A 72,089-nucleotide genomic window follows, 5' to 3' on the forward strand; every position below is an offset into this window, starting at 1 on the left:
ATATTTGAAGTTTCGTATGAAGGTGTTTAACATGTTAAAATACGAAATTTGATTTATTTGTTACCAAATATAATTAAATGCTGATTTTTTTAAGGACATGAATAACGCTCTCTCTTAGAGTGACAAAATGTTTATCTAAAATAAAAATGAAAAATTGTATAAAATAGTCATTTGAAACTAACTGATTAACAAGATTCAAATATTTTTTTGACACAAAAATTAAATTTTTTTACAATTATTAAACAATTTATCACTTTTAAAATATTAATTTTAAGAATAATTTTGTTTTTAAAACTGTATTACTGAGTGGTAATTTCACACCACTCTCCTGTGTGGAAGTTGTGGGTTCAATTACCACTGCATTGGCTATTTAGTTAAATCACAAAAAAAAGTGACAAAAAGTTGTGGGAAGATCTAAGAAGTGGAATGCATTTAATTGGGATACGAGCAGTGAGCACCGACTATTATATTAATAAAAAGAATTATTATTACAAATAAATATTATTATTTGTTTTAAAACTTCGACACCGACTAAAAGAGTGAAGACATTCAACCCATTTAGACATTAGGCAAGCCCACATGTATCGGTTATGTGTACACAGACTCACACTATTGTCCTTAGTAGGCCTGCAACCGTACTTTAGAAATGCATTCTATAATCTTCTGTAAATAAAATAGTAATGGGAAACTTACTATAATATATTTTAAAGTAGTAATTGTGGGTATAAATAATAATTAATTGTCCGTAACAGTTACAAGTTTAATATAATATTTTTAGTTTAAAAAGTAAGTATTTTAAATTCTTTTAAAAATAAAATAAAATTTCAAATTGAAAACACCTATGTTACTTGTAAATAAATGGTAAACAGTAAACAAAATTGAATAAAATCTACACTAATAAATACAATTTTTGCAATATAATTTTTTTACAAAATATTCCGGTGATTAGTTTCAAAAAATGACTAACACATGCAACTTTCAAAAATAATAATTGTGCCAAATAAAACTCAAACATTTAGTTTGAATAAAATTATAATTCCATATTGTTACTCATATAAGTTGCTTGAATCCGAGCACTTACTCGGAGGCACCGAGAACAGAATGAATTTAGCACCGAACTCGAGTTAAATAGGCCCGAAAGCTTATGAAGGATAAAAAACGACCCGTTCACAAGGCAAAAACGATCCCTACCAAGTAAAACTTCGAAGAGAAGAGAAGTTGGTAGGTCAAATACTACCAAAACACATGTAAAATCAAAATAAAACGCTCACTTCGACGATTTTACCGAGCATACGAGCAGTGGCGGATCCAGAACTTGGAAAGATGGGGGGCCAAAATTCAGTTTAGGCTGAAAAAAAAAATTAATTTTTTTTTTTTTTAAGCTTGAATTTTTTTGTCCAGGGGGGGCCCAGGCCACTTGACCCCATCACCTGGGTCCGCCCCTGCATACGAGGAATACTTACTCACTACACACGAAATGGGAACAGTTACTTAATGACTGTCAAGAACGTGGGGTTGATCGCCGTACGTTCTCAACCCAAAACTACCTATAAATAGAGAAGAAGTACGTAAAGGAGATTCATTGGCATTTTTTGCAAACAAAACACAAGTCCAAAGTTTCACCTATAATTTAACACCCTCATTTATTTACTCTTGTTTACTAGATTCGTCTGTACTTAAGGATATTTCACCTAGACACTCAAATTTCTCGAAACTGCATTCTCGAAACTAGGTGTTTTTCGTGAGACAATTGTTGTACTAATTTTGTCTAACAATGCATATGATATCTTATTTGTAGATGTAGATCTGAGGTTCAAGGGTCATTGCTATGTTTGCTCGTTGGGATCAATAAATAAGAGAAATATCTAACTCATAAACGCGCATATACTATCCAATATAATTAAGAATATCAATAACAAGAGGTGACTTGTCAAAACATTAATAATAACATGGCCACGAAGAAAGAAACCACAAAACCATAAGATCGCATTTGACCAACCACAAATCACGAAAAGACCACTATAAAAGAGAAATCACAAGAAAGAAAACATGATGCTCGAATTCGCATAGAGTGGCTGGAATTGTCACATATAATAAGCAACTAGCGCATTTTTTTTTCTCTATTATAAATTACTCAATTTTTTTAAACAATTAGGATCATCAATTTTGGACAACTATTGTATTTAACCATTCATGTGTCTCAGCAAAATATACTTGTTTTGTGTTGGGGACAAAATCAATATTGCTTATCCACACAAAAATAAATTGATCGTGCGTCAATTCTAAACCAACCAACTGGGAACGGTTTAAATACATAATTTATCCCTGAACTCATGCACTATATATATAAAAAATTTGGAATCAAGAACCGTGGAATATCTAGCAGGAAAGGAATAGAAATAGGGTTATTAAGTTGTTATCAATTGATCATCAGATCCCATTAAAGTTCATTGGGCATCGATCGGGATATTAAAATAATCAAAATATCGAGAGGAGGTTGGTAGGAAGCTTTTGGACTTCATTTCCTACTACTCCACTCTTTGTAATTGGAATATAATGATTGTTGTATACTTAAAATAAATCATTTCAAAACTAATGTTTTTTTAAACTATAAATAAACTATTATTTGAGATTATTTTTCTTATAAATGAAACTGTAAACGGAGTTTAAAACATAAAATAACAAAAATATGTAAACATCAAGAAAAATGATTGTTTTCAACTTGAAAGACTTTCGAGATGAAAATTTTAAACACGATATTCTTGCAATGTGTTTCAAAAACACACTACCACATTCAATTTCTACAATTTTTTTAATGGGCTTTCGTTCTATTGTACAAAAAAACGAAGCTAGTAAAAGCCCAGTACTAATGAAACGTGACAATCTTGAGTTTTAAGAATATATATTTTTTTTTTATTTTATGAAAACTCAGATGAATTGAGGAGCCTAAGTTCTCTCTAAAATATCAATTTTTTTAATTTAATTTACAATTTTTTTATTCATCATTGTGAACAAGGAAATTCATGTCGACCTCGCTCCTAACTAAACGGTGCCAAAAAAAAGGAACACAAGTTCTCTTCTCCTTTGTTAGAGAATTCCCTAAAATAAGGAAATAGAATTTCTCTTCCCTTATTTTAGGGAATCCTCTACTAAAAGGGAAGAGAAATTCTCTTCCCTTAAAAGAGAATTCCCTTCTCCTAAAATATATTTTTTATTTAAATTTAATGGTATTTATTTGTAGTGTTTTTAATTGAAGGGACTAAAAAGAAAAGACATTTTTATGTGTGTGTAATTATTTCATGACTAAATGTGTTGTTCTATTTAATTGTAAGTAAATATTTTTTTAAAGGGAAACGTGGTGTTTTTATTAATAACCCTCGCTTATGGCGGAGGAAAACCGTGGTTACACAAGATATTACAAAGCAAAAAAAAAAAAAAAAAAAACAAAATGCAAAGCAAAATTAAAAGGAAATTACAAATAAAATACTAAGGGTTGGTAAGGTTTATGTTTGAGAATCGAGTATCAAAATCATCAATGATTTCAATTTCGCGAAATGTCTCTTGTGCTCGTCGGCTATGTAGAATCCAATCTTTGCCCACCGTTAAAGTCCCAACCATCTCGGGTGATAAACTACAACGCCTATCATCAATAATACGCCCCGAACTACTAAATGCGGATTCAGAGGAAACGGTTGAAACAGGAATCGTCAGAATATCACGAGCCATACTTGCTAAAATAGGAAGCATTCCTTCGTGTTGCCTCCACCAATCCAAGAGGTCAAGTTTGGTGTTCGAGTACTCAACGTGAAGATGCGTAGTGTATCTTGATATTTCTTCATATATCGGTCGAGACGGTTGTGGAGATCCTATCCCTCCTCTCCCTCTTGGAGACGATTGTGGAGATCCATCAACTCCACGAAAGTGTCGGTGAACAGACAAGAACATATACTCTTCTTCTTGCCTTGCATTTCGTGGTGGGCTAGGTTCGGGGAGCGGTGCAACTCGTTCTTGATAGACCCTGAAAAGATCATAAAAACCCTCCACGATCCTATTGTGATCATGTGTAATATAATCTTCCCCGATGAACATATCTTGTAAAAAATTTAAAAACATTTTAAAACCATCCATTTGAATACGAGGGTCTAAAATACAAGCATACCCATACAAGTAAGGAATTTTGTCTTTACCCCAGTATTTTAAAAATTTGTCTCTCATAGAGGAAATACAATCCTGAAAAATTACATAGTCCATATTGGTTTTAAAATGTTGAGCAATTGCACAAAGACTATGAATTGCTAAATGAGAAGTAGGTTTATAAACAGCAAATAAACAACAAGTTTGGTCATAAAAAAGTTGGAGAAAAGTAACAAAAACTTTAGCCATGTTAATATCTTCTTCGCTTAGTGCACCTTCACCTTCACTCAAACTTGAATTGTAAAAAGCTACAATAACCTCATAATAACCCTCGGATAAGAAATTTGTTAACATCAAGTATGTGGAGTTCCAACTAATTTTATTGTCTACATGAAAGGTTCTTTCATGTAGTCCATGAAGTAAAAATCTCCTCTTAAGTTCGTCTACTCTAGGGGTTGAACTATTGATTCAACTTATAGCATGTCTAATTCTCTTAATCCCATAATGAAAAGCTCGTGCCCCACTTTGAACTATAAGGTTAATGATGTGTGTGGCACATCTTTGGTGCATAAGGTTTTCCTCACAAAGTATTTTGGTTTGTAATCCTCTAATCATGGAATCATTGCTAGTGGCATTATCTAGGGTCACAGAAATAATTCTAGCACTAAGTTCTCACTCTTGAATAACACCTAATATAATCTCTAATATGTTATTCGCGGTGTGCTTTCCTTCTATTCTTCTAAAGGCTATAATCCTTTTGTTAAGGTTCCATTGTTCGTCTATGTTATGAACCACCACACTCATAAAATCCATCCTAGATTTACCCGTCCATATATCAGAGGTCAAGGCTACACTAAACGTTCCAGAAGATAAAATGGCTTTCATTTTTTTCCTTTTCTTCCAAAAAATATTTGAGTACGTCACGCCTCAATGTTGATCTAGAAATAATTTGAATACCAGGTACCAAATAACTAACATATTTAATAAAACCTTCATCCTCAACATGACTAAACGATTGGTTCGTGGAAATAATGTACTCAACTAAATGTGTCCTATGTTCTAAGGGATCGTGAATACTTACATTACTTGAAGAACCAATCGAGGAACACTTCTTGTAGTGGTGTTTTAGACAAGAAGTTCCTTGCACGCCATTTTGAGCTTTGATGACATTTCCACATGCTAGACATTTTCCTCGACGGGTAGAGCCTTCGCCCATTTGCTCGAAGAATTGCCATACGTGGGATCGAGCCTTTCTTTTCTTTCGGGGCCTTTGTTCTTGTTGTCTTGGTTGTGGTATTTGGATTGGAGGATGATGTGGTTGCACCTCTTCGGTCTCCTCCTCATCGTCTTCCTCCTCATTGGCCTCCTCCTCGGGGTTAATATGTTCACTTTCATATTGTCGATATACTATATAAGGATTTTGGGTTTCATCATCATCCTCTTGTGGTATTCGGGCTTGTTGGGAATTTTGGACTTGAAATTGGATTTGACTAGGTGGTTGAACATAAGGAGGATTTGGGTTGAACTCGGTTTCGTATTGGGTTATGTTGAATGATGGAGGTTGGTAAGAAGATGAAGGTAATGGAGTCGGGTCAAACTTGGTGTTTTCAAAATTAGGAATTTGGTTTAATCCTAACCAATTTTGAGGAAATTGGTTGGTCGGGGAATGTTGGGGTGGTGGAGGAATTGTGGGAGGTGTGTTTTGGGGTAAAGGAGGCGGATGATGGGATCGGGACGAGTTAGATGATTTACGGGACATTGAAGTGTATAATAAAATTATTACTATATGATAAAATTTATAACTATGGGAAATGAATTTTGAGAGAGATGTAGAAGAATGAGAGAATTTGAGAGTGTTTTGTGAAAAATGATTGGAGATATTTGGGTGTATTTATAGATAAAGAAATGAGGGGGTTAAAAATGAATTTTTTAAATTTTTTGGGGTTCCAACGGATATAAAACGGTAATATTTGGGCTGAAACGGTCAAAAAATCTGAGCCATTGGATCTCCAACGGTCATAAATCCAATGGCTCAGATTTTTTTTAAAAAGATAAAATAAAAATAAACCTACGGTTTGGAGGAGAAGAGAGAGAAGAGAATATTATTTGGGGTTCTCTTCTCTTCCCTTAAATGCAAAGAGAAGGGAAATTCTCTTTCCTCATTTAAAGAGAAGGGAAATTTATCTTCCCTATAAAGAAAGAGAAAAGAATAGAATTCTCTTAAATTTCTCTTCCCCATGACCACGTTTACACCAGACTGAAGTAAATTAAATTAACTATGCCTGACCAAAGTTAATTAAATTAATTATTTTAGTTAATCTAATTTACTTCGGCCTGTTTGACTATATTTTTTTTTAATAAAATGAAATTTTGACTAAAATCTTGAAAGAGACTAAATAATTGATTAGTTACAACAAATTCTTCTAAAGTTAATTGTCACTTCAACAGATGTCGTACGCTTTTGAAAAAGTATATATATATATATATATATATATATATATATATATATATATATATGACTACATATTAACTCTCTCTTTTTCTTTCAAACTTGGACTTCTGCGCTTGGAAGTATAATATATACGTGATAATAAAATAATTATTAACCATTATTTACATATAATTTTATCTATTTATTTTAATATTCAAGGGATAGTTAATTTTTTATTAGTAGCTAATGTTTTAAAATTTAATTAGTTTGCTTCTTTTTTTGAAAATACATTGAACACCCACACGTCCAATAAGAAGAAAAAAAAAGCGATATCATATTCAATCATTTGATACTTGAACACCCATATTTTTTAGACATACATTATTTATGTTTATAAATATGTTATAAGTTTTTCTTAAGTGTTACAGTTCATATAAAAAAATGCTTTAGTTTAAATAATTAACTACATGCTACCTTAATAAATAAATAAATAAAATAAGGATTGATTTTTCTGAAACAATGACTTAAGATACTGTGTATGTAGTTATAATGTTATACTATAACGAGGGGTATATTATTTGGGTGGGTCCCACTGTTGACAGAGAGAGAGAGAAATTATGTATACATTGCTACGTGGCCTCACACTCTTTTATAGTCGGTTGAGATTTTAGGAGGTTTTTTTAGGCCGTAGCAAAATAACTAAAATGAAACTATGAAATTTGTTTTTAGCTTATGTTTCACAATTTTTAGAGAAATAGTCAACATGATTATGTGTCAATAATTAAGGTCTTATTTATCCTTATTTATTAATAAATTCGTCATTTTCTCTCTCCTATTTTTTTCCTATACTTTTTTTTACATAAAAACTTCAAAAAACCATATCTATCTCATATGAACTCGAAATTGAGTGATTCCAAATCATACGGATTCGTGGCGCCGAGATCTTAAAAAATAGATCCATTGTGTTTGATGAAAAATAATGTTTAATACCATAGATGTAGAAAAATCTACCTTAAATATCGAAATAACGGAAATTTTTTGAAATTATAAAAAAAATGGAAATGTAAATATGATGCATTGAACATAATTTTTCATCAAACACATTGGGTCTATTTTTGAAGATCTAGACGCTACGAATTTGTAGGATTTGAAATTACTCAATTTCGAGTTCGTATGAGAAAGATACGAATTTTTGAAGTTTTGATGCAAAAAAATTATTTGAAAAAAATAAGAGAGAGAAAATGACGAATTTATTAATAAATAAGGGCAAATCAGACCTTAATTATTGTCACATAAACCATTTGACTATATCCCTAAAAATTGTCAAACATAGGCTAGATCCAAAATCACATGTTTAAAGTGGTCTAGTTAGTTACAAATCTCTTTTTTATTATTATTTATTTTAGTTTAAAATTGTGTAATTTTCTCAAATGATTATTTTTTCAATACGTGCCCTCCCTCCATCAAATTTCCGGCTCTCCCAATGGCTAGTGGCGAAGCAAGTAAGCAACGAGGGGGGATGTGTTACCTAAGGATACAATTGAAAATAAAAAAATTAAGTAAAAATTAGACAATATATATAGTCGTTCCGAACTTTCATTAAAAAAAAAAAGCAAAGATTTTGATTTATAAACAAATTGACAAGGTTTTTCGAGTTTTTCTAAAAGCAAAATAGCCAAATAATGACAATTTAACGGAATTTTTGTTTCGATATTTTCGTACACGTAAGTGTACGTTTCGCCCAAATTCTATAGATATGAAAGTATGGATGTCGAACCCACGAGGTCTAAGCTTAATTAATAATTGAATCAACTATAACGAATTGAACTAAAAAAATGGGGAAAAGGTTGTCACAAATTTTTGACAAGAAACTAAACAAAGCAATTAAACGGTGGTTTTACGACTATATGAATGTAAAGACTATGGTTTCACAAGTCTATTTGATGGTTTGAATTAACAGAAATAATGCACGATTTAAACATTCATATTTTGCTAGCCACGTTCACAATAATTATATCACTAAATATCTCTCGAGCATCTAGCAACCTAAACCAATACTGTAATTAAAACTGATCCGACGGTTCAAAACGATTAAAAAATTGTTAATTTCCTGTTTTTCCTAACAGGAACTTGCGGCGCACAGAAGGGGGGCTCGCGGCGCGTGGAAGAGAGTTCGCGGCGGGCAAGAAGAAGGTCGCGACACACTTTGAAGGATTTTAGAAGCTCGTGGAACGTGCATATCGTTCTGGGACTGTTGGCGATATTTTGCTTACAACTCGCGGCGTGCGGAGAGGGGCTCGCGCCGCGAGGTAGAACTTTCAATTCCTCACAGAACGCGCGTAATGTTCTGGGACCGCCTGAACATTTCGTGCACCGCGCGATGGGGAGTGCGCGCCGTGCGGAGATTATGATTTTTGTTCCTCTGCGTCCCATGCTATGTTTTTGACCCGTTTCGATTCTCGATTGCTACGTTTTGCCTGAAAATGAATCCAAAGAACTTATAGAGGCTCCTTTACTCATGTGAACATGTAAATCATCATAATAAGTCTAAAACCATCAAAAAACACTTGGGAACATGCTAAATTCAAGCTGGATAATAGAAGTTTAAAGCGTACAACATGCACCTATTAATTTCTATTTTTTTTTTTTTACAATTTATCTGTTTCAGTTGACTATTTAGCTTAAATATCCTAAATTTAATAGATAATTAATGAATATATGATGTCGGTCATTTTTAGAAATATCAAATTCTTGGTGACTTGCAATGAATTCCATGTCAAAGCTCAAATGAGGCTCATAAGAAATCCTGATCCGGGTTCACAAATGCAAAAGAATCCATCTATAACGGGCCCACAAAGAAAGGCGAGAAAAAAAAGAAAGAAGCGAAAATCTCCATGGCGCACCGCGTCTGGCATCTGGCGCGCCATGCATAAGCAAAAAACAAGCGTGCGCGCCTCTAATCGCCATACGTGCGCAAGGCCTCCCATGCACGCATTGTCTTCGTCCAATCCGACTTGTAGGGCTTTTTTAGCCTTCCAACGACTATAAATAGATCACTCACTTAGAGGCAAAATGTACACAATTCTTCCTAACACAATCATTTGATTCCAGAGTCGTGAAACGCTGCGGTGACATTCCGCACCGGATTTCACTCTGATCGAGCTCGATTCTTTCAAATATTCTCAAAGAATAACGGTGTCCCCGCTTCACGCATAGCAATCAGACTAATGTTGAATGTCAGAGCACGCCACCCTTCTAGCTTATCTTCTTCTTCTTCTTCTTCTTAGATCTCCGCGACGAACAAAGAACGTTCTTGAGCTAGGAGAGGGAACTCGTGACTTTCGAGTTTCTACAAATCCGGCTAGGGCGCGGCCACTTGGTCCGGCCTTGGGTCGAACCACCCGAAGTCTTCAATTTTTGTTCAATTTTTAGCGACAACACTACATATAAATTATTAAATGAAATAAATTGAAAAAAAAAAACTTTTATTGAGATTAAGGCTATAATTATTTTTTAAATAAGTTATGTAGGTATAATTTTTTAAAATAATTTAGGAGATTTGAGGTTATAATATGTAATTGTCTGTACGGGAGCTAAGAATCCTATCTGTTGGGCGAGCGGGAGTTGACCCAAGTAAGGGATGAACCATCTAGATGACGCGAGATAAGCTTGGGAGAACATGACCAACCAGACATTGCAGCCAATTAGCAACAAAAGATGGGAGGACACGTGCATATTGTAGTGGAATATTAGGATTGATTCTATTGGCATCTTTATGTGTACTTACATTTTTATCCTCTACTATTATTATAAATATAAAAATGCAGATGCGACGTATCATGTCTGATCCAAGGATTGAAATCCCGGGGGAACCGGACGGGAACCGGCCGGGATCCCCCTTTTTTGAACTCCCCGGCATCGGAACCACCAAAACCGGAAGTTTCCGGTGATTCCGGGGGAACCGGACCGGGAACCGGGAAGGAACCCGGATCCCGCCAACCCGCTAGCTTCCCGACGCGACTACGGCCATTCATTCCCGTATCCCGCCTTTCCCGGTTAGCTTCCCAGCATCTCCTCTCAGTCCGGCGTCCTCGTCTTCTCGGCTAGAACGCGCGCGCGAGGTGGGTTCCGGGTCTCGGTGGCTGTCGGCCGAGCTCCCTCTCCCTCAGTCGCTCGCTCTCTCTCTCTTGCTCTCCCTCGATCTCTTTCCCTCTTTCCCTCTCTCTCTCTCTCTCTCTCTCTCTCCCGCTCGGTTCTCTTCTTCTTCTTCTTCTTTCTTTTCTTTCTTTCTTTTTTTTTTTCCGTGTCCTTTAATTTTATTAGGCAACTAAGAGCAACTTTAACGGTGCAAATAAAGGACCTGCTAGCAATTTTAGAAAAATTAAAGCTAGTTGCTTACCATTATTGCACTTTTTTTTTCATTTGCTTAGTGGAGCAAAGTAGCTCTATGGAGCCAATAGCTCTAGCAAAACAAATGGGTCTCACTCTTATTTAAACAAATGTGAAATGTAGCAAGTGTGTCTCACACTCCAATTTCTTCATGTGAGTGTATGTCACTCTCTAGTTTTGGAAGTGAGTTTGAGCACAACCATGATTTGATATTTTTAACATTTAAAAAAAAAAAAAAGGTTACCCATCCGGATGGCTTAGCTAGGAGAGTAATTGGCTCAGCAATGGAGAAAAATATTGTTGTAGCTTAAATTGCTTATGTGGCAATTGAAGCTAATATGGTAGTAGCTTACCATTAAAGATGCTCTAGTGTAGATAAGTGATGAGTTGGCAAGCTCAACCTTATCCTAATAATTACAATCCAACCTCTTTTCCTTGTTTTCTTTCAAATGGGTTCCTTAAAAATTGTTACAACCACGTCATTTTCTTATAATTATTTAATTAAATCCATAACCGAATAGATTATAATTATATTATTCGAACCGAAAATTTTCTCGTTCGTTTTCGATTAATCAAAATATATTTAAGGTTTCTCGGAATTAATTCCCATTCTTGAGAATGTATTTCTTAAATTAATTTCCGGAATATTTTCTCGAAATTAATTTATTATTCGAGATAAACTCGATAATTCCTTTACTCTTTCCGAGATTTCTCATTACCTTAATATATTAAAATTACTCGATGAACTCATTGGACCATAATTCACTCGAGAGACGTAAAAATATAACGAGGAATTTACTTCACTAATTTCCTCCAGGATTCCTTTCACGTTGAAATTAGTTAGGTCGTTAAAATATATTTTCACTTTCACAATCCTTCTTACATTCGTGAAAATATTCTAAAACCTTATCGATCTTGATATTCTTAATATCTCATTCTCGATTATTTCCTCGTTCCTTCGAGAAATTCCTTGATATTATTTCCTTTGAAATCTTGAAATCTCACTTGAGTAGTCATTTATATTCCTTCTATTGAACTTACTTTTTGTTGTGTTTGGTATTGTGTTGAAACATTGTACACTATTTTTAATTTTATGAATTTTATCCTACGTACTCTGTATGTTTTCTGTATATTTCTTTTCTGAATTCCCCTCGGTAAATACGGTATTTGACGGTATTCCTCTACGGTAACGGTAAGTTCAACGGTACCGGTTTCCTTTTTGTTTCCTTGCTTCCCCCGGTATTCTTTTACGGTACCGGGAGTTACCAGTAAATTCGAAAGGTCGGAACGGTAACGATAACGGTATTTCGATCCTTGGTCTTATCCATCTCCAACCATTTGGAGAGAGAAGGATGCGAGAATTTGCGTCTTTTTCTTGACCCGCCACGTACGGGAGTCTTTTTTGTGCATGTCCTCGTTTCGTAGTTACAAATGTGACTGGTCATGTCTGTTTCTGGTCTTGTAAACATATCGCAACTTTCTAAAAAAAAGAGACGAGATTTTTTGCCATTTCAACGCGATTTTTGTGTCTGCTCATTTTATTCTAATGACAGTTCTCATGGCGTTCCTCAATTGTCTTTGGTTGTTTTGCACCAACAGTTCTAATGTGCACCAACAGTTTGAAAAAAAAAATTAAGCGTATGTCCATTACTTAACTTTGAAGTGTTATGATAGACTCTAACATTGGTGGTTTTTGTAGCACTTTGGTCTTTAATTTGGAATTCATATCCCTGAATAACTTTTGATTGTTTGCATTAGTAGCAAGTCTAATAAAGTTCATTCATATTTTCAACTAAAAAATTGCATTCTCCAAAGTTATATTACTTTATACGTATTTTTATCAAGAATATCATCTCTATTTTTTTTTCTTTCCAAATGCACTGTTAAAATAGGAGTTTTCTTCATGCTTAAGATTTAAAACTTAATAAGAATGTTCGATAAATCCTTGGTGATATATTATTGGGAAAATATCTAAAGTATCCCATGTGTTTAAACGAAATGAACGATTTATACTTTCAGTTTCCAGAAATATCAGACATATTCATTCAGTTTAATATAATTGACATATATCTCCCTTACAAATATGTTATATTATAAATATCGCCATTTCCGTTTATTTTTTTATAAAAAAAAATTGAACTCCCCAAAATGCCATTAATGAAATAGTTTTTTATTTTCTATCCTTTTTTATAAAGAGAGATTTTGAATTTTTTTAATAAAATAGTAAATAAATATTATATTAAGGTTATTTTGGGGAGTTCAAATTATTTTTTTGTAAAAAATAAACGAAAATGGTGATATTTGTAATATAACATTTTTTAGAGGAGGTATATGTCATTTATATTAAACTGAAGGAATATATCTGATATTTCCAAAAATCGAAAGGATAAATATCACATTTCGATTAAACATGGGGATACTCTTAATATTTTCCCTAATAACTTATTAAGCATTTTTTTTCCTTCATTTTACCAAACTTTGATACTACAAATTATATGTAGTTGATCCGTGCGAGAAATGTAGGACTAAAATCTTAAAACTATTGCGTTCATGTTAAATTATTAATTTAAAAATATATATTTTTAAATTCCATTAATCTTTAACAGAAAATTTAATTTAACCGAAATTATGTCGTAATAATTGGACGATAATATAATATTAAAATTATATATAGCTAATAGTAATTATGCATCAAAGAATAACTTCCGTTAATCTCTACATCCAAAAGTTTAACTATTACCCAAAAAAGTTAGTAAAGTTTTATCGAATTCAACCATTTTTTTTTTATCATTTTTAATTTTATCCGAGTAAGAGGAAATAGAATTAATAAAAGTATTTTTTTTTTTCTAAATTAAACTGAAATGGTAACTCTTATTTATGATAAATTAACGGAATCATTTACTTTTTCCTTTGTTTTTATGGATGTGGCTAGGATCAAATTTAAGATTGTACAACAAATACATGATATATTTTTTCTAAAGCATATGAGATCCAATTATTTATTTACGTATGTAAAAAAAAAAATAGAGGGTGCTGGGTACAACACTTTTTATTTATTTAATTTAATTACAAATTATTAGTGCATAATATATGGTTGAGAAGGGTCCCAATATATTTAAGCTAAAAGCACGCAAGTGAACATTCCATAACTGTAGTGATCAGGGTTTATTTAATTCGATTGAAATCCATTTAGTTTGGCGGTTAGGACGGCTCAAACGTGACAACGGTTAAGTCTCTATACTTGATAGTTCTTTCCCTTCTTCATATCCTTTTTCATTATTTATTATTAATTTTTTTTTTTTTTTTTTTGTCTTTAATTTTCAACTGTATATCTCAGCTATTTCTTTCACTCCCTCACCACCCGCTCATGAATCTCCTTCTTCAAGCTATATAAATGCACCCACTTGCCAATATATATACCTTATTCACATTGATCAAACCCTCTATAACAAAACTAAGCATAACAAAATGGAGTACAACTTCTCTAGGGCAATAATGTTTTCCATTATTTTAAACATATTTTTATTAGGAACCCTAACTGCCGGCTCCTACGACGACAACAGTGGAAGCTGGCAAACCGCCCATGCCACGTTCTACGGCGGCAGTGACGCAACCGGCACAATGGGTAACGATATATATGAAGAAAAAAAAAATTCTATTTTTTTTTTAGTGTAATCATAAATAGAGGAGATATATATATATATTTTTTTAGTGTAATCATAAATAGAGGAGATTCAAATGTATCTTATAGTCACATGCTCGTTTAGGGACACAACAGTAAAATAAAAAAAAATGTAACTTTTTTTTTTGTCTATTTAAAAAATAAAAGAAATTGTCGTAAAATAAAAACCTTAAACGGCATGCAAATATATATTATTTTTAAATTTCTTTTGTACGAGTTTATTGCCAATGAAAAGAGTAATACGAATCAAAATATGAGTGGCGGCGATATTGACCTCTTCCTATAGATACGTGACAACTTAACTCCAGATCTAACTAAAAAAAATGTGACAAAAATCAGTGTAGGATCCGTCTAGCGAAAATCATACGAAATGTCGTACTAATCAATTAATTTTTCTCGTTTCGGCATAAAAGGAGGAGCGTGCGGGTACGGAAACCTGTACAGTCAAGGGTATGGGACGAGCACGGCTGCGCTAAGCACGGCGCTTTTCAATAACGGGTATAGTTGTGGCGCTTGCTTTCAGATAAAGTGCGCCGACGATCCAAAGTGGTGTTTGGGAGGGATGATTACAGTGACAGCCACCAATTTCTGTCCCCCAAATCCGTCCCTCCCCAACGACAACGGAGGGTGGTGCAATCCCCCGCGACAACACTTTGATCTCGCACAACCCGCTTTTTTGCACATCGCCGAGTACCGAGCTGGGATCGTCCCCGTTCTCTACCGAAGGTAAGTGCAATATTGCATAGCTGACCATGTTGGGAGAGAGTAGTAAACTTTGTTGATAAAACGCTAGTTATTTTTTTTTCAATTTTATTTTAGTACTTATTTTAAGTGGTATTTATACGTTTGAATTTTTTATTTTTATTTTTATATTTTATAAAATAGTTAACGTCTAATTATAACTCCCTAGTATTATTTTTAAATGTAAATCTAATTATCTTTTTAGTATTTCCCTCGTATAAGTTATTGTTAATTATAAAACTCCAAATATTCAAAACCATTTTTTTTTTTACAGATTGATAAATATTTTTTAATTTTTGTGCGGTGGAAAGCAAAGACGAGTCTGTTAAAGCTTATTTGGAGGGTGGTATATACTATTATAATTAGAAATCAATTAGTTTTATAAATAATGAATGACAGTATGTATAACTTTTAGTAAATGGCTCTTATGACCCCTCAACTTTAGGTTATCCCATTTTGACCTTTAAATTTTATTTAGTGATTTTGATCCATGAATTTTTATTTTTTACAATTTAATTCAAGTTTCTAACTGTCGTCGACATTCAGAAGAAAATTATCTAACTTTTTCTATCATTACTTTCTAAAAATGCAATTAAGTTAAAAAAAAAAAAGTATCAACGTAAAACATATAATTTAACGAAAAATTTGATCATTTTCGTCAAAATAGCTTGACGAAGATAATATGAAAATGGATCAAGATCTTCAAAATAAACAAAAAATATAATGTGGTGATTTTGTGTGACACGTGTATAGGGTTCCGTGTGAGAAGAAAGGCGGTGTGAGGTTCACGATAAACGGGCACTCGTACTTCAACTTGGTGCTGATCTCGAATGTGGGCGGGGCCGGGGACGTGCGAGCCGTGTCCATCAAGGGCTCGAGGACCGGTTGGATCCCAATGTCAAGGAATTGGGGCCAGAATTGGCAAACCAACTCTTACATCAACGGTCAAACCCTCTCCTTTAGGGTTACAAACAGTAACGGTCAAACCCTAGTCTCTAACGACGTGGCTCCCTCTCATTGGCAGTTTGGCCAGACTTTTGAGGGTCAACAGTTCTAGAGACTCAAAAATAAATTATAAATAAATAATATATAAAGTGAGCACATTTGTAGAGTGAGGAAGAGAATGTGGTATTGCTATTAATTAAGTGAGCAATATTAAGGTGGCATTTGTTGTGATATATGAATGGTTTTTAAGATCTTTAGATGAGCTACTTTATATTAATATTATTATTAGGGTATTTAAGAAAGAATTGATGCAATCCCAACTTCTTCCCTTTTTTTTTGTTACTTTTTGAGATGATAAGTGGGGTTGTGAGTTGTAAGTGATCAAGTATCATAGCTGTCTTGATTTATGGTTAACCTGTCTCTCTTATGTTCATTCATTGTGTGCAATTTTTATTTTTTTTGGTGGCACTAAATAAAATGGTTTTCATTTGCTTGAACAGTCGTTGAAGCAAATGTTACTTCAATGAGCATATAATATGTTATGTTTATACTCTGTGTTCACTTCTCAGCCAACTTTTTGGTTTTTTTTTTTTTTCAAACATAAATTAAGATAGATACAATAATACTTTTACCAGCAGTAAACATAAAAGTTTCCTAACATTTCAGATTGTTATATCATAATAATGTGGAATCATAAATTATGGTACTATATTTATTATATTCATTCAATTGTCAGTGTGTGGTGGTGAATACGTATTGTGAAGTTTAAACGCCATTAGATAACAATGTGACTATATCTACAAACTACGAGGAACAATCACAATTAAAAATAAATAAATACAGTAACAGAGCAACATGATTCAATCAATCCATAAAACACAGCAATGTAAAATTATTCAAATTCGTACATGCTACATTTTATCCTCAAATATCTAATTACTCACGCGCGTCCATTGTAAATAAGTCGGTGAGCAGATCCGTAGAGCTTCTTTCGATCCGAATCTTCCTCTTCGGAATGAGCTGCTGGGATTAAAATCACACGAGAGGTACAAATAGTAGAATATGTACTTTCAGACATTATGTTTAGACGCGAAAAGTGTCTCAAAATTATTCGCAGTGAGATTTGTCCCTTTTTTTTTAATCAATATAGACTGCGGTTCAAAATTCGCTGTGAGTTCATTGAAGCGAGAATTGCAGCGCCAGGCTTTAGTGGTGAGAGAGTGAGTCAAGAGCTGTGGTGTGGATTTGGCGAAGCAAGAGACGGCTTTTGTGGCTGAACTTATGTTTAAATTGGCTAGTTTTAGAAATTCGGAGGATGCTGATATTGAAGATGATCATAGGTCAACCATGGATAGCTTGAGTAACCACAAGGATTGCCCAGTCTGCTGCGAATTCAGTTTACATGGTATTCTGTTTGTTTGGTCACTGAATTAAAATAACTAACTCACAATACAATTAGTCAAGAACAAGACAACCACAAAGAGAAGGAACTAAGAAAAATGTATTTCTTGTAAAATCTGACCAGGTGAGCTAATAGAGGTACATACACCTCTGCTCTCACACCTCAAATACACAGATACCGGATTACCAAGATAGAAACTCTAGTACAACTTTCCTTTTCTATTTAAAGGATCAAAAAATTGGCTACGTAAGCCACCTAAACTATATGAATTGTAAATTAGCAAACCTTTAGTAAATACTTTGTAAATAGTCAACTTGCATACGTGGCAGCCTATTAACTACATTTTTTTTACATGTTTGACTGGATTAAATAAGTCTTTTATTAATATGTTAATAAGTTAATTTGGCTATTTATAAGAAATTAAAGAAAGGTGGGATATATCTCAATTCACTATAACCGTGTGGCTATATAACTTAATAACCTTTAAAGGATTATGTAAAACCCTAATAACCTTGCTGACTAGATAAAGCCCTTACTCCCATAAAGATTCTTTTACCCTATCAGCCCATATTCCCTACTTTGCCCTTATCCTTGTCTAAAGCCCATCCACATAGACTGGGCCATTTCAGGCCCATTCTTTTGTTCCCTCCTTTGGCTCTTTTAGCACAAGTCACTAAACTTAACTTATCAATACCCGCCGCTCGAATTTTCACCTTGTCCTTATGGCGAAAGATGGGGAACTTGCTTTGAATGTCGGAGAAGCTTTCCCATGTGGAGTCCGAGATTGGCAGCCCCTTCCACTTGATGAATACTTGAATTATACGGCTGATACGATAGGGTCGTAGAATCGCAGTGTGAGTTTCCGATCGGTTTAGCATGAGAGTGCAAATCTTCAAGTAGATCGGGTCTCTTTTTCCAAATTCTACATCCTGACGGTGCCCATCGGCGTAGTGTTTAATGCGTTGTTGAGCTCAGTTTAGTAGGCATTTGAGCTCCGCGAGAATCGAGTCCCTCTCGGTCAAGTGTCAACTGCGTCCACCTTGGTAGACCCGGTTTCGAACTTCATGATTTCTGGAAGGTCGCGACCATACACTACGCGGAATGGTGTAGTATATGCACCAGTGTGGTAGGTTGTATTATACTAATACTCTGCCCACGGAAGCCACGCACTCCACCGTTTTGGCTTATCCCCCACGAAGCACTTGCGATACGTCTTCAACGTCCTGTTTACAACTTCCGCTGGTCCGTCAATCTGCGAACGGTAAGTTGAGCTCATTTTAAGGGACAGTGCCTTGGAGCTTGGACAACTCCTCCCAAAAAACGCTTGTGAAGACTTTATCGCCGTCCAAGACGATCGACCTTGGAACTCCATGAAGGCATACGGTTTCCTTGACAAATACCATCGCTATAGTCGGCGCCAAAAACGGGCGTCGGACCCGACGAAGTGGGTGTATTTGCTTAGACGATTTGCTATCACAAGTATCGAATCCATGCCATCACTAACTGGCAGCCCTTCTATAAAATCCATGTAAACGTCGTCTCATATATTCTCTGGGATGGGAAGGGGTTGAAGAAGGCCAGGTGGGGCTAAAGAAGAGTTCTTGTACCTTTGACACACATCGCACTTTGTCACAAAATTTGTCACTGATTTCCTCATACCCTTCCAATACCAATTCAGTGACACTTTTTGGAACGTGCGAAGGGCACCAGAATGCCCTCTTGTAGGGTGGTGATGATACTCGAAGAGCATCTCATGATGAAGGAAGCTCCTTAGGGGATCACTAACCTGCCTTGGTATAGAAGTTTTCCCTCGAACATCTCATACCCTTCCAGCGCGGTGCTTTTGGTGAGTGGCGCTTGCAAGATTTTCAATGTTTTTGGATCTGCCTCGACAGCTTGCGCAACTTCTTCAAAATCCATACACTTGTGCACACTTAAAGCCTTACATTCCTCGGTGGTTATACAGAAAACACATCAACCGCTTTTTCCTCCGGCCCGGGTCGGTACTTAATGGTGAATTGGTACCCGAGTAACTTCGCCATCCACTTTTTATGCTCCAACACATAAGCCGCTGATCGAGGAAGTATTTGAGACTCTTTTCGTCGGTGCGAACAACAAGCTGCCAGCCGAGGAGATATGGGCGCCACTTTTGTACGGAGAGTACAATCGCCATCAACTCCTCGTAAATGGACTTCAATCGAGCCTGCGCGCTCAACACTTGGCTGTAAAATGCCACTGGTCTTCGATCTTGCATCAACATTGCTCCCAGTCCAAATCCGGACGCGTCGGTCTTGATCTCAAAAGGCTTGGCAAAGTCGGACAGCGCGAGAACAAGGGTGGTGGTGAGGGCACGCTTGAGGTCGTTGAAGGCATGCCCCGCGTCCCCACTTCACTCAAAACAGTCCTTCTTTGGTTGATCTGTAAGGGGCTATGCGATCTTTCTGTAACCATCTACTTCAACTCCTTCCGCCAAGATAATGTGACCAAGGTATTCAAGCCGGGGCTGCCCAAAACTGCACTTTTTTTTGTTCACTGACAAACGGTGCTCTCTAAGTATCTCCAATACTCGGTCAACGTGCTGCACATGATCACTCAATGTGTGGCTGTAAATAAGTATGTTGTCGAAGAAGAATAATACATATCTCTGCAGCAATGGCTTGAATATTGAGTTCATAAGCGCCTGAAAAGTAGCTGGTGCGTTGGTTATGTCAAAAGGCATTACCCGAAACTCATAGTCCGGAACTCATAGTGCCCCTCGTGAGTACGAAATGCAGTTTTGTGGACGTTATCATCGCGCACCCGAATTTTGTGATAGCCGGAGCGTAGGTCGAGCTTCGTGATCCCCACAGCACCATGTAACTCGTCTAAGAGTTTGTCAATCATCGAAATTGGGAACTTACTGGGAACTCCCAATTGAGTGCCCAATAATTGATGCAAAATCTCCAGCCCGTCTTTTCTACGCACGAGAAGCACCGGGCTGGAGAAAGGGATAGACTATTCTGGATAATAACTGCACGAAGCATTTCTCCAAAAAGCTCTCTTGTGAAATCCGCCCAATGTACAAAGCCACTGTACACCCAAAATGATTTCGGAACTCCAGAGGTCGAATGTTAGGAAATCCGCCACAATCTCCACACCCGAAAAATCAACTACCATTCCTAGACACAACCCTTGATTTGGCACAGTAACTCTATTACTCAACACAACACCGCATTCTTCCGTCTTGGTAATGGCCAATCCGAGCTCGCTGACCACCTTAGCGGAGACGAAGTTGTGGCTCACGCTCGAGTCCACCAAAATCATGAACCGCTCTCTGGACCTTCATCGTTTGAGGAGCAGTAAGCCTGATCATCGAGCTACGAGGCAGCTCCACAGTCTCCATTATCCTTGCTTCGACGCCGATGTCATCGACTTCTTCAATCACGTTGTCGATCTCCTCGTCTTATGGCTCTACCTCGTCTTCAAGAAACACTATGTGCAAATCCTTGTTCCTACACTTATGTCCATATAAATATTTTGTCGCACTTAAAACAAAGCCCCTTGTCTGATGTTGTTCTTCCGCCGGAGTGAATCACCGTAACAGAGGATGCTTCGACGGAGCTTGAATTTCCGGCTTCAGGGTCGAAGCTGGAATGCTTCGATGCGTCGAAGGCTAGTTCCCATTCGATTTAGAACCTTGGTTAGAGTTTGAGACCCGTGGGCTCAGATTAGGGTTTGGATTAGCCCTATTTTTTCCTCAATCCTTTGGGCCATGTCCATTACAACCCAAAGGCCCACTGGCTTGTATAACCTCAACTCTAACCTAATCTCGTGCTTAAGCTCATCTGTGAACATATCGATCAAAATAGTATTGCTCGACGATGGTAGCGGTGTGGTGAAAATCTCAAAGTCGCATTAAAACTCATCCACCGTGCCCTTTAGCTTCAGCGGCATGAGTCGCTCGAATGGACTCACTTCATGCGACGAGTGAAATCGACCGAGCACTGTGTTTTTCATCTCGTCCCGTGAATTTATCGGACTCTGAGCATCGCGCCACTGGAACCAGGAGATGGCCTCGCCGTCGAGGCGATGACCACCGCAGCAAACTTCTCTGCTTCGTTCGACCAACAAGTGGCAAAGTAATGCTTCTCCCTAAAGATCCAGCTATCTGGGTGGGTTTCGTCGAAAACTGGCATGTCTAAACGATGAATCTGAACGATGCTCGATCGGTTGATCTCGGAAGACGGCGTAGGGTGGGTCCTGCACTGAGTTCGAGATTGGCCTAGAACTTCCTCCATCTTCGACGCTGTCCGGTCTCTTCGGAGTTTCTCCCAAGCTCTGGATTCCCTTCATCGGAGTCTGCTCATGTTCAGTGATGGTTCTTGAACTCCGCCTCTGACATGTGCTAGTCCGATCACCAGCTCGTTCTTGAGCTCTCTTCGCATGTTCTCCATGGCTTGTAGAAGTTTTGTACGAAGACTGTTCCGCGAAGTAGATGAAATTTGAGTTGCTTTTTGTCCCCTCTCGGTCATCTTGTGCTATGATACCAATTTGTTATGAATTAAAATAATTAACTCACAACAATTAGTCAAGAACGACCACAAAGAGAAAAAACTAAGGGGTTGTTTGGTAGTTAACTCAAAAAAATTTTGTTTTCTATTTTCTAATTTTTGTAGTTGTACTGAAAAATTATTTTGCAGTTGTTTTCAAAAAGATGTTTGGTACAGTTTTCATTTTTGTTTTTTAGAAATTGAAAAAACTGAAGAAAAAAAAAGTGTTTGGTAGAGTTTTCATTTTTGTTTTTGAAAAAATGAAAAGAGAAGATGAGGAGAAGGAGGAGAGAAGAGAAATTTTTTTTTTTCCAAAAACACATTTTATTTGTTTTCAGTTTTCTTTACTCTTTTACAAAACAATTGCAAAAAATTTTAAAAAAATTAAACCAAACACATGTTCGTTTTTTGTTTTCAATTTTTTTAACTCAAAAACTGTTTTTGAGATGAGAACCAAACATAGCCTAAGAAATTTGTATTTCTTGTAAAATCTGACCAAGTGAGCTAATAGAGGTACGTGCATCTCTACTCTCACACCTTCAATATACAGATATCAGATTACCAAGAGAAACTCTAGTACAACTTTTTTTTTTCTAGTTATTATGTAAAACCTTAATAACCTTGCTGACTAGATAAAGCCCTTACTCCCATAAAAGATTCCTTTACCCGATCAGCCAATGTAGGCTGGGCTTTCAGTCCATTCTTTCGTCCCCTCCTTAGGCTCTTTTAGGTCTTGTTTGGTAGAGTGGATTTTAGGGAGGATGGATTAATATAGATGGATTTGGGTGGATGTATTTTTAGTTTCTCTTGTTTGGTATATTTAAAGTAGAGGATGAAAAGAGTTGTAAGAAGGATATAAATCCGTGGGATCCACAGAAAATCAATCCCCCCCTAATTTGGAAGGATTGTGAGAAAGGAGAGCTTATTTGTTTTATTTTATAATAATAATCTTATTTCCTCTCTTTTATTTATTTATACCAAACAACAAATTGATGTAAAATAATCTTTCATACTTTTGAGAAAATTACAATCCATCACTTTTTTTTCCATCTTATTTAATCCATCCACTCATTTTTCTCTCTTTCCTACCAAACAAAGCTACCAAACGAAGCCACTGAAGTTAACTTATAGTCACGTGTTAGGTCAATGGTCCGTTAGATAACTCATTACGTCTCATAAGTCACTAAAGTTAACTTAGAGTCACGGTGTTCTAATGTTCCTGGTCAAGGCTAGGTTTTGAATACATAACTCATTATTTCAAACTCTCATAAATACTTATTTATTTTTTTTCACAGCTCTAATTCTAAAGGAACCATTAAAAAAAAAAAAAAAAATTGGTAAACACATGAAAAATACTTGTAAAAATGGTAATTTACGAAATAAAAACAATCAATAAGCTATTGGGTTACTAATACAAGTCTGCATGAATCATATGATTATGGCATCGGATTTTCATAATTAAAACAAAAGCCTGAAAAGACCTTGGCACAACCTGTACAAGGAGAAATTCACACTTATTTTCTTCTCCCTAGGGCTTTTGATTTTATACTTGTAACTGAATTGGCCACAAGTAAAACACCATAAAACTGAGGAATTGGCCACAAGGAAAGGGTTTGTTGCCAAGGATGAACACAAATTATACATCCACTAAATACCTAACAAAAACCAGACCTCTACACATATAAAATATATATCATAACAAGAGTTTTTTACATCAATAGTTGAGCAAAGAGTATTTCAATCTCAGCACAATCTTCCCTTTCTCAACCCCGAGCTTCCCTCCGGTGACCAGCCAGTGGCCCGGGTGGTCCTCCGGCCCTTTGCTCATCTCACCCGTATCCACAAACTTCGCGAGCTTGTTGTCCTTCTGGCCGGAGCTCGAGTCTCCGGCGACGACTTCTCCGCCGGATTTCCTCGGCCTCTCCTCCGGCGCGTGGTCCCACAGAGACCTTCTGACGGTGCAGCCGGGGAGCCTCGAGTACAGGAGGTTCATGTAGAGCACGTTCCTGGGCCCGAAGTCCCAGACGCGGAGCTGGGCCCCGGTGACGGCGTGGACTCCGCCGGAGAGGTCGCCGGAGAAGAAGGTCTCGGGGCACTCGATCGGAGCGGTGCTGACGTGGGAGAAGTTCTTCCACTTGACGGGCTCGAACCACCGGCTGTCTTGCTCCTCGGGCCCTATCCATTTCGGGGGCCCGATCGCCACGTGGGCGTCCCAATACGGCTGGAGGATCTTCGGGAGGGTCTGCAAGTGTTGGATGTGAATGCAAATCCGGTTATGCTTCGCTCCTTCGAGGCATAGCCGCAGACCCGTCACCGGCTTCCGACCCACCGACACCTGTACAACAACCCGACACACAAATTTCTTACATGTCCTCAATTATCGGGATATCGACACGGTTGGCCCGTATATTTTTTTTTTAGCTGTGGGTATCGATGCCATATTCGAAATTTGTTTCCAAATCAATGTCCCTTTTTAGTGTAAAATTATATGTAATTACGAGGCATTCCTAAGAGAGAAAAAAAATTCAAAGGGGGATAGAAACCTATCATAATAAAAGTAACGGGGATTTATGTATCTCTCCAAGGCAAGGAACTTCTTTTTCCTCGATTATTCCATAATGGTCTTCATTCCCTAATGCACCATAATACTTCTTTGGTCTCTATCGGCTTCAATATGAATTGTCCTTTCCTTAAATAACTTGGAGAAAAGAAGGGTTAACTTAAAAGAAAAGTCCATTAGAGTATTTTCGTCAAAGAAGATACACACAAGCTTTTGGAATAATTTTTAAATTTAAATAAAAGTCCAATTTTTTACTAATATTTTTTTAACTAGTTTAGTGTATATTTAACTAACCACCGTCAATTGAAAATAGACCACGCATGAGAAGCAGGTCTTTATTGGTGTCCTTATCGTCTCGTCGAGAGCTTCGCATTGGTACCAAGTTTATTAAAAATGGTTGTTGAGTTATGATTTATAGTGGAGAGAGATTAGACATTTATTTAGTTTATGAATATTGTGGACATTAACTTAATGAAGTACATATTGATGATTAGATAGATAAAAATAAACTGCTGAAAGGATGAATAAATTCGGAGAGTATAATCATGGTTCTACTATTTGGATTTGTGTCGAAGTTCTTATAGATATCTCGAAAATAAATTATCTGGTGGGACTAGTAAGGGATATTTTTTATTCAATGAAAGGTGAAAATTGTAGCACATCATTATCATGTGTAACAAAGCAAATCTTCCACACAAGTTCTAAACAAAAAAAAAAAAGTTCTTTGTTATAATAGAAAACAAGAGAAATAATTAACCTGCTCTTGGCTGACATATAACCTCTGACCCATCATGCTGAATTGCAAAGACGGGCAAACAGGTTCCTTCCTTTGGTGGCCGGGAATCCGGTCGTTCAAAGGAGCCCATACTCGAGGAATCTGAAACTCCAGAAAATACCTCAGTTCTTCGATCGCGGGCTTATCTGTAACATCGCAATTGTTTATTTTATCAATCGAGACATTCAGTGCGAATTCTTATTATTTCCTTGTATATATAATAAATCCAATTCACCGTCTCGCATACATTCAAGATAAAGATTGATGGCTCGGATAAGATGTTCCTTTCCGGCGATCCCTTCAAGGAGAGCTGTTATGGAACAGAACGTCATGTCGATGATATCCGGAGATGAACAAACAGTGCTTGCCCACCGGGAGTGATTTTGTTCCAAATCATCTCCTCCTCTTCTTCGGAAAATGACAGTCACGTCCTATCGCAAATACAATTCAAGATTTGTCAAAATCGATGTTGACTTGTGAAGACTAGATTTGACTCGAGTATGTGCATATCATATCTAAATCGTTGAAATTCAACCCGATGACAATGAACATTTAAAAAGATATCATCGTAGCTGTCAATAATTTACACATTCGAGTCTTAATGAGTATTTGTTAAAAACAAAAAAACAAAAAAAGAAAAAGAAACGTGGACCGTTTTGATAGAAGAAAAAATCTCAGCTCATGTGACATGATAACTAACTTTAAATGCAGATGGCTCAAAACGGTTTATTAGCAAAAAGAGTCTTCTTCTTCCAAAAAAAAAAAAAGTCAAGGCATTTACAATTTTGAGTAATTAGACACAACAAAGTGTAATTTAAATTAAAAAAAAAAAAAAACTCATATGCAAGTCAAGGGTGACTCTTTTACAATACCTCTTTCCCAGCAAGGTACGGTGTGTTGGTTGGTTGAGGATATATCCCTTGACTGTTATATGTACCGGGATCGACAGCCTAAACATTAAAAAATGGATTGAATTAAGCAAGAAAAACAAAACACGATCTGCAATTGAATCAAGGAAAATAATTTTTAAAAAAATAACAAAAAATGTGGAACTAGCCTTATCCTTGATTATCATTGGACCTGAACTCGTATGACTCTCTGGATCAGAGAACCTCTGGTTTCCGACATCCTGGCAATAGTTCTTCATCTCCAAAGTGGACAAACTCGAACCCCGATGTTGTTTTACATAAATAACGTCTTTGCCACCAATAGTTACCGACGTTATAACATGAGTCCCAAAGTTTTCGATGAAGCTGAAAAAAAGAAAAAAAAAATCAGAGCCTGGAATACCGACTTCTCGGCGGCATTTTTTCGAATCCCGTACCTAGCCAGGGCCGGCGGGTCCCAATTTGTGGGCACGGCCATTCTGACATTTTCTTGTAGCACCAACGGAGACCGTTGAAGCTGAAGCTTGGCCAAAGGAATGTAGAGACCGTCCGTGGAGAGAGTCTTCGTCGAAGCTGCGTCGGCGTGCTTCAGCCCCGTGAAGTTGAACGCGGCGTTGAAGCTGCCGAGAGGAAAGCTCTCCGAGAGATTCGCATTCTCGTTGAAATGTTCCACCATCTGCGAATTTCATTGCCGTTGTAATTAAACAAGCACTCGAGTCTGAATGAAAAGCCCTTTTCGAAGCACTTCATAAAACAAAACTGCAAATAACTTTGATTCATCGAACAGCCAAAACTCCCATCTCCCTTTATTCACAAGGAAATGAGAATATTCATCCATCCAAGAATCATTGCAAATAGTCTCGTCCGGTTTCAGCCAATCAAAGCCCGAAAAAGAGAGCTCTAATGATTCCTTTCCCTCAACTTCAAGATTGTGTTCTTTTTTTTTTTTTTAGCAAAACAAAAGCTCTTCCCAATCAAGCTAAAGTGGTCCAAAAATAAATTCTGAATCAATTAAACCAATAACCATACATTGAGATGCAAATACAAACCGTCCAATCAAGTGAAACGAAATATTATTAAAAAAAAAGTGATGGAGTACCTCATGGAAGGAACAGACACCGGAGCTCCGACGCCCACGGGGCTCGGCGAATCTCTTGATGTCTCTGGAGACATTAGGCACGAAAACGTCGTCGTAGAGCCACAGATCACTGGTGAGCTCGGAGCTGAGCTCGACGATCCGAGACCCAGAAACGCCCTTGCAATAGAGAAGCCTCGTGTCGAAGTTCACGTCGAAACCCCTTCCGAGCGCTTGCACGGCGTTCACGGCCGTGTGCGACGGCGCTGAGTTTCCCTCCATTTTCTCATCACCCACCCAAACTGACCCAGATTCCAGTCTTCACTCGGTGCCGGTCAAACTCGACGACCCGTCTCCTATTTTCAGTTTTTAAGTTGACCCAGAAAGGGAAAAATTGAAAGGAATACACTTTCCGAAATTCGAGATTTGTTGATCAGAGAGAGAGAGAGAAAGAGTTCTTATTTCTCGCCTGAATATTGATTAAATCCTCTTAGTTCTCAACGACCTTCTTGTTCGAAGGACTTTTTAGATTTTCATTCTTGATTTATTTTTTTCCCCTTCGTGTAAAAAACAAGTTTATTGTTAAAGTAAAATTTTATTTATTTTTTAAATTTCTCTACCAACTTGGGAAAGTTAAATTGACTTGAGTCTCTCTCTCTCTCTTCTTTTTTGTGTTTTTGGTTTGTTGGATAAATCAAAGCAAAATACAAAATCTTATGAGATAATTGGGGTATAGACTTTAGACTTTTTGGAGTCTTGCGTTTGAAATATTGACCTACCGTACTCGAGACGAGACACGTTTGGATCTGATCGAATCCAACGGCTGACAAGGTTTGAGAACATACTTTCTTTCGTTTTAACGCTTTGTTTGACTTTTTGCTTTCTAAATTACGTGATTCATTTTCTCGTATCTGTCAATGAACTTGTGGGCAATTTATCGTCACTAGGCTCAAAATACAGGATATTACTTTATATCTCGGGAGATTATGAATTTTATGGGCGTGTGAAAAATAAAAATATATATTGACCGAAGTAAAATGGTTAACAACAAAGACCATTGCTGACTGAGGTTTCCACTCATACATATATATATATATATATATATATATATATATACACAAATATTACAGGAGAGAAATTCAGTTCTATATGTTGATTCGATTAGTAACTTCAGATATATTGCGAGATTATCTTCACTTGCCTTGTAATTAATCTTCTTCTAGAAATAAAAAAATAAAAAAGTGTGTTCGTTTTGATTTTTCAATGCCTATGGTCCCTGATTGAGAGAAATAAGCCATTAATAAAGGTCGTAATCAAATAGTTCGGCTGACCAAGCTAAACAATTAATGAGGACTAGATTATTAATTCGTTACGTCAAAAATTTCACAGTAATTTTTTGGCGAAAGGCTAATAATTCGTTACGTCAAAAATCGTCAAAATTCAGCTGAAAATATAAAATTCGGTCAAAATCAGCAACTAGGGGTATAATCGAGTTGGGTTAGTCGATTTTTTCATATTCTACCAATCCGAACCGTTACAACTAATTTTTTAATTTTAAAACTCAAATCAACCCGATTGAAAGGTAAAACCAAACCAAACTAACCCGAAAATAATCGGGTTGGTTTAGGTTGGTTTTTTCGGATTATAATTCTCGACAAATGATTTTATAACTCGAATGAAAATCATTTACGTATATTATATCTAGAACGTTTTGTCAAATAAAATTAAAATTTTACTTATTGAAATTACTGAATCTGCGCAGCTGTTGCAGAAAGTGTTGTAACAGAAAATGCGACAGTTGCTGAAATTTAGAGAAAATAAAAGATAAACGATATGAGTGCGGAATAATAAAGAGACACCAGAGTTGGTAACCCAGTTCGGCAATCCGTGCCTACGTCTGGAGGGCCTTTGCCCGGTGGAAAGCAGTTTACTATGATAACGTGGTACAATAAGGATTTACACTCAACGACTCCCTCGCTAGCTACCCAACCTACGCCTATCCTCTTCAACAGCAACTTAGGCTCCCCCTAAGTACGAGATCCCCTCGATTCCCACAGAATATCTCTCCCGAGACTTCTAAATGTGTTTCCCAACAAAAACAATTGAAAAACCTAACCTCTAGCTTCTAATACAATCACCCGTATATAGGCAACAAAACAGAGGTAAAAGACACCTTAAAAGCTTGAACACATGTCGTTCTAAGCTCAGCTAAACACTCAAATAAATCTCTCAAAAGGCGTGAGTGTAGAAGGTGAGGTGATGACCTATTTATATGAGAAAACTAGGTCAACACGAATTTTGAAGTCGGATTAGGAAGACCAGCCCATTATCTCATTAATCCACGCTGGAATCCTTCTTCAAGTCGGAGTAGCGAAGCCCAAAAGTCAATGGGCCGAGACTGTTATACAGGACTGTTACAACACAAACTGCGACACTTGTGACCGAAAATTGTAACAAAGCCCAACGCTATCCGATAATATATTCCACGATTCTATATTATTTTGCCAACATTAAATCGCCAATTAATGTAACAACACTTATCTTTAAAAAAATTACGTATTAAAACAAAAATTACGCATATGTTTAATTACCAAGTTTTCATATAGTCGTAAATAATAAAGTATAATACTAGGTATTTTTTTATTTAATTATAATATTATTAAAAAATATTATTTTTTTAACAATAGTACATATAATATTTTTTTAATTAACAATAGTACATATAAAATATTTGGAATCTTACAAAAATTAAATAATTAACACGATTGGGTTGGTTTGGTTCAACCAAATCTCACGACTATAAAAAACCAGACCAACCCGAAACAATTGCGATTTGGGTTGGTTACAACCCAAACTTCATCGGATTTTAATGGGGCGGTTTAAAAAAGAGTGCGGTTTGATTTGGATGATCGGGTTGTTCGGTTTGGAGGTTTTGATGAACACCCCTACCAGCAAGCAACAATCTGGCCAAATCCAGTGATTTTTCTTTTTTTTTTTTGCGAAATTCCCCGTCCCGTGAAGTACTCAAGTTTTATTTTTTTTTACGAAATTTTCGACTAAACCAAAAATCGGCCTTACAAAATTTCCCTCCGAATTTTCCGTAAAATTGAACCATCGACCAATCATCTACGAGAAGCATTTTAATCATACATCTTATACTCAAGAAGCATTGTCGAAAATCTCTACACAGATAAGAATAAGGGTCTTTTAGTTATATAGTCATTTAACTTATAACATTTTGTATAATAGTCAATCTTTTGTTAATTTTCTGTAAATAATCACCTCAACTTATTTACGGTACTTAAAAAGACATAAAAAAAAAAACTCAAAATAGGCGAGAATGTTTTTGGGTATTTTTGTTTTTTCGAATGCCGTAAACAAGCTGAGGTGGTTATTTACAAAAAATTTACAAAAAATTGACTGTCTAGCAATTCTTAGATTTTCGATGGTTTATTTGACTATTTTTTTTTAAGAATAATAATAATTGGAACACAGCTAGATAGAATAATGAGTGTACCCAAGAACCTTTGAAACGCCGGCCGCGACCATCTCGTTCCTCATCCGCTCAACTCCGTCCCATCTCCCGGCTCCGGCGTACACATTCGACATCAACACATAATCCGCGTCCGTCGGATCCGCCACCTCAGCGAGCTTCCGGAAGCAATCCTCCGCGACGTCGACGTTCCTATGCACCGCGCACGCTCCGAGCAGAGTCCTCCACATCACCGCCTTCGAGCCCGCCCGAGCCTCGATCGTCCGATACGCTTCCTCCAGAAATCCAAACCGGCTCAGAAGATCGACCATACAACCTAGGTGCTTCTCGTCGGGCTCGATCCCGTATCGATCGATCATGCGGTCGAAAAATGCCCGTCCTTCCGAAACCAGACCCTTGTGGCTGCAAGCTGTCAGAACCCCGATGAAGGTGACCCGATTAGGGCTGACATCATCGGGTTTTGATTCCATTTCGGAGAATAACTCGAGAGCCTCTTCGGAACGGCCGTGGACCGCCAAGCCCACGATCATCGCATTCCACAGACTCGCAGGTCTGATCTTCACTGCGTCGAAGACTTTCCGAGCGGAGTTTAAGTCCCCGCATTTCGCATACACGTCCACTAGAGCATTCCCTAAATACCCTTCGATCCGAGTCTTTTTCGATTTCAATGATTCGTGGATTCTTTGGCCGATCTCTAACGAGCCCGTTTCTGCGCAGGCGCCGAGAGCAGAGACCAGGGTAACTTCTGTGGGCTCCGCTCCGGCGGATTCCATCTCGAGAAAGACCCGTAAAGCACCGGCGTGATCATTCGCTTTTACGTGGCATGATATCATGGCGTTCCAAGACACCGAGTCTCTCTCAGGCATTTTGTCGAACAGTTTCTCGGCTTCTCTGATCTTCCCTAATCCAGCGAGCCGCGACAACATAATGTTCCACGCGACCACGTTCTTCTCCGGCATCGAACCAAAAAGCCGATCCGCAGATTCATAATCCCCGGCTCGATCGTACGCCGCGATCATCACATTCCAAGAACTAACTTTTCTCTCAGGCATTTCATCAAACACTCGGCGCGCAAGTTCAACCCGGCCACATTTCGCGTACAGTAAAAGCAACGAAGCCTCAACGAACCTATCACGGTGAAACCCTAACTTCAAAGCCCTGGAATGAATCTCAAACCCTTTCTTCTCGATCTCCAAACACTCCTCTTCTATCTCCGACCATCTCAAAGCCCTAGCGCAGGCTCTGAGAGCGAAGCTTAGAGTGAAACCATCACATCCGATTCCCACTCTCTGCATTCGGTTAAAAATCCCAAACGCCGCGACCGGAAAAACACTCACGGCGTAAGCTCTGACCATGGCGTTGCAGACGAGAGGGTCGTCCATGGCGGTCTCCTCGAAGATCGATCTCGCGCGCGCGAGGCAGCCAGTGGGCGAGATTGAGGCCCAGGAGACGAGGGTGGCGATGAGAGAGGCGTGGGAGAAGAGACCGGCTTTGGTGATCAGTGCTTGAGCTCGGTCTAGGTCTTTCATGGAGGCGATTCCGCGGCCGAGAATGAGCCGAGTGACGGACAAATTTGCGGCCATTTCGCACTTCCATTTCCGTCCGAGTTGGAGCTCGCCGGAAGCTTAAGACCAGTAGTGAGTCTCTCCGAGGAGACCGAAACGGTGAGTTTTAAAAATACCAATTTCAAGGTTCAATTCCTTTTCATAAATTCTTGAAAGAAATAATAATAATTTATGAGAGAGTCTCATTATTGTGACTATTATTATCAAGTTATTATCAATTTGAATGTTGATACATTTTTTTTTGTTCGTTTGTCATGATTTAGTACCGGGGTAAAACTGTATAAAAAAAAAAGGTTAAATCGCATCAATTGAAATAAGATAAAATAAATATGGATCAAATGAAGCTGTTTAAATTTTTTGTTTTTATCCAATTTTGATTAACCCCGAAGGAGTCTTCTATTCGGATTTTTATTTAAACAGGACCGTTTAAGCCATATTTTTTTTTTTTTAAAAACAATTATTATTTTTCAAAATGTTACAATCATATTAAAAATGGAAAATATCAACAGTATCCCATGTGTTTAATCAAAATAAATAATTTATAACTTCAGTTTCAATAAATATCAGACATATTCCTTCAGTTTAATATAATTGACATATTTTTTAGCCGAGGCTAGAGAGTTTCTCGTCGGAATCCGCGGGAAAAGTACCAGAAATCCTATAACAAATAATTTTAAAAAAAAAAAAACTAAAAATATATATATGTTTTGGAATCCAAATTATGAAAATACAAAATCTAATACTAAAACGTTCATGACAAGAAATAAACACAAAGTAGACATTACAAAACATAAGCAACTGTTCTCAAATGCTTAAAATGAAATAAGAGTAGAAGACTACAACCTTTGAAAGTCCGAATCAGTTGTAAGTTCGAGGAGGTTGAAATGTGTAGGGTTGCACCAACTGACCTTGACAATATATGGGCCACGACATGTATGATGAATAGTAGTTGATGTAGGTTTTGATGTGCATTTCATAGTTGTACTCATCAAGGCCGATGAATACGTTGAGGATAGGAAACTGTTCGTACTGAGTATGAAGGCTGGTTGTTGATGGTTGAGCTTGAGCCTCATATCCCGAGACCGACATCAAATCAAATTGAGAAGAAACTTGATCAATATCAGTAGTCGACGCACGAGACATGGGAGCTGGATAAGTCGGTGGAGCGCCGAAAAAATAATCAAATGTGGATAGTTGATCTGACCTGTCATTTGGACCAGTATCATAACCACCTCGACCAACACCGCTGACATCACCTGGATTACCAAAGTCATGTCCATCTCTTTGGACCCTTGGGTCTGCACCACCCCGACCATATCCACCCCCTGTAATCACTTCCAAATTCATATCAACCACCACCATATTCGACATCTACCCCATGTGAACTACCACCATAAGTACTACCCCGTGACTACTACCACCATAAGTACTACCCCCGTGAGTACTACCACCATCGTGGCCAACATCGTCCCGCATAACTCGATCGACGTCAACACCTAAATTTTGAGCCTCGGTAGTTACTTCAGGATTAGGGTTACCAATATCGTCATCGAAGTGGATTGGTTGAATCCAATCAAGGATTTCCTCATCTAGGTTTTCGTTACCCACCGTCGCCATCGATCATTCGAGGATGTCATATGGATCTTGCATATCCACCCCGTTATTCGCAGCTTTTGATTGTAGCTACAAAAGACAAGCCGCTCCAAGCGTTTGTAAGCCAACCGGTTCCTTTGTTTCATGTGGATCAATGTGAACGTACTCCAATTCCGCTCGCTTGCGGATGATGATGCTGTTTGGGATAAGATGCACATTGCCAACTTTCGCAATGTCGAACATTCATTCCAAAAAACGTTCCACCATTCGACTGCAAATGAAAACAAATCATATATCGCGTAATTAACAACTTCATACTTATTCTGAAAACTAAAAAAAATAACATATATGGTGGCATGTTTGTTCTTGCGGCTATGGCAGCTCGCTCTCCTAATCCACCCTTTGCATCACAGAAATAAATCATCTACACCGAAAACAGTACATGGCTTCAATTTTGTACGTCCAAGAATTAATATGCATGTAATCAATATCGATATTAAAAACAAACAATCACTTACCTCTTTGCCAATATCGGTGTAGTCTTCGTGTGCATGCAACTTATCGAAGACTCTAGTCACCATTTGCATATATTCGCTACGCATCTCAACATTGGGGTTGTATGGAAGCCTTGGATTTAGCCAATGAGCTGCTTCATATAACGGATGATGTAGCTGCTTCTTCCACCGTTCACTCACAATGTCTACCACCCATTATTTTCCTTGAAGGTGGGACAAACGTGAAACCATCGACTCAAACACGTTGTACATCATTCCGAGAGTGGGAATCACTTCAGTGTCAAGGGAGAAGACCATGTCAAGAAAATCCAAAAAGAGGCGTCCATAACCGTTTCCTCCACAACTCTACCGACGACAGAATTCTTGAGCTTCGACACTTCTCACGATTTTGATATGAACATGTTTCGCAGCTAGACTCTGTTGCTGCGTATGCTCCTATATGCCAAGTAGTTCGTCACGAATCGTGTCTTCCCAGGGCGAATAAGCACAGTCGGGCAGAATTCTCTCATCGTTGCTAACACGTTTAAGTGGTTGTAAATGAACTTTGTAATGTTATGAGCTTTCGCAACTGGTCCCGTAATAATAGGATGTTTCCCAATGTCCTCGAATATGAGGTCGATGCAATGTGCGGCGCACGGCGTCCAATACACTTGGTACTTCTTCATCAACTATTTCCCAGCTTTAACATAAGCCGAGCCATTATCAGTAATAACTTGCATGATGTTATGCACTCCAATTTCGTCTATGACGTCCTTCAGCATGCCATATATGTACGCGGAATCTTTGATCTTGTTCGACACATCGATAGACTTCAAGAATATCGTACGTCCAGCGGAGTATATCATTACATTGAGAATACTCAACTTCGTGATTCCAGTCCAACCGTTGGACATAACGGTACATCCATATTCTTCCCACATGGGTCGTTGTGCATCCACGTACTTCTTGAAGTCTTCAACCTCCATCGTCAAGTACACATAGGATATCTCATAAGACGAGGGAATATGCACACCGGGACCCGTACGACGATAACATAAAAAAATTATTTTCAAGCTCGCTGGAACATAACTAGTTCTATAATTAAGCATTTAAAAAATATGTCTTACCCCGCTTCGGCGACTCCAGCTATCATATTCTTGAAATGATGAGATTTACTTTGTTGAATGCGATATTCACGTAGATGAAAAACTTACTAATTAGGCGACCTACTAGTTTTTTCTTACGCGAATTCACCATCTCCGAAATCCTTTGTTGCTTCGCACTCTCTGATTGATATAGAGACGGGTCCGAGGGGGGCACTGCCCCCGAGCCTCCCCCGGACCCTCAAACCATTTGGAAAATCTTTTTGAGGCTTCTTCTTGACGGTTCTTTTTTAATTGTCTGAACAATTCTCTTTCCGCTTCGGCGTCTTCATCTGAATCTTCGAGATTTTGTGTCAACCTTCGATCAACATTAATATCATAACTCTTCTTCTTCTGCTTCTTTTGGGAACTTTGTAGAAGCAGTTCTTGCATTTTTTTTCCGAACCTCAAGAGGAACGTTAGCGCATGCACTCGCATTTTTATTGGGATCGTTACCACTCAAGTGGTATTTCATTCGAGTAATCCCGCCACTTTTCATTTGCCGATCACAAAAATGACATGTGAAACCGTTCGAACTCCCTTGGATGGGCGTACAATACTTTCTTGCCCCTTCATCGGTCATTTCTGTTAATTAAAAATTCACAACCACAATATCACAATTTATAATTTGTAATTTCTTAATCACAATCACAATCACACACATTTTCTAAAATCACAATTTACATATCCTAATTTCAATTTCACATATTCCCGTCCACAATCATAAATTCTAATTCATACGTACAATATCACAATTTATAATTTGCAATTTCTTAATCACAATCACAATCGCAAGTTTTGATTCGCATTTTCTAAAAATCACAACTTATATATCCTAATGTTAATTCCACATATTCACGTCCACAATCATAAATTCCAATTCACACGTACAATATCACAATTTATAATTTGCAATGTCTTAATCGCAATCACAATCACAAGTTTTGATTCATAAAATCACAATTTATATCGGCGAATTTCAATTTCACATATTACCGTCCACAATCATAAATTCCAATTCACACGTCGAAATATCATAAATTCTACAATAACATAATTTTGACACTAACCTCTTTTGAATGAAGATTCCAGAAATTTTCAAGTCGCCGGAAAATTCGCCGGCCGCCGTCAATATGGGTGGCGGGTCGCGCGGAAAAATGAAAAACTCGCCGGAACTTTAAAAAAAGTCGGGGATCTGAAAGATATTCAAATACTAATTTCAAATATGCAAAAAATTTCAACAAAACTTGAGTTAAATCTATCTAAAAACGAAAAACAAAATTTAAAACACATTTCTTCTAAATATCCGAGCTTTATATACTTACCAGTGATATATCCGACTCTATCAGTGATATTCTATAAAAATCCTTCTTCGCCGGACGATATTACACGGAGATGAAGCTTCATCGCCGATAGAGCATAAGATTTGCACACAGACGAACGATTTTTCCCGGGTAGAAGACTGACGATATTTTTCCTAATCCAGCCGATATTTTCATGTTTTATACTATCCAAAATATCGCGATATTTTCAAAAATCGGTGATAAATCGCGATATTTTGACGATATTTTATAAAACGATAACTTTTAATGAAGATATTTTATCGAGGTATCCAAAAAAACGAGATATCGGCGATATATATATCGCCGATATTTTGATCATTGAACCAAACTAGTACTTTTAACTGAAATTCAGATTAAAATGTGTTTGAATTAGTCATATAATTTATTTAGACCCCTGCATTAGGCTATATACTATTTCAAACCATTTCTAACTCCAACTATCAATTTCGATTAAAAATAAGTCAAAATATTTATTTAACTGAAAATTCATCATTCCATCAAACAAAATTAAACAACGTCGCTTTCCACTCATTTTGCCAATCCCACTAACAATTAATCAAGCTAAACAACAATTAAATAAATATAAATGCATCCACCATAGAAGAGAGTAGAAAAAGCCATCAAACCAATAATGCTAAACAAGAAGTTAAACTTGGCTAAGAATTATTGGTTGCAATGCAATGACGTATATATAACTCACTACCTAAACAAGCTCAAGTAGTTTCTATCATCATAAAACTAGAAAGCAAATCACAAAGGCCAATGCAAAGATAAAGCTCAATTATTGAAAATTTGAAATCAATAGTAAAAAAAAAAAAAAAAAACAAAAAATGTTTAAGAATTCCCTTGCTGTATATTACATTTCATAACATGAAGAGTTTACATTAGACTACAATAATATAATTAGCTTGTCACTCCAAAATCCTCAACAGACCCCCAAAAGACCAAAAAAGTGTAGTATTCCCTAAATCTTTCAAAATGGAACAAAATCTCTAATTCAAGGTGACACCAAAATATGAACAGAAGAACGTTCAAGACCATTGTGTATATCTATCTCCTTTACATTAAGAGGTTAATAACTAGACCAAAAAAAAAAAAAAAAATTATGACTTCCTTCTATGAATGCCGATTGTTCATTGCGAGCCCTTGGTCTTCTTCGCGGTGAACAAGTGTCGGAAAAACGCGAACTTGCCTCTCGCGCGAGCCGACAAGTCGTTGTCGTGGTTGCTGGCTTCGGCTTCGGCGTCGGAGTCCAAAATCAAGGAAGCGGTGGTCGGAGAGAGCGTGAAGAGATGGGAATTGAGCATACGGATGATCTGGCTGAAGCTCGGCCTCAGGTTCGGGTCCTCGACCCAACACGACTGGATCAAGAACGCCAAGTCCGCTGATATTTCCTCTGGAAGACTTGGCCGCTCTTGCTGCCACCGAGGAAATAATTATGGAATCAATAATTATTTTTACTTCGTTTGGACGTCGATGAAATTTTTTTAACGATAGGATATTATGGAGACAAAATTTCCATTGATTTCGATTTCCCACGATAATTTTGTGTTTAAGTCCTGTAATATGCTCACTCGATATTTTTCTGAGCCCGAACAAGGCAGAGGTTTTCCCTTTGTATTTTCACAGTAGCATATTATAACGGAAACAAAACAAAATATTGAGTCGAAATCGAAATTTAAAATTAAGGGGGGCGAAAGAAAGCAGATATTTTAGTCATATAATATCATCCTTCAAATTTTTTGTCAATCCAAACAAGACAAACAAAACAGCGAAAAATCCAGCGAGACCGTAGTAAGTTCTTATATTATAACGAGAAATGTGGTCTAGTGGTCAGACCCGCCTAACAATTGCCAGTGTTTCAAGTTCTCAAATGTTGTGGGGTCAAGCAGCGAACAGTAAATAAGTAAAATATACATAACGAGAAATAAAAAAATAAAAAATCGAGATGTTCTGACCTTAAAAGCCGCAGCATAAGCAGCTTGCAAATTGGACATGCCTTCGAAGGGCATTCGGTTTGTGAGAAGCTCCCACAACACGATCCCGAAGCTGTACACGTCAACCTTGTTGTTGTAATGTTTCTTCTCTCCTTGCCTCAGCGTCACCGTGCTGTACAACTATAACACCCAAAAAAAAAAAAATCAAAAACTACAAAAAAAAATTTATAGTAAATTTAAGGTATCATAGTAGATCATCAAATGACGTTAATAACCACCTCGGGAGCCATCCAACGGTAAGTCCCTGTTTCGGCGGTCATCATTTCCGTCACTGTCTCTTCTCTCGCGAGCCCGAAGTCCGCGAGCTTCACGCACTTCTGGTTCGCCGTGAGTAACAAATTGTCTGCATTATTGGATTAATTTTTTTTTTTTTAATTTTATGTACGACACGAATTTCATGCGAATAAATGGACCACGCAAAACACGAGATGTAATACCGGGTTTGAGATCTCTGTGTATTATCCCGTTGGCGTGAAGACACTCCATCGCGCGAGCGATGTCCATCGCGAACTTAATTGCCAAGTGGAGGTCTAGTTTCCCGGGGCGAATACCGACCAAGAATTTCCGAAGCGACATTCCCGGTAAGAGCTCTGTCACTATCACCATTAACGGGTCTTTGCAAGCTCCGATAAACTGCATAGACATAGGCGAACACGATATTGGCAATCGACGACGACGATGAGAAAAGAAAAAGAAAAGAAAAGGACTCGCCTTGACGAGGTTTTCGTGTTTGACTCGGGACATCATAACGACTTCGCGTATGAAACGATCCTCCAGCGAAGCTCTCTCATCAGCGGAGCTGCCACGGTGGAGGACTTTGACTGCGACGGTCCGATCACGATACCTAGAAGAAAAAAGAAAAAAAAAAAAAAAAAAAAAACTGAAGGATGTTTTTTTTTGTTCCTTCATTTTTAATGGAATAGTAAAAAGAGTTCAATTTCGGAGACTGACCTTCCTTCGTAGACTTTTCCGTGAGCTCCCTCGCCGATCTTGGAGCCGATGAACAGAAGCTTTGGGTCCACGAGCAATCCCTCGTCGATGCTCAGCTGCGGAGCAGTGGCGATCGAGCCGTTCAACGGGCCTGAATTCCGCTCCTCGAGCTCCGTCGAGGCACGCGAAGCCGAGCTCTCGTTTTCCCTCTCATCCTCTTCTTCTTCTTCGTCCCCGACTAGTCTTCTTCTTCTTCTTCCTTTGTTTCTCTCGCCGCAACTCATCGTTGCAACCGGAATTTAAATTTACCCTGATTTTACCATCCTAAACCTCCCTCTCTCTAATCAATTTTACACAATCCACATCAAATTCGGTCAGCTCTCAGCCAAGAATAACATCTGATTCAATTCACGCCGTAGCTTCTTCAAGGAGCGAAAACAGAGTCCGATTCCTTTCTCGTCCAGATTAACCATTCAGAGCTCAACACTTTCTCCAAGAGAATACGCTTGAGCTCGAAGACTCTCTCTCTCTCTCTCTCTCTCTCCTCTCCCTATTTCGCGACCAGAGAGACTCAAAACTTACAGAAGACGCAAACTGAATTTCCCATGGGAAAATTTCTCCGAAAAAGGAAGCCAAGAAAGGAAGAAGAAGCCACGGAATCGCTCCAATCTTCTTTCGGTTTCAAAAAGATTCAATCTTTATCCGAAACCCTAGACTATAGAGAGAGTCTAGCGAAAGAGTGAGACTTTTTTTTTCTTTTCTATTCTTTTTTATTTTCTTCTTTGGTTTGAGTTTCTCTCTCTCTCTCTGGAAAACCAGAAACGTCACGCTTTCTCTCTCTACCCACTCAGAGAGTCGCTCTCCGACGAAACCCGAAAGATATTCGGGGCATCAGGTCCGACGAGAGCTTAATAGCCCACGCCAGCCAGCCACTGGGGGAATGCCACGTGGAAGGAAATGACACGAGGCTTTTATTTCATATCTTTTTATTTTATATATATTTATGCTCCTGGTATGAGGCTGCTTAGTGGGTCCATATCTTGACACGTCGGCTTATCGGCCTCGCTGAGTCGACTCGAGTTGACTCGGTTCGGTTGGACTTGGGTCTTATTTACTTATTTATATTTTATATGTAATTGTGTGATGCCTCGTGCGGAGACAAGACATAAATAATTTATTTATTTTGGCACGTACATGCACATTTAAGCAAACAAAACGTTATTTTCAAAAGTCCTCAAAAGTTGGATAATAATACTCTATAATAATTATGCGCTTGTTTTGGACTTTGGTATGTTATCTATTCTCTAAAAATATACATATATAATGATATTTATATATATATATATATATATATATATTATACATTAGGGTACTGACATTTTTTTTTAAGTTAATAATTTTTAGAATCACTCAGAATTTCTTGTGTCATAAAAGACTACCCGAATATGTATAAAAACTCAAGCACAGCTTCTGAAAATTTCAATTAATATTTTTAAAGGGTGTGAGTGACTAAAGTCGTTGTCAGATGTATTTAATGAACAATACGACCGTTGATTTGTTTTATTTAAGACAAGCGTATTAAAGTATGGTATCTCATCTAAGTCATCTCTAACGTGACATTTATATTATCGTATTGGACAATTTATGGGTAAATATTGTCTACGCTCGGGACTCTCCTTTTCCCAACCATTTTTAGCCAACTATTTTATTGAGGAATGGCCTCAAATAGTATTAATTTTGATAATTTATAACAAAATAGTAATAATTATGTTTTTGAACACTTTTATTAATGTTGAAAGTGTGATCACGTCAACACTCAGCTCAGCAGTGACAGCTCAGCAATGACACGTCAGCAGAGCCTTGTTCAACACGCTGTGAAATCTGTTGTAACGAAGTCTGTTAAGAGTTTAATCAAACACTTAGAGCGCTAGACTGTATTTAACCAAACAGTGTGAAAAGATTTAGTCAGTTGTTGAATCAATAACAAAACTCACTCAGAGAAGATTTTCTCTCTGAAATTCTCTCAACTTTCTCTTCCCTAAATTCTTCTATTAATAACTATAAATATGAAAGTATAGATATGAAAGTACACAATTGTCATAAACTGTAGATTTACAAGTCTACAATCAATAACAATTGTAAATATATAAGTTTATAGTTACAAGTAAAAGTGTCAAAAAAACATAGTTGCTATTATTTTAGTCCAAAATATCAAAGTTATTATTAGTTGAGATTATTTCCCTATTTTCTTACTATTTTGGGCTTTTAACTATGACGGTACCCACATGGTCGAAGCTCGCAAAAGATTAGGACTATGGACTCTTGAGTCTTTGCTAGTACTCGGAAGGAAGAATAAATATATTAGTTAGAAATTAGGAGGGTTTTCAAAAACAAAAAATCAAATTTCTACGAAAATCTATAAAATATCGATATAAAAGTATTTAGTGACAAACATAGTCACATATCTCTCCTATATTGTCTTCTTTAGATTTTTGTAGGAATTTGATTTTTTTTTAAAACACTCCTAGTCGTGTGCAAAGCCTTATATCATTATCACATTTTAGATTTCAAATTTAGCCATTTAACTGGCCAATGAGCTATGATAAAGATATGTGAAGCATGGAATGAGATTAGACGAAAAAGAAAATCTAAAAATGTTGATCAAACCTAATTTACTATTTTATATCCTAAACTTAATTTGTTGTAATTATTGAAATTAATTTAATCCAAATTTGATCAAACCTTTTTCTATTTGGAAATTTTCAAATCAATTTTCTTTGCTATTAATGATTTATCTATATTTTGTTACTTAATCCCACTGGAGATCCGCATGTATCGAATTCCGAGTCCTAAGGTACAAAGGGCCGAGCCACTAAAAAGCCCATGAAAGCCAAACAGAGCTAAATTCCATCAAGACGGGCCCAAAAAACCAAGCTCAAGCCCATCAGAGCACGTGTGCATCGCGTAAAAGGCGCGCGGCGTGCAAAGGCTTGGCGCGCCGCACCATCCCTTCAGCGTGCTGTGCCCATGCACTGAGGACCGCCCCTCACGTGCTCCTCCAAAATCACACTGCGTGCTTGAAAAATCAAGCATGCGCACCGCGCTGCGCCCGTTACTTGACGTGGCACGTGCACGGCCTTGTGCGCCTGCGTTAACCGATTTCACTCTGCACGCTCCATGCCAAACGACCAAGAGGCTCTCCTCAGCCTCCCAAGCACTATAAATACCCCTATTCAGATAGAGAAGTACACACACCTTTTCTCTGGTGAACACACAATTCTCCCTCAAGATCACTCGATTCCAGAGTTCTGAAACGATGCCGAGGACCTTCCGCACTCCGTTTCCTCTGTCAAGCACATCTTTCTAAATATTCACTAACGAATATCGACATCCCACCTCACATAGAAATCAGACTAATGTTGAGTGTCGGATCGCGCGCTAGAGGCACTGCATCTGCGCCCCTCTAAGCTTGATCTATCTTCTTCTTATTCTTATATCTCTGCGATGAGTGAAGAACACCTTCGAGCTAGAGGAGCGATAACTCATGAATTTTGAGTTTCCATCAAGGTAGCTTGGGTGCGGTCACTTGGTCCTGTCGGGGATGATTCCCCCATATAACCATATAAATGCGGAAAATTGATTAATTACGCTAATCATGAGCTAATTAATTCAATGATTATATGACAAGATCTAGATTTACATTAATTAATATTATGAGAGAGCATATAAGTCAAGCAACCGAAATAAGAGTGAACGAGTACTTACATTGATTTTCGGTTCACGAACTGAAAGCTTTCACAATCCGTCTTCATCTTGAACGTACAAGCTTCCACACGATCCAACAAAGAACTCCTTCTTCAAGGACTCGATGTGATGACACCTTAGTCTTCCGAAACGTAATCTCCGAGACGAATAAGAAAGATGAGTGGGCACAGTCTTTATCTCACTAGATCACGAAACTAGGTGTCTCGAGATCTTTATCTTATTTTACTAAGAATGGAAACGAATTTCCGAGGGGAGGGAGAGGCTGTTTTGCACGGCTAAGGTAGCCTAGAGTGCACGAAATTATTAGGTCAAAAACCTTAATTTTTGCCTTCTCATGAACCCCTATTTATAGTAGTAAAAATGAGATATTCATGGAATCTTCCAGAATATTTTATTTCCTTTTATTGTGTTCACACTAGAGGATTTAATCTAGGCCATTGGATCTCAACAAGTGAATCCTACTTTTTCTCTCATCCATCAGATCAATATCTATGAGATATTTAAATAGAGAATAATTTATTTAGTGAGATAATAAAGGAGAATATATTATTCTCCTAAATTTTCTCCTAAATATTCTCCTAAATACTCTCCTTTAAATAAGGAGAAAATACAGGAAAATATCTTATATTATTCTCTCTCCTTTATTTAAACAACTAAAGAGAAAATATTGGTAAATACCAATTTTGAAAATTTCGAACTTGATGGCACACAGCCAAGGGGATTTGCGCAAATTCCTAGTGCCAAAACCCTAATTCGATTTTTCATGTGTGCAAGGCCCAATTGCTTAAAACCCAATTAATCATTTATTTACTTGGTCCAACAATAAACAAATAATTAATAATTGTTTATTTACTTGATCAAACAATAAATAAACAATTCTACCATAAATATTTATTTAATTCTGCGAATACCCGTTTTCCAGAATTAATGCTGTCAATCACAATTACAGCAAGTGAGATTAATAATGATAAACATTATTATACGAAAGTTCTTATCCGCCTTTATCAGAGCCGAATCGGGGACTATGGACCTAGTAATAGAAGCTTAACAAATCCGATGAAAAAGACGAAATAGTCCTTTCTCTTTTGTCCATCGATTCGTCTAATCTTGGTCAAATACTCCACCTTGTAAGCCAAGACTGAACTCTCCTTTATACTAGAATTATATTTACTCATCGTGACGAGTGTCCACTGATATAGTCAGTTCGTGATCAAGATCCTCCAGGTTCAACCCGTATCGAGAGAAGTCAATTTTTCCGTTATACTTCTCTTGATACATATCAGCCCTAAGCATTGTTGCTTCCCCAGCGAAAGATTCTTTCGAACGTTACTTACTTCGAAAGTGCGCGCAATCTATCGGTTCTGGAATCAACCCTTAGGTGAGAGAACATTAACCTTCTTTCAGGAAGGCTAGATTCCGTATCTGTAAATCACTTCCCACTCGAATTATGCTCTGAGAAAACTCCCAAGACAAAAGATGTGATTAGCATGAATAGCCTTTTAGCGAATGAGTCAAAGAGCTCAGTAACATAACCCAGTGTCCATGATCACTTCAGGATTTAGATCAAGTCTCACTGTGACCATCATAGTGGCCTCGGTTAGTGTGTCGTAACGGTCCTTAAACGACACATCTACACCAAGACCTGTCCGGGTCGTACACTTACCACAAGTGTAGAATGCTCCCACATAGTGATCAGCCTTCACCCATGTGTTCCATATATATGACTTTAGATATAGTTTTCCAGGCGTATATCAGTCATCGACCATGTTTTAGCACACCGCCCGAACTCAGGTGCCCAGCACGTGACTCAGTTAGATACGGAGGCTATGGAATAATGAATGTTTAATAAATCTTATTAAATAAGAAATAACGCTTTCAATTCAAATAGATAATAAATGTCAAACTTTATTTTATTAATAATTTCAACGAGAATTTACATAAGTATCTTCTCGTGGGCAAGAATTCCTAACAGGTCCGGCCTTGGATCGAACCGCCCATAGCATTAAATAGTCGTTCATTTTCGTGCGACAACAGACGTGAATCGGGTTTGGTTATTCGGGTTAGTACATTTATGAACCCGACAAAAAACCTTCGGGTTATCATTTTCAAAACTCAAACCGAACTTCTTATGATACGAAACCAAACCAATCTGAACCAATAATAATTTGGTTGGTTTGGTTTGATTTATTTGGGGCAGTTTGTGACGGTTTGCTCAGGTTAATTGATTTAATCAACGCTTTGCAGTAAATGAAAAACGTTAAGGAGTAATATTTGTCTGTTCTCACATTAATTTACAAGCACAAGAATCAATATCATATAAAAAAGGATAAAGCAAAGTCCTTAAGTACGCATGATTAATGTAACATCAATTTCTCAACCACATAATTCATGAAAAGAACATGTTCATTATTCTAAGCCTAATTTTCACAATGCAATATTGTATATATCACCGTGTTCCCGAAACACGGTCCATTGAAATTTCAATAAAGTTAGTTTTATGAACTCGATAAATTTGGTCAATTGTGATATTTCAAGAACAGCGATAGCGATATAAATGTTGTTGGCTTTCGGCTCAAGATCACTGCACAAACAGAGAGTAAACAAGACAAACACACACAATAAAAAGCGGAAAAAAACAGAGGCAAAACGGGACAATTTTTCTGGTTTTAATTCAGACATTCACCAACACTTACAAGGCATGCTATAGCAACAAAAAAAAAAGTGAATTGAAAATAAACTAACCCTATGATAGTAACAAGTTTGCGAAAAAGAAAAGATTATGGACAAAAAACATATAGCTATTCATTGAATTCTCTTGTAATCATATTTCAGAACAACATTAAAAAATGATCCCAATAATAAATATAAAAAATGCACTATAATAGGGGAAAATAAAGTTGGTGTTCATTCCGTTGTGACGACAATGACATATCATATGTTGTCGTATTCGGTGCGAAATTCATCTGCGTGTTATTAAACTACATTTAGTGGGTAAATCTTATACCTCTCACGACGAGAAATAAAAACGTTAATTTTTTATTTATTTTTGACGTGCGGTGGTCCCACTCAAATATCTTTCACAAAACAAGCAATTAAATTTAAATATATATATATATATATATATATATATATATATATATATATATATTAGAAGTTTGTCGAGCTAATTTCTAAAAGGCCAAGAGGTTATATGATATGCTACACTTTTTTTTAAAAAAAAAGTGGACGGCACCACGGATAAATTATATTAAAATCCTCACTTAATAGCGAAGGAATACCGTGAAAGAAGTTACATTTAAACCCCTATGATCAACCGTATTCTCATTCATACCACAGAGCGGGACAAGACCCGATCACTGAATATTATCCTTAACTCTAAGCGCAAACTTAGTTAAGTTATGGGCAGCCCCGTTACGAGACCGAGGGAGAAACCTAAAATTGCAAGAGTTAAAACAAGAAGAAGTAACCTTGATATCCTTTACAATGGTCTCATGCTCCGTAGCCGGAATGACATCTCCCTTGATAGCATCAATCACTTCCAAGCAGTCCAATTGAAGAAGAACGTGATCCAACCCTTGTTGACAAGCCACGATCGCCTTGTAAAGGTGGTCGCGGCTCCCGCGAGAGGAATGGATAAGGCATGGTTCCTAAAACATATACCAGAACTAATAACCATACATTTGTGAATTTTCTCCCTTCTTGATCGATGGTCGCATCGTTTGTGACGGCAACATCCCACTCCAGAGGTGTGTCCCACCCACATCGTTCCACTATCTGCTCATGAGGCTAAACCTAACCTACGGCAGCCCTTTACTCCTCCAAGAAGCCTTCAACCCATGTCACCAAATTCTCGGGCATCCATCTCTCTTTCCCCATAGTCACATTGTTCTTGTGGTTCTAAATCTTCTACACCAAATATATGCGGTAACCGAAGGCTAGCGAGATGGGAAAACATTGCAAAACGGTCTAGGTAGCACGAACTTGTATGATTTCTTTCACACTTGGTAGTTGACTTAAAGTTTAAAATCGTGAATTTTCATGTCAATGTAAGACTATAAATTTGTAGTTGAGGCAAGCATTAATCGGTCGACATATTTCAAGCGTCTAATTTTACCATCTTTTTAGTGAACTTCTTGGTTGTCTTTTTGTCTTATGTTTTTCATCACTTGAGGACAAGTGACAGAAAGTTTTGGGGTATTTGACGAGAGTGTTTCATACGTGTCACTACTCTCTAGCTTGAATCTAATGCGTTCTCGAGTGATTTTGTGTGGTTTAATATGTTTTTGAGTTAATTTCAAGTTCGAAAGCACATCAAAATGGAGATTTGGGAGCTTGAAAACGAAGATCAGCAACTCAGCACGCCGCGCAGCCATCCAGCGTGCCGCACCGAGTGTTTTAAAACATCTCCGAGCACTTAGCACGGAACGCGCATAGCCAAAATCGAAACTTGTGCAACGTGCAGCTACCTGGTTGCGCCGCGAAGCCTAAGTGACATGTAGTGCAGCCACGCTGACAGCAATTTTGATTTCCGTTTTTGATACGTTTTTCAAGCTCCCGAATCACCGTTTTGATGTGATTTGACTCCTTGATGGCCCTGGAACTTTATAAATCAACCCAAACACTTCTTTAGTACTTCAAAATGCTCTCAAACTTGAAATTAACTAAAAAAATATTAACCACACGAAATCGCTCGAGAACGCATTAGATTCAAGCTCAGGAGTGGCGTTTAAACACGTATAAAATAGGGTTATATAGCTAAATAGCCTCCCCAGTTTAGACAGTTTTGGATTTAGCCAACATTTGGTTAATTTCGTGTTAATAGCCAGCCCAATTTATTTACATAGATAAAAATACCAAAATAACCTCTCAACCGTTCCCGCTCATTAACCTCACGAAAATTAAAATCATTAAAAGCAATATCTTCGGATAATAACTGCCGCAAATTAAAATCATTAAAATCATTAAACTCTGTAATTAAACCACAGATACACGCAATCTTCTTCTCCTTCTTCTTCTTCTTCTCTTCTGCGCTCGGACCAAACATCGTCTTCTTCTCCTTCTTCTCTTCTGCGCGCGGCCACCAGCACCAGCCCGAGCCCAAGCTTCTCTTCCTCGCGCGCGCCATCCCGCTGAGACCGAGCGCCACCGCGCGCGACCACCGCGAGTCGCCGAGCGCGCCGCCGACGAAGAGACACCGGAGAATTTCAGGAATTTCAGCGGTTTTTTTTATGTTTTTTAATTTTTATTTTTTATGTCGTGGTTTGTTTAATAAGTTCAAAGTTGATGAATTTTATTTCAATTCAGGATATTGCTTTCCTTTATAACCTGGGAATCAAGTTCATTCTTGTTCCTGGAACGCATGTGCAAATCGACAAGCTTCTTGCTGAGAGAAGTTTATGGTTTTTTTTTAATACAATATGTTCGTGTAAATAGATATCATATTTACAGTATGTTCGTGTAAATAGAAATCATATTTACAGTATATTCGTGTAAATACGAAGTTTATTTACAGTATATTCACTGTAAATACAAAGCCTATTTACAGTATACTCGTGTAAATAAACTGAAAAAATTCTGGAAATATTTTGAGCACGAAAATTCTGGAAATTATGAATATATGGAAGACAAAATAATATCAATGAATGAAGAATTAATTCGAAATTAATTACCTAATGAATTGCAACGAAAATAGAAACTAATTACCTAAAGTCAACGCTGAAAATTTCCAAATACATAACAATAAATGGCTGAGAACTTTCAAAATCTGCTCAAAATTCAAATTTCAAATTTGAAAACTTCCCTATTCGGTTTCAATATTTAATTCAAATTTTTTTTTAAAAAATGCCTAATTAAAATAGCGTAAGGACAAAAAGGTAAAACTAATTCAATTAATAAGCTGCCACGTAAGCAAGATGGCTATTTACGGGAAATTAACGAAAGGTTGGCTAAAACCAAATTGCTAGGGTTTTAGATGGCTAAACAGCTAATTCTTTGTATAAAATACTCTCATCATTGACATGTCGAAACACATGAGGCAAGTATGTAAAAAAAACAATAAATTAGGTAAATAGCCAACTAAAACGTTTGAAATTGCTATATAGCCAACGTTTCATAAATCTTAGGTAAATAGTCATAAAGATGACGTGGTTTAATAAATGAAAGTGACTATTTACCTAAGATTTACGTCTGTAAATATGTGAAAGTGATTATTTACCTAAGATTTACGAAACGTTGGCTATTAAGCAATGTCAAATTGTAAATGTGGCTATTTACCTAATGAACCCTAAAAAAAACCTAATTAATTAACACTAAATTTGGGTATTAGTCTTGTAACAAACCTAAAATGGGACATTAAAAATTAAATACTTAAAATATATGATACAAGAATATTTAAAACCCTAATTAATCTCCCTGAAATCTTCTCCGAAAATGACTTTCAATCATTAAGGCAAAGTAAGCTTCAGTCGATCACAACGGCTTGAACTCACATCTTGGGTGCTATATCTCTTAGGTCCCAGGATTGATGATGTTATAACTGTTGGGGAATCAAGCGCGTATCAGACACGGACAATCGCTCTGATACGACTCGTTGAAGATGATTCTCCCATATAACCATATTAATGCGGAAAAATAATTAATTACACTGATCATAAGCTAATTAAATTATGGTTATAATTAACAAGATCTAGTTATGTTTAATTAATTTAATTCATGAAAGTATATTTATCAAGCAACCGATTTGAAGAAAAACGAATACTTATATTGCTTTTCGGTTCAGCTACAGAACGCTCCTAAACCAATCGCGTACTCCTTGCGTCGTCTTGATGAAGGACTCGAGGATGACACCTTAGTCTTCCAGAATATTTTATTTCTTTTTATTGTGTTCACACTAGTGGATTAAATCTAGGCCATTGGATCTCAACAAGTGAATCCTACTTTTTCTCTGATCCATCAGATCAATATCTATGGGATATTATTCTCTATTTAAATAGAGAATATTTTATTTAGTGAGATAATAAAAGACAATATATTATTTCCTTTAAATATATTCTCATATATTAACCTAAATACTTTCCTTTAAATAAGGAGAGAATATATGACAATATCTTATATTATTCTCTCTCCTTTATTTAAACAACTAAAGAGAAAATATTGGTAAATACCAATTTGAAATTTTTGAACTTGATGGCACACGGCCAAGGTGATTTGCGCAATCCCTAGTGCCAAAAAACCTAATTCGACTTTTCCATGTGTGCAAGGCCCAATTGCTTAAAACCCAATTAATCATTTATTTACTTGGTCCAACAATAAACAAATAATTAATAATTGTTTATTTACTTGATCAAACAATAAATAAACAATTCTACCATAAATATTTATTTAATTCTGCGAATACCCGTTTTCCAGAATTAATGTTGTCAATCACAATTACAGCAAGTGAGATTAATAATGATAAACATTATTATATGAAAGTTCTTATCCGCCTTTATCAGAGCCGAATCGGGGACTATGGACCTAGTAATAGAAGCTTAACAAATCCGATGAAAAAGACGAAATAGTCATTTCTCTTTTTCCATCGATTCGTCTAATCTTGGTCAAATACTTCACTTTGTAAGCCAAGACTGAACTCTCCTTTGATACTAGAATTATATTTACTCATCGTGACGAGTGTCCACTGATATAGTCAGTTCGTTATCAAGATCCTCCAGGTTCAACCCGTGTCAAGAGAAGTCAATTTTTCCGTTGTACTTCTCTTGATACATATCAGCCCTAAGCATTGTTGTTTCCCCAGCGAAAGATTTTTTCGAACGTTACTTACTTCGAAAGTGCTAGCAATCTATCGGTTCTGGAATCAACCCTTAGATGAGTGAACATTAACCTTCTTTCAGGAAGGCTGGATTCCGTATCTGTAAATCACTTCCCACTCGAATCATGCTCTGAGAGACTCCCAAGACATAAGCTGTGATTAGCATGGATAGCCTTTTAGCGAATGAGTCAAAGAGCTCAGTAACATGACCCACTGTCCATGATCACTTCAGGATTCAGATCAAGTCTCACTGTGACCATCATAGCGGCCTCGGTTAGTGTGTCGTAACGGCCCTTAAACGACACATCTACAACCAAGACCTGTCCAAGTCGTACACTTACCACAAGTGTAGAATGCTCCCACATAGTGATCAGCATTCATCTATGTGTTCCACATATATGACTTTAGATATAGTTTTCCAGGCGTATATCAGTCATCGACCTCGTTTTAGCTCACCGCCCGAACTCAGGTGCCCAGCACGTGACTCAGTTTAATACGGAGGCTATGGAAGATAGTTGTTATTGATTCTAATTGTTTAGAAATCAACCCACTAATCATATAATGCTAATAGAGTAATCTTATTATTGAATTTAGTAATCATTTATTCATTATCTTCAAGTGGGCAATAGTACCAACAATAACAACAATAAACAAGAAAATAATAACAAAAAATTAGCAAAATAGCCAACACAAACGTTGGGATTTGCTATATAGCTAATGTTTTGTAAATATTAAGTAAATAGCCACTCGGATGACGTGGCCAAATTATATTTTTTTTCATTCCCGAAATTTGTCCTTCTTGAGTTTTGAATTATGAAATTATTTGAATTTGAATTATTTAGCCAACCCAAAATTTTGAATTTGAATTTCAAGATTTTAAGTGTGAACATGAATAACCGAAATTAATTATTTCCTTATATGTAGGAACTTTTTTTTACGTGGCTTTGTATTGTTATTTGTTTCCTTATATATTTAATATTATTCCTTATTTACTGTTTTGATTATTTCTTGACTATTATATTTATCTTCTTTTATATTCTTTATTATCCAGCGCTTATATATTATTCAAACATCTGAGATATCACTGATCCACAAGATGTCTGGATTTTCGCACCGGTTTACATAAAATTACTATTGTATTTACGTATATTTACTGTCATTGTTATGTAGCAGTTAAGCTTTTTGTCAATGGCTGGAAAACCATAATCTATTGTCAGGTGGTGTAGATACAAATGTAATCAAAATGATTTACAAACTGTTTTCGGTAGACGGCGTTATTGCGAGCGCCTTATTACTGACAACAGTTATTTTTGTTCTCACCATCGTGGTTGAGCCCTATTAAACATGTTTGCAGTAAATACGTGTTAATATTCCAATTTCATTAGATATAACAAATTCATAACTTGACATATTCAGCAGTAAATACATGAAAATATCTTCGTCACAACTTTTTAATTGACATTTTCGGCAGTAAATACACGTTAACAAAGAAACAATAACATCTAAAATACCTAGACATCATATTCCTTTTCAACAACATCACACCTAAGTCATTGACATCTACATGCACACATTTTTCCTTTTAATTAAACCACAAGCCATGTATAACTCGTCCACTAGTAAATATACGCAAGTCGATTACATATTATGCAGTAAATATATATAAATACACACACACACACACACACACACACACACACACACACACACACACACACATCAAAATCTTCAATTTTCCAACGCCATTCACAACACCCTAACACAATACCAAACCTTGAACAATGCATCTATTATTGATATGAAGGCATCATAACAAGATATATACATCACGCTATTTAAAACCCGAACTCCCAAATCTCGTCTGAAATTTCTAGGGTTTAAGGCAAAAATCTAGGATTATGAATAAGCTATACACGAATATTAACAACTATTAACAATACATGAATCTTTATCCCAGAGGAAGATGACTGACACAAAATCCATGTTTTTCAAAAATCGAACCAAAAAACCCAGATTTATTTTTCCATTTTGTGTAAATCTTTGTTGGATATTAGTAAATACTAGTTTAAATAGCAAAAACATCTACATTTGCATACCAAATATATTTGCTGCTATCGAAATCGTTCGTCTGAGATGTTGGACAGGTTATCGTCGGGGAAGAGACCAGATGTCTATTTTTTTTGGAGAGCTTTTTTTTTTTCTTAACCGAGAGATAATGGAGGTGAGCGGTTATGAATGTGATTTAATTACCCCGATTCTCGGAAATCATGATTTCCCTAGATTTTTTTTAATATTAATCAAGAAATGGCGAATGGGCGGGAAAATTATTTGGGCATTTTAGTAAACTTGGACGGGTAATTAATTCCTACTGGTTATTTACTTAATATTTACAAAACCTTGGCTATTTATCAATTTCTAAGGTTTGAGTTGGCTATTTTACTAAATTACCCAAATAATAATAATGTTAATTTTACTATAACTTATTTTACTCTATGTTTTCACCCTCTCTTTAAATTTGACTTACCTGAGCACTGTTGTGGTCGCATTAGGATATGTCCCGACAGGAACATTGCTCATTTTCTTAAGGGTTTTTTCATTCAGCGAGCCCCAAAACCATCATTTTAAGTGCACGGAGTTAATTCATAGCGTTGTCGAGTCCAAAAAATATGAGTTCAAGACATTTGAGATCCCGAAAGTCAGGTGGCACATTCTTGTATTACAACGCAGGGGTCTCATTTTAATTACACAACGCTTATCAGTTATGTGAATTCTTAATTTTCTTGTTGATGCACCAACTGTTACGACCTTATTTTAGTGGAACATTAATTACATTCCTTATTTGAGTTATATTATTTCCTTAATCTAAGAAAAATAATTTCTGTTGCAATATTCTACAAAAGAGAGTGGAAAAGAAAAATATTTTGTACTCAGTTAGGTGTAGTAATTTAGCCCCAAAACGTTAAAAAAAAGAAAAAAAAAGAAAAAAAAAAGAAAATAGAAAAATATGTCAATTTGTTTCATAAATCTTGTGAGCCATGGGGACTTTCAATAAGCAATCCACATTCTTCATCTTTGTTCTTTTCTTTATCTTCTTCCTCTTCTTCTTCTTTTGCAGCCGAAACCATTTCCTCGGCCCTTTTACTCATTTGTTTCCAATCAGTTTTAACCAAATGGTAAACCAACATAATCAAACAAGATACTTGGGCCGAGAGAAGCCCAAACCACAGTCCCAAAAACCCAATCTTAAACCAAAAAGCCCCCAAAATTGCAACTGGCAGCCCGACCACATAAAAAGCGTAGAGGTTTATTTTCGCTCCCAACTTGGGCCGGGCCGTGCCATTCAATATCCCGCAAGCCGCGGTCTGCGGGGTATTGGCCAACTCGCAAAGCCCAAGCAATGGCAAGGTTTTCGACACGAGGCCCAACACCTCCGGCTCCTCGGTGTAGAGCCGACTCCACCAAGACCTCGCAAGGGTCATGAAAACCAAAGCCAATGAGCCAAACCCGAACGCGAGGGCGAGCCCTAACACCGCCGTCCATTGGGCCCGATTCGGTTGCCCCGAGCCCAACGCTTGGCCAACGCGCGTGGTGAGCCCCGCGCTCAAAGAAATCGGGAACACGTACAACAACCCGGTCGTTTGGATCAAGATCCCCATCGAGGCCAGGCTAGCTTGCGGGTTCCTCAAGAGCCCACACAAGAACATCATGATCTCATACCACCACCACTCCAAACAAACCGAGGCACAACTAGGGAGGGCCAATTTCAAAAGCGGGCCCCAACCCGAAAAAGTCGATAAAACCGAAAGCCCGGCCCAAGGTTTCAAGGACTTTTTAGAGAGCAAGATATAAATCACAAGCCCAATGTTTAAGTTTAGAGTGTTCCAAGCCAAGGCTAAAGCAACCCCACTAACACCCAACTTCAAGTAAGACACCAAAAAGTAGTTGATCGGAAGGTGAAGCACCGCCGCACACGTGGCGGCTATAGTCAATGGGACCGTTAGGCCTTGGGTCCTTAGGAAGATCCTGAGCGGTTGGAGATGGGCTTGGGCCAACAATTCGGGGACCGAGCAGGCCATGTAGATTTTGGCTACCTTGGTGATCTCCGGGTCTTGGCCCAACCAAATGCAAATTGGCTCCATGCTGAGCCACAAGGCCGAGATGGGGATTGAGACGAAAAGTAGGAGGCAAAATGTCTTTTGGAAAGTGTGTGGGAGAATGGACCATCGCTTGGCCCCATAAGCTTGGCAGCAAATTGGGTCCATCCCTGTCGAGAGGCCGCGGAGGATTGAGTTTCCGGTGATGTTGCCGAAGCCCAATGCGAGAGAGCCTCCGGCGAGCTCGGTTTGGCCCAACCGGCCCAAGAAGAGCATCGACACTATGGACCGAGAGTACAAAAGCATGCTTGTCATTAGGATTGGACATGCGATCTTCACCAATGATTGGAGCTCCTCTTTAATCTATAAATTAAGAATCATCAAATTAATCATATATGTGTAAATGTCAACATTAAATTCTAATTAACTACACATTTTGATATTTTTTGTAAATTATATTAACCTTTTTTCTTTAAACTATTAATTTGGTAGCATTTTATAAATATCATCTTTCATTACTGAAGCCAATCACCTTACAAAATGAAAACAAACTTGACAGAAGAACAATTAGTTCATTTTATATATAAACATTACTAATTAAATTATAAAATAACATAAACATATTAACTAAAAATTAAATACTTCTCTATTGACAAGTACGATTGTGTTTTAATGAAATTAAAAAAGTTTTAATGAAATTAAAAAAAAAACACAAGTTAGGTAATATATGTTGGAATTTGTATAAGAGTTGGATTTCATTACAAAAATAAAATAAAAATTGTGACTGTTTTTTTTATTATTTATTATTAAACAATGTAAGAAATCAAATATGTTTTCTGTTATACACAAATAATTATTGAGTCAAACTCTAAAATAGATTAAAGTAACAACATCAACAAACAAATGGGATGACTAAATAGATTAATGTCCATCAATATTTATTTAGCTGTAAAAAAAACTTGAAAATTCATGGGTTCCTTTTAAGCCAATTACGACTTATGGATACTTTAAAAAAAAAAAAATAATGGGAAGCAAATTATAGATGTCAAACAGTGCAAAAAAACAAGAAACATAATGTTTTTCTTAATACACTACACTCTCATACCATTGATAAATTGATATGTATTCGAAAGGACGTGTAAATGGAAAAACAACAACAAACACATTTGACTTATTAGAAAATGCCAAACTGATAGAGAATAGAGCTGAAACTAAATGACTAGTATACAAATACCAAAGTATATATATCTTGTCATGTTTTGCAAACTTTATATAATAACATAGATGCCAAAACAAAGTGCTGGCTACACCTACATAGCTTTTTATTGTTATTTATTAATTTAGTATCAAGTGGTATTAGATTATCATTATATGAAAGATGTAAATTAAGACTGTCCGAATCATTAAAACCGGAGTAATTAGAGAATGTGGCTTTCGGCTGATATGTAGAGGTGCTATTAGCTAATATACAAACTAGGGCTACAAAATTAGAATATCTTATGAATAATTCTCACTAATTACAAAAAGAATAATTCTCATCAAGTTTTACTGGAACTTGAACCATATAATATATGATTTAATAAGCTAGGCAACTAGATAGGGCTGAAATTGAAACCACCAACGTCACCTGAATTATCCAATGGTTATGGTAGTCTAATCACCGTGTCTGTTTTTTCCCTGTTTATCTCGTGCATGTCACTTAATTTTGGCGACAACTAATTGATTTTATAATTTAATTAAGGTTTATTTAATTGCATATATAAGAATTATTTTGTATCTTTTATATTATTATATTTAATCTCTTTGACGTACGGTACGGTATAATAAGTTGTTCTCTTATTAAAAAAATGGAAGAAATATATTTCAGTCTCTCTTCTTTTATAAAGACCAAATTTTTTAGCATAAAGAAAGAACGAAAATTTGAGAAAATCTCTTCACAAGAAGGTCCAACGCTAAGCTAGCGTTGCCTCTATATTATTTATTATTAGTGCTGTTATTGTTTACCTATTTTTATTACACCTATGGGTACTAAAAGTATAATTACCAGAATGTAAAAAGGATCAAGTCAATTTCTTGTCTTGTGGTAGCGTCAAATGAAAATTAGCTTTCCTTATATCACATTAATTATACTTAATCACTAGTAACCATGACTAGATTACAAGTATAATTATTTTCGCCCATTTCGAAAAACTAGTTTTATAACATTCGGCTTAATAATGCGAACAAAACACCTCAAAGAAACGAATTCATTTTAATTTATTTATACCATTTTAGCACGTATGCAAACCTCCTTAATTAATGAGTGGACAAACATACCCTTGTGATTTCTATACATATAACCACGCTTTTAGTAGAAACAAAACATTTTCTCTTCTTTAAATAGTTTTCCTTTAACTATAGTGATTGTCATCACATGGAACAAAACTAAGCTAGAAAAAGAAAAAAGAAAAGACAAAAGAAACTAAAATAAAAAGAAAACTCATTCTTGTTGAGACAATGTGCCCACATTCGTTTGTAAACTAAAATATATAAGGGGGGAAAAAAAAAACACACATGACGAATAGAAGAAGAAGAGGAACAAGATAAAGAAGAAGAGAGAAAGGACGTACCTCATTAAAAGGAAGATTACAAAGAAGGTCAGTATTAATGGCCGGAATTAGGCGCCGGAGAAATCCACCGCCGCCGCTTTCAAAAAGACGAGACCTCATGATGATGGCATCTTCGTAATTATCATCATCATCGTAAAACTCACCACCACCATGAACGTTGTAGTCTTTTGCTATCAAAGGCTCACAACAAGCACTCGTGCCTCGTGATTCAGGACCGGTACACATTATATATAGAGGCTATATTTATATATATATATATATATATATATATATATATATATATATATATATATATATGGTGCTTATCCAAGTAGTTTATAACTTTCTCTTTCTTTTTTTTTTTTTTTAGAAGTCTTTCTTTCAAAAGGAACAGAGAGATAAGCAAAACCTACACACAGCTAACCAAAAAAGCAGTTTCAAAAGAAAAATAAAATAGTAATGTATAGTAACAGACCAGTTTATCAGAAGGTAGTGACTATATACCCTCTCAGGGGTCAGATAAGAAAATAGAACTTGCATTCAAATAGTATTATTGCATGAGAAGAAACGCCCAGATTTAACTACATGAATAAATATAACATTAATGTGTCCTTTTGTAACATTTTTTTATCAATAAAAATATTGTATCCTGAAAGTGTATGTAATAAGAATATTATATATTTACAAATATAAAGTACTCGCGTGATTTCCTAATCTTATATGTTTATATATGGGAGTTAAAAATTAAAGTAATTTATATAATTGACGTGTGTTTTGAAAATTTCAGATTTGTCCCCTTTGAAAAATTGTTTGGCAATGTCTCTGATAATGTCTCTTTGAGTGTGTTTGGTTCCACTTATTTCGTTCTTCGACCTCACGTCGAGCGCGATAAATTATCCCCTAAATCTACTTTGTGTGTCCTTTTGGGATATGATATTGGTCAAATAGGATATCGTTGGTTTGATCCAGTTAGTCATAAATTATATGTCTCTCATCATGTCGTGTTTTTTAGAGTATATTTCTTTATTATTTGTTCATGCTAGTTCTCATCACTTGTCTCATGGCGACCTTATTCGTATTGATCATTTTGATATTGACACGATGAGGCTATACCCAATGATACTTTGTTTCCCGGGACACACGCGCCTCTCACCTCCCCTACTACGACTGCTCCACCATCGCTCGAGATTACAGATCATCCTCTTCTGCATCAGTCCACTCGTCCTTGTAAGTCCACTAAACTTTCTGATTTTGCTTATTCTCCATACTCTACCTCTTTTGTTTTCTTTCTCGTGTCTCTTCACTCTCTGTCTAAGCATTTGTCCGATAGAGAAATCGTTGTTGACCCCATTTGGCAGACTGTTATGGCTGAGGAACTTACTGCTCTACATTAGACTCATACTTGGGACTTCGTACCGTTGCCATCGGAAAAACAAGCTATTGGCTCGCGTTGGGTCTATAAGATCAAGACCAAATCTGATGGGTCTGTGGAACGGTACAAGGCCCGTCTTGTTGCAAAAGGCTATTCACAAGAGTATGGCTTGGATCATGAAGAGACTTTTGCGCCGGTTGCAAAGATGACGACGATCCGCACTCTGATCACTATGCTTCCGTTCATCGGTGAAAGATATCTTATATGGATGTGAAGAATGTTTTCTTGTATGATGATCTTCACAAAGAGGTCTACATGACAACCCCTCCTGGTGCTGGGCACCAATCCGGTCATGTGTGCAAGCTATGCAAAGCTCTTTATGGTCTCAAACAAGCTCCTCGAGCTTGGTTTGAGAAGATCTCCACCGTGATTACCTCTCTTGGCTTTCTCCCTAGTCAGCATGACACCGCCTTGTTTGTCAAGCATACAAGTATAGGTCATATCCTTTTGTCCTTGTATGTTGATGATATGATTATTACTGGTGATGATTATGATGGATTAAATCGTTGAAGTCTGACTTTACTCGGTGTTTTGCTATGAAATATCTGGGTTCGTTGCGTTACTTTTTGAGTATCGAGGTGACCTTCTCTCCAAAGGGCTACTTTCTATCTCAGTCAAAGCATATATTAGATCTTTTTTAGCACGCTCGTCTCATTGATAGCAGGACTGTTTGACACTCCACTTGAAATCAATGCTCGCTACTCTCCATCTGACGGGTTTCCTATGTCTGATCTTAGTCTATACCGCACGGTGGTAGAAAGCTTAGTTTATCTCATTGTTACTCGACCCGACATTGCGCACCCCGTTCATGTTGTTAATCAGTTTGTCACTGTTCTTACCACAGTTCATTAGGTTGTCGTTCTTCGCATTTTCAAGTGTCTTCGTGGTACTCAGCTTCAGAATCTACTGTTTTCTTCCATGTTTTCGTTAGAACTTCATGTTTACTCTGATATCATGAAAATTTAGGGATTCATAAAAAAAAGGAGGTCTGAAAAATAAATCTTAAAAGAGGATTAGAAAAGTGAGGAAAACAATTATGTGGTTTGGAGTTGGACCAAGCAAAAGTGTCAACTATTTATCACTACTCCCAACGTATTTATGTATATAGATATTGGTTTTATGCTTTTACTTATACCCGCGCGTGTACCTTTAATTAGTATTCTAAAAACACCATAGTACCGTCTGCTTATTAGTTAAATATTTTCTTTAATCATTGTATATTGGTTTTTATTTATTATGTGTGCTTTTTTGTTTGTTTTAGTGAGTGTGGGTGTCGATGTGATTTATGCTTTATTTCTGAAGGAATATTTGTCGCTGTAATGCCAATCACATGGCGAGTGTTTAAACAATACTGGAGTACATATACACTTGTGTGAGTGTACATACAGATTATTATTATTATTATTATTATTATTATTATTATTATTATTATTATTACTATTGTTATTGTTGTTGTTGTTGTGGTGAAATTAATAAAGTAGGAGAATGTTGAATTTCCAACAAAAAGTTGCTGCTCTCTTTCTCTTGTTAAAAAAAACCTTTTGAAAATGTAATTTTTTATTTTATTTTTATAAATGGTGGCTTTTCATAGTTGAGATGAAAAATGTTGTGTTTGATCAGGGATGTGGTAGTGGAAAGTCTCTTATGAACTCCTCTTTATCTTTATATATGTACAAATGGATAGTTATTAAATGTTACAGAGTCAAGTGTCAGTTGACACTCCTCGTGCGTTGTTAGCATAAGTAAGCGTGATGATGGCATCGTGCTGAGCCCGGGCGTAGAGGCCTAGTGGCTCGGCAATTCGCACTATAACAGTTGCACCCCCCTTAATAAGTTGGTTACTTTTAATTAGTTTAATCGTTTCGAACAAACGATTATTTGGTCAACGGTGGTATCTTTTGCGACAATAGTTCAAACGTTTAGGTACGTCTGTTTGTCATCACCATTCATGAATGGGTATGATCTGTTATACACTGCACGAGGTTTTATGGCAAAATATGCATCTCTCTCCTCCCCACCGAAACACTTTCTCCATATATCATTCTTGCCTATGTTCAAATTTCATTAGGGCAGTTTGAATTCAAGTTTATCTTATCTTGCAGTATAATTTTTCCGGACTTTGAAGATATTTTCGAGGTGCATGGCTACAACAACTTCATAAGATGCATTGTTGTTACCAGTCCTCGCCAAATGGTTGGACAAAATACAATCGGAATTTTTCCGTGCTTCAATCACGACTATATAGCCACAGATGTGAAAGCGACAAGCCGCTTTTGCAGCCTCGTTGCCACTACCCACTTCTCTTACTCGATGCCCACCATAGCCCGCTTCCTCCTTTGTTTTTGTGCTTTCAATTTTTTTATTGTCGTCACCACCAAGTCTGTCAAATATGCTTCTTCATAGCCATATTTTCGAGACTTTTCAAATCAAGGTATAAAAAAATATTAGAAAATTAGCCAATTTAAACGTTAGATATTGCTAAATAACCAAGGTTTGTTAAATATTAGGTAAATAGTCATAAATGATGATGTGGCTTAATATGAGAGTGACTATTTACTTAATATTTACGTTTGTATATATATAAAATTGACTGTTTACCTAATATTTACCAAACCTTGACTATTTAACAATTATCAACGTTTAAGTTGGCTATTTTGCTAAATTAATTTGGTGCTATTTATATTATCATGTAAATTAGTATATAATTAAAAAAAACTGTTTTCAATAACTGATATTAGTAAATTATTTAGGCTTGTTTATAATGACTATTATTGTTTTCATATAGACTAATCACTATTAAAACTAAATTGATGGATTTTTTTTATTGACTATATATGTTAGTTAATCACTACTACAAAATGTGGATTCTACAACGTGGAGATTTTACAATGACTTTTTTGTCCGGTTGTAACAAGTCCATTATTACAGTGATTTTTTGTCTCATTGTAGAAAATAGATTTTTACGACAGATTTTGTATCTTGTTGTAGAAAATAAGACTTTTTACAACATTTATTTGTCTTGTTGTAAGAAAAGTCAAAATAATTCATATTTCGCCGCAGTAGACTACGTTCTCGCTGCGGCGAGAACTTTACACAATGGAACAATTGTCCCGTTGTATAAATCTAGAAACTCACGTTGCAGTGAAGGACATTTCTCCGCGGTAAAATGTTACACAATGGTACACTTGTACTATTGTGAAAACATCATGCAAAATTAGGTTGGGGTTTCTTTTCTTCATTAGCTCTCTCTTTAGACAATCCCTTCCCAATCTTGGCGAACTAATTCGGATTGATTTTTTATGTTGATTAGTCACTACTACGAACTGTGGATTCTACAACATAACAAAAAATCGTTGTAAAAAATGGGCTTCTTAAAACTTCACAAAAAAAAAACCATTGTAAACTCTATATTTTTACAACAATTTTTTGTCATTTTGTAAAAAGTACAATTTTTACAATGATATTTGTCTCGTTGTAGAATCCACAATTAGTAGTAGTGAAGTGATCTTAGCCCGATATTTTATATAATAAATTAAGAGAAAATTTCATAAATATCGCATGTGTATAATCGAAATATGGTGAATATTCATGTAATTTATATATATATATATATATATATATATATATATATATATCAAATATATCCCTATACGTCATTATAAATACATGTTTATACCCTAAAAGAAACTATTGAGTCAAATGACCCTTTTTATGACTTTCAGTTTATTTTCTTAAAAATATTATTCTCCAATTATAAATATGATTGTCTTTTGAATAAAATTTCTATACAAATTCTAAAAGTCATTAATCTCCAAATTTTGTTTAGAGTATAAAAAAGCTATTAATAATGATGTTAAAGAATGCATGTGATATATTTCGAGAAATCATTAGAATAGCCGCCGCATTTTAATTAACAACTTGTGATACAAATACCATAAATTAAATTTATTATAATATTAATAAATTATTATTATTATGAAAATATAAATTATAATAACTTTCCAAATGACAAGAATTAAGTAGACGCGGCTAAGTCACGTCATAATAAATGACGCCAAATGGAGGGATTGGTTTAGGTGCGGCCTTATCGCGTCTAATCATTAAGTGCCAAATGACGGGACATACACAGGATCATGCGTCTAATTCATAATTGATTCGAACTTTTGAACACGTATCATGTGGATCTTAAGTCGTATCTAATTCATTTTAGAACTTAGAAGTTATGTTTATGATATTAAATGTCACGTCTAAGAATGTAATATGCTCTATTGCGCGTTCTCTTTATCAGATAGGGTTTATTAGTTGAATTGTTGTCAACAATACAAGATGCTTGATGAGGTAACTGTTTGGTCCTATTAATTGTTTTCTAAATCCGTTTCACGTTGACAATGAGAATCTCATACGAAAAATGTGAAACACAATTGAAATTTTAGAATTAAAACAAACGCTTAAATAATCAAAATGTAAGTAAATAGTAACATATTTTCTCTATCCACTTGTGAATCCAAATTACCATCTCAATCCATGTCTCAATTAGACTAAGTGTTAGCCCCTTAGATGATGATTCGGACCCATAGCACATAGATTGTGTAGAAGCGTGCTTCCTCGTCGAGACGTAAATATGCGGGGCATAGTCTAGGACACATCGGTTGATGACCGGGTGATTGAGCCAAGAGAGTCGGCTGATCAGAGCGAAGTGCTATTTATTTAGTATAATTATATAACTATATAGAAAGTTTTAAATTTGCATAATAACGAACATTTGGATAGTTATATAGTTAATTAGCTGCTAATTCTATTAAACACAATAAATTGATAATTTTGCTTAAATAATCCTTGAACATTGACAAGTAATGGGTGAGAGTTATTAGGGCAAAATGTCAATTAATTGATATTAATAGATGCAAAATTATCAATTAATAAATAGTGACTAATTAACTATAATTAATCAACTACTATTTAGCAAGTTGCTCAAAGACACACAAGGTATGGACTAAATCCGCATTGCATCCAAATATGCCTAAAGAACTTTGACGCAAATCTAAGCGAGGTGAGCACTCAAATACGTTTTATGTACATTATGTTCAGCTATTAACGTCGTTTTCGACATTGATAAGTTGTCGTTGGAACTCCATCAATTAACGTCGATGTGAATACAACGTCGCTACCGCAAAAGTCTGTAGTGGACCTAAGGCGGTAATATAATAAGTAAAAGTTAACTACATGATTATTTCTTCTCCAAATAATAATTTTATAATTTAAAATTATGTTTGTTGCTTACCGACAAACCACCCATTATCTTTTTTTTTTTTTTTTTAAGAGAGAGATAAGTTTGAGATAGAGAGAGAGAGAACAAAAAAAAAAACGTCTTCTTGGGTCCCCGACTAGAGCATTAAACCACGAGAAAGTAAACTACTGAAAAATGTTTCCAGGATATTAACATGTAATTAATAATTGCATATATGTATATGTCATGTTTCAAATACGTTGACTAATGAAGCTTCTAAAACCTAACACTACCTCAGATAGTCTTCAAATGAACCATGGCCATGTGTAGCAAAGTTATTGATTTTACAAACTAGTCGGTATTTAGTTAATTATATAATAACCATTAATGAAATAAACATGTTAACAAGCCCACGTTCAAATAATTGAATTAAAAATAAAACTTTGGAAAAATGACACATATATACCTTGTGTTTAAGTTAAATATCGGGTTTAACTTTTAATTTTAAAAAATGTGGAGCATACTATTTGTTTAACTAAAATAATGAAATTATATCCTGAAATAGACAACAGTGCCACAATTTTTTTTTTTATTGACATTGACTATAATATTTATATATAAACACCAATTATCTTTATTCATTCACACTATATATGTAATTTATTAAAAAAAAAACAATCTTTTAATCGTAAAGAACACAAAAATAGGCAGATGGGTAAAAATCGACAATTGATAGTTGTTATACCGTCATTTTTCTTAGGATAAAAATGACGTTTCAATTGCTAAAACGACCGCACCATGCAAAAAGAATAACTCAGTCAAACGGGCCAAAAATATGTTTGACCAAAACCGAGGACCGGTAAACATGCTTGCAAGTTATTTCATGATGGCACTTGGCCAAGCGGCAAGCGCCAAGCGACAAGCGTCAAGCATCAAGCGACTAGCGATAAACGTCACGCACCAAGCGTCAAGCGCCAAGCACCAAGCGATAAGCGCCAAGCGCCAACCGCCAAGCGCCAATATCCTATAAATAGCTCACTCACATTGCCATAAGGTAAGTCATTCTCGACTCAGAAGTCATTCTCGACAGAGAATTCTCTCAACTCTGAATTCTCTTAACTCTCATTTCCTCTCTCTACCCTCTAGAAACGAGATGAGACCCCCTACCTCTGCTAATGTTGAGCGTCGGAGCATGCGTCGGGGGAAAACCTTCCGCGCCCCCTAGTTCATGTTTCTTGATTCTCAGATTAAAGAACGCGAAGAACACGAAGAACGTGAAGAACACGAAGGCCGACTATTGACGAAGTGACGATGAGTCGGAAATCACTTTCCGGCGAAGCAAGGACGACGAGAATAGAAGAACTTTACCACACTTAACCTACGTGCGGCCCTAGATCGAACCACGAACGGTTCTGAATGCTAATCCAAAAACGTGATTAACATTTTGGCGCTAGAAGGAGGGGATCTCGAGAACAACCATGAGCTCTCCACCGGCAAACTCACTTCCCCCGCAGAAGACCACAAGATTCACCAACAACAAATGGCTAGTCATCTAGCCATCTCAGAGGGCGGCGCCACTCCTGTGGGAAGCGTCACATTCAACACTCGGGCTCGATCCCGCCAAGCCCAAGAGAACGACGCCCCTCGAGAGGAGGCTCTCCCCGCACCCATTCAAGACGATCAAGATTCACGAATGGAGCGAATCGAGACAAATATCTTCTGTCTGGCCGGCATTGTCGGGAGACTCGGAGGGCAATGTGCACTGGAGTACATCTCGTTGGGACCCGAGATTGAAGAATCGGAGCAAGGCGCCGATGACAACCCCGAAGGAGGAGCACCCGAGCCCCTTCAAGAGGAAAGAAATGACGACCCCGACCCATGCATTCGGGACATCGCCCACAACCACCTTGAAGGGGCACGAGGAGTTCGTGAACAGCACCGCCTTGAGGCTCGCCAAACAATGGTTGAGCCAGGGCCACAAAATCACCCGGCCGCCTCATGGAGCTCCGCTCCTTCTCTAAGGAGCCACGCCCGTCCGTCTTTTATCGCCGAGACCACAGAGAGGACATGGCGGATAGCGGCGGTACTCGAAGGTTTGCTCCACCGAGATGCATCTACGACCCGAGACCCGCCCCTCTCCATAACGAGGATCAAAGGCAACGACTCAACGCTCGATGGGAGATTCCACAGAATCCATCCCCTCTCAAACCAGTAAACCCTCGAGCGGGAACGGGTCCAACCCCAGACGACCCGACTCTATCACACATCACACCTCTCGATCAAGCATCTAACGAGAGAAGACGGACGACAAGACTTGCCCCCGCGGCAACCCCTACTGACAACACAGATGTGATGACCCTCTTCCAAGAGTTGAGGGACGAAGTGCGTAGTATTAGAGCGGCCCAAACCTTGAAGCCCGACGTCCGCAACATGATGGAAGACGTTGCATCACCATTCACCGCGAATATACTCGCAGAGGATTTCGCACGCGACTTCCTTTTGCCATGCATCCTCCCTTACGATGGAAAGACCGACCCTCTCTGCCACATCCAACAGTACCAGATGTGGATGAGAGTGGGGAGACAATCACCAACAATCATGTGCCAGACGTTCTGCCTCACTCTGAGCGACCCCGCTTACCAATGGTTCCTCAAGCTAAGGCCCGGGACCATTCGATCTTTCGATGAGCTGTAACAGAACTTTCTCGCCCGCTTCAGCGGTTCTAGAGAGAGAAAACTGGGAAAAAGCCACCTCCGGACAGTCAGGCAGAGGAGAAGCGAATCTCTGCGCGAATACTTGTCACGTTTCACTGAGGAATCAAACAAAGTTGACAAGTTTGAAGACGGCGATGCTATCTCGGTCATTCTCGATGGCCTCATACTCGGCGACTTCCTTAACTCATTGATCAAGAAAGAGCCAAAGACAATGATGGAGCTCACGGCTCGGGCCGGAAAATACATCACTCTGGAAGAATTTGTCCAGATCCGAAGGACAAGCGAACAAGAAAATCGCCGAAGGGAGGACGACGAGTCCGACGATTGGAAATGGAAAAAGGCGCGTAGAGACACCTCCGGACGACCCCATACCGACTCGAAGCGTCTGTAGGTGGAAAACTTTCGAGACCACTCGAACTTCACCCCGCTGAACGCCCCGCCTGAAAGGATCCTCGCGTTAGCTCGCGACAAGTTTACCGATCCCGCTAAACGAGATCGATCCAAGTATTGTAAGTTTCACTAGTGTCACGGGCATGTGACCTCTGGATGCAATCTGAAGAGACAAATCGAGTCCTTAATCAGAGGAAGAGAATTGAAAGAGTTCGTTTTCAAAATGGTCAACAACGCCGAAGCCTCGACGAGCCGACACGGCAAAGCAGTAGACAAGGGGAACAATGAGAACGGGGCTCAAAAGGCAAGAGCCTCTGTCAACGTTGTCACCTAAAAACCAGGAGCCGCCCAGGCAAGAGCGAGATCCACACCGACGATCAAACTCTACACGCTCTTCTTTTTTATCACCATCATTTTGTGTCCCGCCACATGTAATCCCCGCGAAGGGAAACTTTTTGTAATCCACCCAGTGGAAAGACTTTTATCAATTACAAATGACTCTGTTTATTACCTTTAGCATGATTTCAGTCCCCGTGGCTTCGAAAATCCTGACCCCGTGGTTTAGGGTCGCTCGATCCCCGCGATCGAGTCGCTTAAAGCTCACGTGGCTCCAAAAATCCCGACCTCCGTGGTTTAGGGTCGCTCGATCTCCGCGATCGAGTCGCCTAAAGCCCCCGTGGCTTCGAAAATCCCGACCCCCGTGGTTCAGGGTCGCTCGATCTCCGCGATCGAGTCACTTAAAACCCCATGGCTCCGAAAATCTCGACCCCCGTGGTTCTGGGTCGCTCGATCCCCGTGATCGAGTCGCTTAAAGCCCCCGTGGCTCCGAAAATCCCGACCCCCGTGGTTTAGGGTCGCTCGATCCCCGCGATCGAGTCGCTTAAAGCCCCCGTGGCTCCGAAAATCCCGACCTACGTGGTTTAGGGTCGCTCGATCCCCGCGATCGAGTCGCTTAAAGCCCCCGTGGCTCCGAAAATCCCGACCCCCGTGGTTCTGGGTCGCTCGATCCCCGCGATCGAGTCGCACAGCCCCCGTGGCTCCAAAAATCCCGACCCCCGTGGTTCTGGGTCGCTCGATCCCCGCGATCGAGTCGCACAGCCCTCGTGGTTCCAAATAACCCAACCTTCATGGTTCTAAGTCGCCCATTCTCCAACTTCAGATGGCTTGGGCAAAATCATCACCAAGTAGTGTAACACCTCGTACCCAAAACGCCGCGTGACGATCTAAAGATAGGCGAAGCCTTTGCCCCAAGAGGTATGAGCGTGCTTAGCCTAAAACCGAGATCGTCCTCGACCGTAACTGGTTAAGGTTGTTATGCTACTTGGAGTAAATTTCACCTAAACCTGAAGAACATCGAGTAAGACTCGACCCCGAGAAACACAAAGGCCATAACTCCAACGATTTGGAGAAAACTCAAAGTTAGGCCTATCACGGTCCACACGAACAAGCCAAAAAGCTCAAAGTCAGACCGCTCATGGTTCAGACAAGCATGGCTCCAAAGACCTCAAAGTCAGACCCTCGCGGTCCAGACGAGCACGACCTCAAATGGCTCAAACCAGACTCCTCGAGGTCTATACAAGCACATAGATGTAACCTCGAAGTCCATGAAGTCCCATTCATTGTCAGCATCAACGTAACCTTGAAGTCCCAACTCGGACTTTCTAGATATCAACGTCGAGCTCGAGCTGCTCTTAAGTTATCAGAGGATCCACTTCACAGTCTCCCAATGCTCTCTCCCCGGGTTACTCATAAACCTACTCACAACTATCGTACAAACCATAGCGTACATCAAATTTTTGATGGCCGAAGCATATGGAATCTTGTCCATGAACGTCAACTCGTCCTCCATTACTGGCGATTGTTCCTTGGACAGTTTGAAGTGGCTGGCTAACGCCGTGCTGATCGACCTCGCCTCCTTCATGTTGAAGCGCTTGAGTACCTTCTTCACGCTCCTCCGGTGAGAGTTTGATGCTTTTTCAAGTCCTCTTGACCTTCACCCGAGGATCTGCTTCGCAACTCCCAAATTCTTCATCGCAAACTCTTTGTACAGTCTCTTCTTCATCTCATCGATCTCATGTAGGTCACAACCTACAATTAGCGTGTCATCGATGTAATGAAGAAGAACCACGTAGGAGTCTTCAAATCTCTTGGAGTGGCCGCAATGGTCGGCCTCACATCTGCTGAACTCTACTTGCTTCATGAAATTGTCGAACTTCTTCTACCACTGCCTTGTGGCATGTTTTAGCCCGTAGAGACTCTTATGGAGTCTGCACACGAACTCTTCTTTCTCCTACAAGCCTTCGGGCTGCTTCATATAGATCTCTTCGTCGAGATCACTGTGAAGGAAATCCATCTTAACGTCCTTCTGGTGGGGATGCAGATTCTCCTTGGCCACCAACCCGAGTACAGTTCTAATCGTCACGAACTTGACTACCTGAGATCTCTATAAAATCGATTACCTCCTTTTGTTGGAAGCATTTCACCACCAACCTTGCCTTGAACTATTGACTACCGTCAATTTCCTACTTGTTGTACAGAGCTTTCTTATTCTTCTTGATCTCATGACCGTGTTCAGCTCAAGATGAACTCTCTTCGATCGTCGAAGTGTCTTCGTCCAGCTCAATTATCAAGAAGTCTCTCAGGTCGATCGTCGACTTCTCGATATCAAGAGCCTTGCTCGCCGATCCCCCCTTTAGCTCATCCTTGTACAACGTTTGCTAGTTGAAGACAACGTTCCTTCTCCGAACAATCTTCCTTGCTTTGGTATCCCAAAAACGATAGCCGAGCTACGTGTCATCATAAACCAATAAAATAACACTTTTTAGATTTTGGATCGAGCTTACTCGGAATAAAGTCATCAATACGAACGTACGATAAAAAACCAAACACTTTCAAATAAGAAAGGTTTAATTTCTTGTCACTCCATGCCTCTTCTGGAATTTTGAAACCCAAAGGGACGGACTGTCTTTGGTTTATCAAGAAGGCTTTCATGTTCATCGTATATGCCCAGAATTTCGTGGGAAACCCAGAGTGAATCCGCATCTTTGAATTCGTTTATTCAGAGTTTGGTTCATCTTCTCCGCTATTCCGTTCTTTTAGGGCGCGGGATCGTTCTCACCATCTTGATCGTGTGCTCACCACAATGAAGCTTGAAGTCGGAGTCGACATATTCTATTTTATTTTCCGACCCATTTCATCTTCGAGCTTGTCTCCAGCTCTTTCCACTTCTTGAAGGTAGCGAACACATTAGATTTATTCTTCAAGAAATGAACACATACATTCCTCGTGCAATCGTCGATGAACGTCACGTGGTAGCGAGATTCACCGAGTGAAGGGACAACTAGTTGGTCCCAATACATCGGTATGTACTAGCTCGAGCTCTCTGTCTTTAGCTGTCTACTCGCATTCAGGAAGTTAACTCGCTTTTGATTCCTGAGAATGCAACTCAGGGATATGCCATATTTCACCAACATCTTCATCTCCTTCTTGTTCATGTACCCGAGGCTGTAGTTCCATAACGTGATTTTCTCGGTGTTGTTGACAACAACATCCATATCTCGACATATCAACGTCATGTAGATCGTTCTTGACTTCTGACCTCGAGCTACTACCATAGCTCCCTTTGTCACCTTCCAAGAGCTACTCCCAAAGGTTGTAGTGTGACCATCGTTGTCGAACTGACCCATCGAGATCAGGTTCATCATCAATTTTGGCACATGTTTGGCCTTTGTGATATTCCAGACTTGCCTGTTTGATGTCTCCAACACCAACGATGTTTGGAGGCTCTCCATCAGCCACGTAGACTTTGTCATGATCTCTAGTGACGTAGTTCTCCATAACGCCGCGATGTGCCTTGGTTTGAAAAGATGCTCTTGAGTCGAGCACCCACGAGCCGATCGGGCTATCAACAGATAACAATAACGCATAGGTCAAGTCCACTATGGTTGCATTGACACCGGCCTTGT

At 37.6% G+C, this 72,089-nt stretch overlaps 4 protein-coding genes and 1 pseudogene across 5 annotated transcripts; 1 reads left to right on the plus strand and 4 right to left on the minus strand.

Annotated features, from left to right (window-relative positions):
* Nucleotides 1–14,388: 14,388 nt before the first annotated feature.
* On the plus strand, nt 14,389–16,870 carry LOC149405310 (expansin-A8-like). Its single transcript, XM_089607054.1, has 3 exons — nt 14,389–14,579; nt 15,050–15,362; nt 16,131–16,870. The coding sequence occupies exons 1-3, from the start codon at nt 14,423–14,425 to the stop codon at nt 16,432–16,434; spliced, it is 774 nt and encodes a 257-aa protein (XP_089463180.1). The 5' UTR covers nt 14,389–14,422; the 3' UTR covers nt 16,435–16,870.
* A 6,722-nt stretch (nt 16,871–23,592) lies between these two features.
* Nucleotides 23,593–28,243, minus strand: LOC149405311 (MACPF domain-containing protein CAD1-like). Its single transcript, XM_089607055.1, has 7 exons — nt 27,575–28,243; nt 26,913–27,151; nt 26,646–26,841; nt 26,461–26,538; nt 25,836–26,019; nt 25,571–25,734; nt 23,593–24,588 (listed from the first exon to the last, which is right to left on the minus strand). The coding sequence occupies exons 1-7, from the start codon at nt 27,830–27,832 to the stop codon at nt 23,968–23,970; spliced, it is 1,740 nt and encodes a 579-aa protein (XP_089463181.1). The 5' UTR covers nt 27,833–28,243; the 3' UTR covers nt 23,593–23,967.
* A 1,974-nt stretch (nt 28,244–30,217) lies between these two features.
* On the minus strand, nt 30,218–32,732 carry LOC149405312 (pentatricopeptide repeat-containing protein At5g15300 pseudogene; annotated as a pseudogene).
* A 5,279-nt stretch (nt 32,733–38,011) lies between these two features.
* Nucleotides 38,012–40,976, minus strand: LOC149405313 (Protein kinase superfamily protein). Of its 2 annotated transcripts, XM_089607059.1 has the most exons (6): nt 40,129–40,976; nt 39,889–40,021; nt 39,615–39,810; nt 39,396–39,520; nt 39,139–39,297; nt 38,012–38,598 (listed from the first exon to the last, which is right to left on the minus strand). In XM_089607059.1, exons 1-6 carry the CDS (start codon nt 40,389–40,391, stop codon nt 38,314–38,316), a joined length of 1,161 nt encoding a protein of 386 aa, XP_089463185.1. In that variant the 5' UTR covers nt 40,392–40,976; the 3' UTR covers nt 38,012–38,313. The 2 variants fall into 2 exon arrangements, with proteins under 2 accessions (XP_089463185.1, XP_089463183.1); XM_089607057.1 differs by having other exon boundaries at nt 39,615–40,021.
* A 13,694-nt stretch (nt 40,977–54,670) lies between these two features.
* Nucleotides 54,671–58,607, minus strand: LOC149405314 (MATE efflux family protein). Its single transcript, XM_089607808.1, has 2 exons — nt 58,383–58,607; nt 54,671–56,136 (listed from the first exon to the last, which is right to left on the minus strand). Exons 1-2 carry the CDS (start codon nt 58,605–58,607, stop codon nt 54,697–54,699), a joined length of 1,665 nt encoding a protein of 554 aa, XP_089463934.1. The 3' UTR covers nt 54,671–54,696.
* Nucleotides 58,608–72,089: the final 13,482 nt, after the last annotated feature.

Source organism: Urtica dioica, chromosome 2 (genome assembly GCF_054948205.1).
Source record: "Urtica dioica subsp. dioica isolate 48M chromosome 2, U.dioica_male_clone48M_v1_H2, whole genome shotgun sequence".
Classification (NCBI taxonomy): domain Eukaryota; kingdom Viridiplantae; phylum Streptophyta; class Magnoliopsida; order Rosales; family Urticaceae; genus Urtica; species Urtica dioica.

Coding starts and splice junctions, on each gene's coding strand:
- LOC149405314 (XM_089607808.1), bottom strand. CDS start 58,607: ATGTGTACCGGTCCTGAATCACGAGGCACGAGTGCTTGTTGTGAGCCT. Junction 56,137..58,382: donor GTAATCTTCCTTTTAATGAG/GTACGTCCTTTC, acceptor CTTAATTTATAG/ATTAAAGAGGAGCTCCAATC.
- LOC149405310 (XM_089607054.1), top strand. CDS start 14,423: ATGGAGTACAACTTCTCTAGGGCAATAATGTTTTCCATTATTTTAAAC. Junction 14,580..15,049: donor TGACGCAACCGGCACAATGG/GTAACGATATAT, acceptor TCGGCATAAAAG/GAGGAGCGTGCGGGTACGGA. Junction 15,363..16,130: donor GTCCCCGTTCTCTACCGAAG/GTAAGTGCAATA, acceptor ACACGTGTATAG/GGTTCCGTGTGAGAAGAAAG.
- LOC149405311 (XM_089607055.1), bottom strand. CDS start 27,832: ATGGAGGGAAACTCAGCGCCGTCGCACACGGCCGTGAACGCCGTGCAA. Junction 26,539..26,645: donor CAATGATAATCAAGGATAAG/GCTAGTTCCACA, acceptor TTTAATGTTTAG/GCTGTCGATCCCGGTACATA. Junction 24,589..25,570: donor TATATGTCAGCCAAGAGCAG/GTTAATTATTTC, acceptor GTTGTTGTACAG/GTGTCGGTGGGTCGGAAGCC.
- LOC149405313 (XM_089607057.1), bottom strand. CDS start 40,391: ATGAGTTGCGGCGAGAGAAACAAAGGAAGAAGAAGAAGAAGACTAGTC. Junction 39,521..39,614: donor ACACAGAGATCTCAAACCCG/GTATTACATCTC, acceptor CCAATAATGCAG/ACAATTTGTTACTCACGGCG. Junction 39,298..39,395: donor ACCGTTGGATGGCTCCCGAG/GTGGTTATTAAC, acceptor TGGGTGTTATAG/TTGTACAGCACGGTGACGCT.